We start from the raw sequence: 72,089 nt of genomic DNA on the forward strand, positions 1-72,089 counted from the left end.
AATCTGAACTATAAGGGTCAAAGGGTATCCCTGGTGAATGATACAGCAAATGTAGGAGCTAGAGCATTGACTGGATTGGAGCTGCGTTCATCTGGGTGTCTGACAGAAACAGCAGAAAGACCCGTAAAGCTGAGAAAAGGCAGCAAGGACATCAGACACAAAACACAGTCACAGAAGCACAGACAGCATGGCCCAGAGAAAAAGCTAAGAGAGCTTTTTGACCCAGTGGTGGCTGAAAGAGACTTGGAGCAGATAACCATCTCTTGCTGTGTTCAGGGAAACAAGTCTTTGTAAATAAACAGGGATTGCATTAAACAAATAGCGGATTCCATCATCCAGGTTTCCTCCAAAACAGAAACCCAAGGGATCACAACTTTTGGCTGTTTGGAAGGTGCTCATTGTTATGTCTAAGGCATCATAGATACAATTAACCTGACTGACCCAAATTCATAGAAATCCAGTTGGGAAGCTGAACGATTTCTATAAAAAAGTTATCACACACCTTAATTAAACTAGTTATATAGTAGCTATGGAACACCAATCAGATGCAAGACTCACAGAAAGGAGAACAGTGAACCTTAGTGAACTAAAATACTACAGCACACAAGACAGCAATACTGCAGTTACTCTGAACATGAGAAGCCGTTTTACAAGAGAACAAACAAAAGACACCACAAATAACATTAAAAACCCATTAAATAGGATTGTGAGGAAAAAAAAAAAGTCTTTGGCTGTATTTTATTTCCCCTTCTATTCCACCTAGCTAGACTGCAAATTCCTCAGGAGAGGAACCTGTCCTCTGTGCCTGCAGAGCACCTAGCACTCTGTTGGGCACTACATAAATGAGAAAACTATGACCACAATTAAGCAACTGTCAAATATGAATAATTGAAAAACTTACTGTTCTTGCCCCTGTTGTCTGCTGGAAATAATCCTGAATGCCATCCATATCATCTTGGGTGGTGATGTCAATGAATTCCAGGTGGCCTTTCTTGAAGGAATATTTTTTGAGTAGTTTCACTGCATTCTGGCAGTAAGGACAGGTTGGCTTTATAAAAACAGCCACTTTATCAGATTTGATTTTGCTCTGCACAAATTCCTGAGTCATGTTTACAGTATTGCTTTCTAAGAAGGAGTCAGGCAGCTCTATCCTTCAAGCAGAACAGTAATAGCTAAAGCAGTAAGTGTTTGTGGTTTTAGTAAGCTGCAAACTGCCTTCCTTATAGGGCCACCACCCTGTAGGAGGAGTTTTCCTTCACTCAGTCTTGGATTTTAAAGAGATAATGCACCAAGCTTCCGGACACTGTTTTAGCAATTCCATGGTTGCAAACAGATGAATGGTTTTCAAATATGAAGCAATTTGCCCATCAGCTGTTATTTCAGTATCTCTGAGTTGTGATATGAGAAGATTTATACAAATGGGCTACCTGGCAATGTTGCCTTATTAACTAATGCATGCAAATAGAGTTAAGCCTTCAGCCTTGCCTCTCTCTCCAGACTTGAGTTTGTGTGGTGGCTTGCCTGCTGCTCATTTCAGCTGCACTGGAGGGTGGATATCACTCTAACAGTTTTTCTCAACTTTTTTGTGCTGGTGACCCACTTTGGACTTCCCCCCACTAAGGAAAATTGTGATTCCCTACCTTATGTTCAGGGTTTCACCCCCTCGGTACTCAGGACTTCAGTCCCGCAGGGTGTGGGGTTTGAGCTTCAGCTCCACATGGGGCACAGGACATGGGGCTTCAGCTCCTTGGGGATCAGGGCTTCAGCCCCGCAGGGTTCAGGGCTTCAGCTCCTAGGGGCTCAGGGCTTCAGTGCTACAGGGCATGGGGCTTCAGCCCCACAGGGTATAGGACATGGGGCTTCAGGCTTCAGCCGCTTGGGGCAGAAATATGTACATTTGCTTTGCTGGGGCCCCTGTGGGATGGGGCCCCATGCACTTGCCCTGCTTCTGACCCCTTAACACCACACCTGATTGCGATCCTCTCTAAACACATCCTATGACCTGACCCCCAGGTTGAGAAACACTGCTCTAAAGGAAAATGGCAGCAAACCTGTATAGCTGACTTAACTGAGATCCCTCTTTTGATCACGTTTCTCATCCAGAAGTTAAAATTAACTTGTGCGCATGCACACCCACCCAAATTCCATTGTGAAAATTAATGGGATTCCCTGACTTCCTACAAGGAAACGGGATAATATTTTCAAAAGCACCTGTATGACTTGGGCATCTCAGTCCCAACTTCAGAAGTGACTTAGACACTTTGGCTCCCACACCCCACTTACTGTCAATTATTTTCAAAATTAATGGGTCTTAAGCTCCTAAGTCACCTAGGCACTTTTGGAAATTTTACCCAGGCTAATGTTCATAAGAAGAACTTCTCTGATAGATCTGCAGAATAGTTTAGGGTTTCTGCCTGTGTTACCCTTTCCCATCCCTTCTGTACTGTTTAGAAAAGCCCTGAGCTGAGGGATTTGAAAAGCGAATGATGTAGGAGTTTAAGCTCTGGTTGGGATGACTATCAAGTCCCCATTCTTCCCAAATAATAAATTATAAATGTTTTGTGCTTCTATAGAGCTTTCCTTCCGAGGCTCTCTAAGTGTTGTATCCCACTTTTACAGATGGGGAAACTGAGATACAGAGAGGCTAGGGGTCTTGCTCAAAGTCACACACTGAGTCAGTGACAGAAAAGAAATCCTAAATCCCAGTCCTATGCTCTAACTTCTACTAGACCAAGGCAGTTTACTGAACATGGCCCCAGTCCTGCAAACAGTTATGCGCATAATTATATATATTTGAGAAATTCCATTGCAGGCTTGGGACCTAATACAGAAGAACTATAAATACAATTATGTCTTTTTAAATAACAAAAAGAAAACTCTCTCTTTCACTTGGTCAGCCTAGTAACTGATTTGCAGGTTCTAAGGCCCCTCGCCTGTATTGAGAACTCCCTAGGCTGATGTGTGCAACTGCAAAGTTCTCAATACTGGGTCCTGACCTAGGCAGATCCATTTGTTTCTCTAGCTCTGAAGGGTTGGGAGCACTCGGGTGGAACCTATAAAGATCTTAACTAAAATTTTGAATGCTGGGTGATTATGTTATTTATCAAAGGAAGGGATATATGTGTTAACAGCAGTAATCTGTTTTTAATCTATCAGTTTTTTACAACATGTCAAGATGAGCCTAGAATACAGGCTAAGGGCCCCGTTTCACTGAATGTTTGTGTAAATCAAAAGAAATAATTAAGAGTAAATAAAAAATACAGTTTAAGGGAGTGTATTGAGAGCTCTGGGCCAGATTGTGAACCGCTGGCTCCCCCCAGTGAGCAGTTCCTCAAGCCAGTAGTCTCACTAGGAATACTTGCGTAACTGCTCACCATCAGAATAAATGTTCCACAACCTGACCCATGTTAGCTACAAATAGAGCTTTGGAATGGGGTTAAGAGGCACTCAGGGGAGTGGCTGCAGCTGATATTGTATTGGCATGGCCTGCTCTAGAAGGGAAAGGATAACAAAAACAGTACTCACTTTTTAAAAAAGTAATTTGAGTTTTTTGAAATTTAATTGAACCCCACTCCCTTGTACAATGAAACAATCAATCAATGATGAATGCATCCCATCTGCGCACCTCTGGCATCCAGGAGACCCTCCACACATGGCAGTTAAGTCAAAATCCTGGTGGAGTTCAAGGAACTGCAGCCAACTGCACCAAGTCCAATCAAAGAAGCTTTCAATTAACTTTCTATTAACCCAGTCATCCCCTGAAATAGCAAAAGTCCTGGCCAAACATAATCACTCAGGAGAAGAAGCTTTTCAAAGCCACATTCTGTCAGGAATCTAAAACATACATTTCCTAGAAAGATATAAGGAGTAAAACTGGCACCCATAGTGCAGCAATGAGGAGGCTGCACTGCTGTAGATAAGGCTTAGAGTTTGGTTTTGACTTTGTCACTAAAAACTGCTAGTGGAGACAGCAGAACTGCTGGTTCTTCTAAGTCCCATTGAAATCACTTTTCCAGGCAGACCCAGCAACTTTCAATAGGCTTTACACTCCCAAGTCACTTAGGTGCTTTGGAAAATTTCACTCATAGTGATTAAAACACCTGATCCATACTTGCTGTAAGCAGGGCAGATGCATTATTGGGGACAGCTGCTGTTACAGGAAGGATTTTTTCTATTGCAGACAAGCCCTTAAGGTAAGGCCCAGATTATCAGGTGTTTTGCACCTACAGTTGGGGCCAGATTTTTTCAAAGGGCTTACTACATTGGATACTGAGCACTTTGGAAAACTAGGCCCTTGTTTAGGTTTCCTGATGGGAAATGAGCTTTTCAAAAATGTTGCCCCAGTTGCAGATGCCAAGCACTTTTGAAAACCTGCATCCCCATGACTTTGGATTGGGCTAGTTTGAGGGACTAGCTCACTTTCCATGCAATGTTGCCACAGCCAATGAAGTTGTCTGAGAGGGAAACACATGCCCCCCCTCAGTTTGAAAGAAGACCGTTTCTGTGAGGTTCACTGCATTTTTGAATTTACTCCTCTCTGTTAGAAACAACATGGATCTGTTGGCGTGTGGGGTAAGCTGCAAAATCCATTTTTCTTACTAGGCGCTTGCAGGGAGGGAGGGTGTGCCAAGGGCTGAGATTTGTGACTGGGTTGTTTTCTGTGGGATTTTTTATTTCTTTTCTGGTTTTGGGTTGGCACTGCATTTATTTTTGCTTGGCTATAATACATGGTTAAGGCACCTAGAGCCCTGGCTGGGTACTTCATAAGATTTTGTGTAAATCTAAATGAATAAAAGAGTGAGTTACCAGAGTTTAATAGGCAAAAAGTCCAGTAATTACCAATTTACCACATAAAAGAGCCTCTGGGTCTCTGGTGTCAGCTTTCAGTAAGTAACTGAAATACCAGCCCTATGTTGAAATGATACAAAGATTATGACACAAACAGACAAATGCCAGGAACTTCAGAGTTGCAGTTTCGCTTTGGGGAGTCACTCCTGATATTTGCCACCCACACACATTACAAAGACCACAGCTTGTATTTCCAAATGAGAAGGTGACAGTTTGTGTTTTATACAGTGCGTCAGGAATATTTTATGTTTCTAGTCATGATCTGAGTTGTTTTATTATTCATGATGTCTCACAGGGAAGCAGCAGAACATAAGCTCCTGACAACATGTTGTAGAGATTGGGTTAAAAAAACCTTACAGCTGAACAGAAGCTCTTCAGATGGCTGCCCTTGATACAGTAACTGCCAGACCTGGGCGGGGCTAATATTCTAGTAGGAAAAGCAAACCGACTATAAGGCGAGAGGGAGGTTTTGGCTGTTATTCACTTGTTAAATTTAACCTGGTCTCCATTCACTCTGGAATAGGAAGTATGAGAGTTCTTGGTGTATGAGGTTATTGTCCCGATATGGAATGCGTGGTGTGAAGTCAAAAAGCTGGGCAGGGGTGGGTTTGGACATTCATATGAGCTGTAATGGTGGAGTAGACGCCACATTGCCAGAACAACAGGTCTTCTTAAGGTTAGACCTTATTATAGGAAGGCTATATTTTGGGGCCTGGGGATAAGAGGCCCTGTTTAACCCACAGGATAATGTGATTATTTTGTTGTCTGGGACTGTGAAGCTGATTAGGCTGTAACAAGTCTATCCTGCATTTCTATGAGTTTCACTCCCTGGCGTTATTGTGGCTGTGGCAGGCCCATCTCACACCAGCCAAAGGTTCACCACAAGGCTCAGGGGTCACACATTGCTGTCAAGTCTAAGCACTAGTAGGTACAGTGGGCTAAATTAAGCCCTGATGTAACCCCATTGGGGCCAATGGAGTTACCCCAGAGATTAGTTTGGGCAGTGATATGGTTATGCATCGCTCACAAAGAGGAGTCTGCTAAGAGTAAGGGTAGGCTACTTAGACTTCTGGTCTAGTTTCATCATGGACATCCTGGCTAGCATTAGAAATAAGTAGCTCTAAAATGTACTGGTAGGTGCAAACATTCCTATCTTTGACCTGTAAAAGTTTGTTTTTTTTTTCTTCTTTTCCTTGAGAAAACCCTGAACCAATAAAAATATACTGTGAGGTTAGTAAATGAGGGCAAGAGATAGGACAAAATGTTCAAAGTTAGATACGTGCATTTATGTGCATACATTTTTTGTGTTTAACGTATGCTTGTAAGTACCCAGTATGTGTGCACCTCGGCATCAGTTCTGCACAGACCTAGACATTTAGTTAATTTATGTGTATGGGGGAAATCCTGGCCCTATTGAAGTCAGTGACAGTTTTCTCTGAGTACATCCTGAGACTTTAATGCGACTACTCACAGAAAGGCACCCAAAGAGAAGAGGCACTCAGGGGAGGGCACAGAAGTGGCTGCTGCTGTGGTGTACAGTATGATCTGATCAAGAAGGGGAAGGGAAAAGAAAACACAACCACTAGGAAGTTTTTTAAATTGTCTCAGTTTTTTAAATTTAACTGAAACAAACAGCAAATGAAACAATTAAACCATGATGAATGTGGCCCATTGAAACACCTCTGACACCCAGGAAACTCGCACACACTGCAATTAAATCCAGGTCCTCCTGGAGTTCAGTGAACTGTAGCCAACTGCAGAAATTCAAGTCAGAGGCTTCCACTGAACTTTCTATTATCCCAATAATTCCCTGAAACAGAAAAAATCCTGGCCAAACAATAATCACCAAGGAGAGGCAGCTTTTTAAAGCCACATTCTGGCAGGAACCTAAAACATAAGTTTCCTAGAAAGATATAGGAACAAAACTGGCAGCAATGGTTAGCTCTGTTGCAGACTGGGATTAGAGCCTGATCTACCCAAAGTTGTTGCACTGGTATAACAAGGCAGTCAGAGGTGTGTTAATTTTTGTTTGTTTGTTTTAAACCAAAATAGTTATACCAGTACAATCCCTCTAGTGTAGATGCAGTTATATTGGCAAGTCTTACACTGTATAGCTGATTCCCTTTTCTGTATGGGAATAAGCTATACGAATATATACACCTTTTATATTGGTATGGTTGCATTAACACTAGAGGCCCATACTGCTTTAATTATGCCAGTATAGTTAAAACAATACCATTCTTGTATGTAGACAAACCCTAAGCAACTTGGGAGCACAAGACCTATTGAATGTCCACTGACTGAAGTCCCACTGAATTTGAAATGCAGTGGGACTTGCCCTTCTGAAAAACCCACCCTCCGTGCATAACACTAAACAAGTGCTTAAGTGCTTGTACAACTGGGACCTCAGAAGGTATTTGCACCGGCACATGGCCATAAGGTGCTTAACATAGCTGGACTGCAAGTATGTGGTAGAGATTTGCAGGCATAAATTAGACACATGCAAGTGTCAGAAGTGACATAAAAAAACTTTGAAAACCTGGCACATTATATTTGATCAGCTTTTTGTGGGAAGCAAGCACAAATAGTACCAAGGCCATAACCTTGTAATTCAATTGAGTTTTTAATTAAGGCTATGGCTACACTACAGCTTATGTTGACATAACTTAAGTTGCTCAGGGGGGCGAATAAACCACCCCCCTGAGTGACTTAAGTTACACCAACGTAAGCGCTCATGTGCATAGCGTTATGTTGGTGGGAGAGTTTCTCCCACCGACATAACTTCTGCCGCTTGCAGAGAGTTTTGTTATGCTGACAGGAGAGCTCTCGCCTGCCAGCATAGAGCGTCTTCACCAGATATGCTACAGCTGCACCGCTGCAAGTGTGGACATGTCCTTAGTTTTTGTTGATTATCACATCAGTATACTGGGAGAAATCAACTTCACTGATGTCAATAGGGCAGGATTTCTCCCCTCTGTGGGGAAATAAAACCTGGCGAGACTGCTTATGGTTATATATCAAAGACAGAAAGCCATGCAGATTGTGAGAGAAAGCAACATGCTTTGCTAATAATCCCATATAGGCAAACCCTAAAATGAATACATAGTTAGTGGCCTTATTTCAGGATGCGCTTAGAGTGTTTGTGAAAAACTGTATATTTTAAAGAAGTGTTTGGAGTGTACAGAAAAATAGATACTCCTGGTAAGTTGCTAAAGAGCATAGCTTCTTCAGACTTGCTGATGCATCCTTGTTAAGCCAATAGTTTTCTATGCATATTAAGGAAAATATATATAGGGTATGTCTTCACTGTAGAATTAATTCAAGATAGCCTTGTTTGAGGGCGAGTGATTTCATTACAAAACAACTCAGGAGCTGCACAGAGTGGTTGTGTTAGCAGCTGATGAGTTGTGCTAACTCAAGCTTTCCCCTATACCTCTTGATGGGCCAGTCATCTCAGGTTAAAAGTATCACCACAGCTGAGTTAAGGATTTTTGAGTGTGGACGGGACTCTAATTAGGTGCAACACTTATGTCATAACCAGGACTTAAATTCATTGGAGCTGTCCAGAGCCAAGCTCTGGTAAATATTTTCAACCCCCCTGGAGATTTTATAGCATGTTGGGAGAGGTCTGAGAGGGGCTCCAGAAAATATTCTATAAGAATTTACGCCCTGGTCATAACTCAAGTTAATTCTGCAGTGAAAACAAGCCCAGAGAATGGTATGCTGCTGCCCCACGGCCATTCCATTATCTATTACCCTAATAGGCATTTTTAAAACAAACTTCTGAGCACATGACTGGCAGCCAGAAATTACTGAATTCTAATCTTGGTTCTGACATTCATTATCTCTGTGACCTTGGGTAAGTTACTTAACCTCTGCATGTCTGTTTCCCCATCTGTAAAATAATACCTATTACCTCTCAAGAGTGTCTTGGGGACTGGTTAATGCCTGAAGAAAAGCATTATTTACATACTAAGCATATTAACTACCAGTGGATCTGTGTTAGTCACTCAGAGTCCAAGTTCAGGAGCAGTCATTCTCCCTCCCACATGGCCAGCCCTGAAGCCTGATTTCATGAAAGAGGAATGAAACGAAGTCATAGTATTAGATGAGGAGTGTTTTTAATATGAAAAACCTCTGAATAAAATTCCAGTCCTACTTATGATACAATTTTACTTTGGCACCATTTTCTCCTTGTAAAGTACCACAGACAGGTAGAGCAATAACTCACTGCAGTGCAAAGACCTCCAGGCTACTGTCAAATATAATTACAATTAGATGTATCAGTTGTGGTTGTGTCTACAGCATCCTCTAGTGGCAGAAACAAAGTATTTTTTTTAGGCAGGTGTAAAATCTGCTCTGGGACAGCTAAACCCAGTGATGTCTGTCTTCATAGGTGCTGGAACTAGGGTGCTGCTGCAGCTGCAGAAGTGGTTTCCATTCTATACAAGGTTTATACAAGGTCAATAGCTCTCAGCCCCTCCTCTCCCCACTATACAAATTGTTCCAGCACCCCATCTGTCTTTGTTATTAGTAAGGTATGACATAATATAAATCAGTTAGCAGCACAACAAGCTGTGCTAAGGAGAATGGCTGCCAATTCTGAGGCAATCTGCTCTGGAGCATAGGCAATTATCCTATTTACACTAGGAATGAAGACATGAAGAAAGGGAGGCTGGCGCCAGTCAGCTAGAATGGGATAGGTGAGGATATGCTGGCCCCATCACATTGTGCACCGCAAGAATCCTCACATCTCTGGGCAGACCAGCTGGGGCTGCATAGTCAGAAGATGCAGAAGAGGTTATGCTGGCCTTATTCCCCATCACCAAAGAGCCCAGAGGTGGTAGGAGCTTCCCATCCATGGGAAGAGCAGGTGGCACCATGCAGATGGAAGGGATAGCTGCCACTGTCCACATCTCTAGAGAGCTCCAGAAGTAGAATCCTCCCCTCCTTAGTCTCCAAAGGGGAAAAGCAGACAGAGTTGAACAAAGCAGACTTGACAGGGCTGCAGACCTGTGCAGTGGGGAATAAGCCTGCTTTGGCAGAGCATTGGACTAGATGTATTAATCAGATCTTGCCCATCTCTAGATTCTATGATTTAATAACAGAAAATATTCTTTACCTCGGTAGCATCATGAGGTAACATAATAACGGCCCATTCAGAGCGTTCGATAAGAACAATGTGAATAGTGGAGGTATTGTGGAAATAAGAACACTCCTTAAAGTTTACGTTCTCTCTAGCCCTTTTTCACTTGATAGCAAAAAAACCTCTTATAATGCTATGCTCTTTTAGTTCCAGTAATTCATGGGAGAGTCTTAGATTTGCTGTAATGATTTCCATTCCTGTATTTCTTTTCCTACATAGATACAGTTCTAGGGAGTTCGGGGGAGAGAAGTTTTGTGACCACAATGTGGAACTTTTGGGATGTTACTCTGTGTAACATTTACTTCATTAGAAATAAATGCTGTAACTAGTGAATAAAGGGGGGATGTTGCTGTAACTAGTGAATAAAGGGGGAGGGTGCTGCTTTAACCTGATTTAAGCCCCAAACATGCAAAGACTGATGCACATGATATAATTAACTTTTGGTTATTGGATAGTCCTATGGTCTTCAGTGCAGCATTGGGGCCTTAATAATTAAAATGTCTCCAGAGAAGCAAAGTGTCTAGAGAGCTATAACTGAAAGCACACTTGTGTCTAGAGAATCCGTGATGCTGAAGTGTGGGTATAAACATTTTATCAGCATAAAGTGGTGGTTGCTTTGCTTTGCCATTTTGTGAGTAATGTGTAAGTTACTCAGGTCATCCAGGCCAAGTGCCAATAAAACCTATATGCCACATGACATCATCACGTGTTCAGTAAGCATATTGTATAGAAAAAAAATGATTTAATGAGTTTTTAACATGTGTATTAGTACTTCCTTCTAGCCCATTCTGTCTGTGAAGCCAGGCTTTCAGATGAAAAGTAATACATGCTGGAAACCTCTAATATTTACCCAAGGCTGCTTTCCCATGTATGATAATGCTGTGATTTTAAGGTCTGAGCTGGTAATGATTTACACCTTATGTGCACAGGTTGAAATGGTTACAGAAGTGGAAGGCCATGGAGAATCAGACCCCTCTCTCTAGCCTTGAATGGTCATGAGGTATTGTATCTGTCATTGATCCAGGAGTGTATAGCCCATGGGAAGGCAAATTACGGCCCGTGGGCTGGATCCGGCCCGTCAGCGCTTTCAGTCCGGCCCGCGGGATTGCCAGCCCCATGGCACAGTGGGGCTAAGGCAGGTTCCTGCTTGCCCTGGCCCCGCACCGCTCCTGGAAGCGGCTGGCACCATGTCCCTGTGGCCCCTGGGGGAGGGAGGGGCAGAGGGCTCCGTGCGCTGCCCTCACCTGCAGGCACCACCCCCCACAGCTCCAATTGGCCAGGAACGGGCAACTGTGGCCAATGGAAGCTTTGGGGGTGGTACTCGCAGGCAAGGGCGGCATGCAGCAGAATCGCCTGCCCCCTTCCCACCCTCCCCCAGGAGCCACTGCCAGACATGCTGGCCATTTCTGGGAGTGGCATGGGTCCAGGGCAGGCAGGGATCCTGTCTTAGCCCCGCTGCGAGCCATTGCCACTCCGCTTGAGGTAAATGGCGCCAGGCCAGCGCCTGCACCCTGAACCCCCTCCTGCACTCCAACCCCCTGCCCTTAGCCTCCTGCTGCACCCTGCATCCCTCCTGCATCTCTACCCCTTGCTTTGAGCCCCTTATTGCACACTGCACCACATCCCACACTCCCTCCACACCCCAACCTCCTGCCCCAGCCCTACATTCATGGCCCTGCATACAATTTCCCAACCCGGATGAGGCCCTCGGGCCAAAAAGTTTACCCATCCCTGGTATAGCCTGTAGTTCAGCCCAATGCGGGGAGATGGGAATAATTGTCTCTGACAGTTGCTTTGTTTTTAACATGGCAGCTGTATGAAACAGTTCAAGTGATCAGAAACGTTAGCGGTGGGCCTGGGGAGGTCAATTCTTAACCAGAGGCCTGGTGAGTGGTCATTGATAACATGAAAAATAGAATTTGTCACTGCATATATGGAACATATTCACTCGTTACCTAGAAATGTGGTCGTGTTTTAACTGAAGAAATTTAGAAAATGAATAAGGTATAAAGAAGAGAGTTAAGATTTGATATCTTACTATTGCAAAGTATGTACAATAGTAACAGTTAAAAATTAATGTTCTCAAATGTTTGAGAGCTAGAGGTACTGTTGCATATGAATAAACTGATAATTGAAAAATAGATATTTAATTACTTTAGTGCAGATGCACATCGACTATATCATTTTAAAATAAATGTGTGTAATTTACTGGCATCAATTTAGCAGCATGAGATGTTTGTTGGTTCTAACTCATAGGACATGGCGTATAAAAGAATAAGGAATGTAACTAAAATGCCAGTTAATACGTAACCTATTTATTGGCTGACCCACTAGTAGCTGTGGAGTGTGCTGAGCTGCTGACCCAAGGCTCTGACTTGGGCTTCTCGTTTCCCAGGCCAACAGGGACAAGATGTTCCAAAGAAGCAACATGTTTGGTTCCTGTTGCCTCTGTGCTCTAACTCCCTTCTCGCCAATGCAAGGCACAGAATTGGAAGACACTAGGAAGCTGTGTCCCATCCTTCATTAGAAGGACGGTCACTTAAACACAGGCCCTTTGAGGGGGGAGAAATTAGGAGGGAAGCATCCTGAGTGTGTGTGTGGGGGGAATATATGTGGTGTTTAGATAAGCTATAAACTACTGCGATAGACGCATATTGCATAGATTGCTAAAAACATCTGCCAACTATTAGTATTCAGTGAACATCACAAAATCCACAAGGCAATGACACTAGCAGGCGTTGGCAATGCTTTTTATTTAATATGCATCAGTGATCTTATAGCTAAAGGAAATTTAATATTTGGGGATCTTAATTTGAAACATGGCCTATATGCAAAGCCTTTGCTGTTTCTATAGCAGTGATATATACACAGCATGCAGCGCTCAGAGGGGATTTACTAGAAGAGCAGAAGGTGCAGTTCCTTTGTATTATGTTACATTGTCTTATTTGCCGACTAGCAGGTCACATTTCCCTGTGTTGTGTGAGCATGAAATGACCCTATTGTGATTAGCAATGGGTAAACCTCCAACAGTTCAGAGGTTTGCTTTGGTTAGGAGAAGCATTTCAAAATTCAAATGGACCCCATGCTGCTATAGTCTTTTCTCTCTACAGCCTTCCTATCACTCCACCTCCCTACTGGTAGCTGCCTATACACCCCTGCCAGCATCGTGCACCTCACAAACATCAATGAACACCTCCCAAATAGCTGAGGTAGGAAAGAGTTATCACAGTTTACCACTGGGGAACTTAGTCCTAGAGACAGATAAGGTGACATTTTCAGGTTCTCAGCTTCCATAATTGAGGCTAGATTTTTTTTTTTTTTGTAGAGGGGAAAGATTGTCCACTGGTTAGGATACTAGCCTAGGTTCCCTGCTGTGTCACAGGCTTCCTGGGTGACCTTGGGCTAGTAATTTAGAACCAGGTTTTCAGAGGTATTTAGGCACCTAAAGTTGCAGGTAGGACCTACTGGAATTTTCAAAAGTGCCTAGGAGCCAAACTCCACTAGGCATCTATCTGCATCAGTTGTTGCTAAAACACCTTTAAAAACCTGCCCCTTAATCTCATTGCACCTCAGCCCCAATCTGTGAAATGGGGATAATAGCAGTGCACTACCTCACGGGGAGTTTTGACAATCAATACATTAACGATTGGGAGATGCTCAGATACTATGTAGACTGGGCCATATAACTTAGGCTAGATACATTTTTTTCAAAAAAAGCTCAGATCGCATTCAGGCATCTCCATGAGGTGGCCAGGTTTTCAGAAGTGCTCTGCACCAGAGCAGTTCCCATTGAGAACAGTGGGAGTTGCTGAGCACTTTTGAAAATCCAACCACTTCATTTAGGTATCTGAACGGGAGCTGTAGCATGGTGAATCCTTCTGAAAATCTGGCCCCATGGAACTTGGCCAGGAACATCTCCTGAGACCCAGCCTAGTGCCTTAGCCTCAATACCATCCCTTCCTCTCTCTTTCTGGGGTTGCCCTTCCCCCACTTGTATGTTCTGTGGCTCTCCCTATTAACAGCAGGTGGTAACTAACCACTGGTTCCTATTTTGAATTTAGCTTGGTTTGGAGCTGCCCTGGCAGAGAAGACTAGATGGGAAGCTTAAAGCAGGGAAATGTGGCTCCTCCTAGATGCAGTGTGAATTCCGGGGGCTTCATTCTGCACTATCATGCATCTTGTGTAATCATTTGGTGCAAAGTGAATGTAAAATGCTATCAGATCAGACTGGCAGTGTTCTACCCCCACTTGGCATATGAGTAAATGGCCACACAGTGGCAGGGTAGTGGCCAATCAAGCACTGTGAGATAAACCCTATATAGGACAGGAGAAGCCAGAGTGTTGGTGTCTGTGAGGCTGGTGGCTCTGTTATATGGTAGTGCAGTGTCAAGCACGTTGATGGAGCTCAACGAATAATAATTTTGCATGAGATCCCAGCCAGAGGTAGGGGAAAGGGTTAACCAGGTCACTTCCAAACCTCCAAAAAGATTTGGCTTTGATGTGATCTGAGGGAAGGGCCAAAGTTTAGGCCAGTTCTTATTTTGACAGAGCTATTTTGTCCCTCTGTAATTGTGATGTGCACACTGAAAAATAAGGACAGGTAAGGTTGATGGTGGAACCTTAACTGAAAATTTCCTAACAATTTGCAGCTGATTCTCATCACTTACTCTGATTTAGACTGGCGTATTTTCATTGACTTTTATGACATTCCTCCTCATTTACGGTGGCATGAAAGCGGAACGGAGTCCTTCAGGTTTACATTCTCCTTATATTTTCAATTAACAACAGTTACAAGTGCTCAGCACTTCTCAGGATCAAGCCCTTTTGGGTTTGGTGGAAACTTAATAAACTGTTCTGATCAGCTTCTTTATTGCCATACACAAGCTGTTAGGTAATGATGTCTCTGTGCTATGCATGCTGTCCAGCAGGTAGCAGTATCACATTAGTAAATAACATTCATTTCTTTTTATTAAAAATATTAGCATGTGTGGCTGTCTTATTGCCAGTTCACGTTCAGTAAAAAATGAGTCAGCCCCTTTCAAGATCTCATCGGTTTCCACGTATTGTGTAGGTCTCATGGCCCAATCAGATGTTTCACATCTAATGAGAGAATTAGAAAAAGGAACAACTCAGCCACATAAAGCTGTGCTATTTCTGAAATCAACTACCCTGTACATTACATTAAATGTAGCTGATTAAGGGCCTGATCCAGCACCCGCTGACGCCAATAGAAAGGATCCCATTGACTTTAATGGGCATTGGATCAGGCCCTACATGGTCAAATTGAACAAGACACAATTAGAGTTTATTTGTCCCTCTTACTTCTTTCCTCTACTGAAAGAGCTAGGAGACACTATTCCCATTTTCCCCGCCCTTACCCTAAAACTAGAGGCCCCATCTTTTAAAAGTGGGGGTGAGTGGCTGAGAGCAAGAGGGTGACAAGTGGTGGTAGAGGTTTGCTCCAGGGAAGCAGGGGATGTAGGTATCTTCTGGGAGGATTTCCCACCTGGGAACAGTGACATCAGGTTGTACTTGGTATAAGAGTGTTCATAGATTCTGAAGTCAAAAGGGACCACTGTGATAATCTAATTTGCCCTCCTCCATAACCAGGTGCTCGCTGTTTGATGAAGGCAGCTTGTCAGAGGGTTTGGCAGCCTGGGAGAAAGTCTCAGAAGGGCTGCATGCTAACTGGAGTGTATATATGAGGGCTCAGCAGCTGGGTCGGGGGGGTCCTGTGAGAGCTATTTATCACTTGGACGTTAGGAGATTCTAGTTAGGGGTGTGTGGCTGGGAAGGCATGTTCAGCAGTATAGTAGGAGAGCGTTTTCTCATAGTGTGCATGCCCCACACCCATTTTTGGGGAAGGAAAAGTTAGGCTGCCTACTGCTCCCCTTCTTGCAGCAGGACCCAGCACCTAGTTACATTACGAGATGTAATTAAATGGGGGCTTGGGCTCAGCAGAGGGTGCTGTGCTTCTGCAGTATCGGTGAGAGATGACGAGTCTGTTGGAGAGTGTGTGTGTGTTGGCAGCCAACAGAGCTCTGGTGAAGGCATAGGGATAACAGAGTGGCCATGTTGGGTCCAAACACATCCCCTTCTCTGTGGCATGTACTTATACCCATAACTTTTAAAGGGTGACCTGCGAAAGCTTGTGTCCTTTATTGCTTCTTTACAATATATAAAGAAGGAATTATTTTTCTTAAGGTTACTTTCTACCTGTTTTTTTTCTGTCCGTAGATGAGGATCCTCATCTGCTGACTTCAAGAGTTGCAGGTAGACAACTGACACAGTGGTAAGTCCCCTAGAAGCTCAGGTCTTGTCTACCCTCATTTATGCAGATACTAGAAAAGTGAAATCTGATTACCTGAGATGTGATTTCTATTCTGTTCAAAACACGTGGCTTTTCATTAATCCTGATTTAACTAAAAAGCCTGAACATCTCCCAATCCCCTTCTCTGAGTCCTTTAACACAGTGTTTCTCAACAACTGGTCTGTTGTTGAGGGACTGGTGCTGGTCCCTGAGATCTCCCTCACACAGTTTAGGAAGGCAGCAAGCTGGTCCTGGGTATCAGAAAGGTTAAGAAACACGGCTCTAAAGTAGACCTCCAGCAGAAAGCAGGGGTGAAAAGACTATGTATTCTTGATATTTATAAGGTAAAAATATTTAGGAACATTTAACCCCCAAATCTTTCTGGTATTTCTTCTTTCTCTGTCATAAAGTATTAAAAAAGGCAAACGCCCTGCCTGTTCTCCTTCACAGGTCACCTTGAAGTGCTGAGTTAGACAGTGGGTATGTAAGGCATGTCAGATGTCCTCACTTGAAGAGCTCATGTTCCATGCAAGAGCGAATGGATTTGAAGCAACATGGGATGGGTAAAAGTCTGATTCTTCTTTTAGGAAAACTGCTTCATCCCTTCCTTCATACAATATCAGATAACCTCAGTATTTCACAGGCCTAAATTTTATTTACCATAACCATATTCAAGCCCTGTATCTGTAGACACCTAAATATTGTAGCTTTATGGATTTTTACAGTACTCCATTTGAACACCTCACTACACTTCTCTGAGGTAGGGAAGCATTATTATCCCTAGTTCATAGAGGGAAGAGGTTGAGAGATTTACCAAAGGTCACACTGGAAGTCTGTGGCAGAACCAGGAACAGAATCCCAAGATCCTGTCTCCTAATCTGAGCCTTAAACACAAGACTGGCATCCATCCTCTCAAATGAATTTGGAACTCTGCCTGTGTGTACAGATCATCTTTGCAGTGGTTTCTGGTGAGGGAGCTTTGTGTGTGTTTGCTCATCATGATAACAATCACTATGTTATTTTAAAAATGGTCTCAGTGCTGTTTGCTTATCAGCTGAGAAGCCATTGGTCTTACTTGGTCATGCAGAAGAAGACAGGAGATCAAGTTCATCCTTGGTGTATTGACATGGACTTCAGTGGAGTGACATCAGGAATGAATTTGGTCCAGCATCTTCAACTTGACCATGGCTTTCATTAGTAACGTTTCTCCCTCTGTTCCTATTGTATGTTTGCACAGCTGAGTAGATTTCCTGTATTTGTATTTCTCCAGCTGTAATTTTCCCTCATTGCTCAAGTATTGCTCATTGACTCCTACTACAGCAGAGATGCTGCTCAGTCATCTGTCAACTGTTGTGTGGACTTAAATGTATTTCTTTTTGCCTTTATAATCCCACTGGAAAAATCAATGTAATGTCCTGGCGCTAGTGATCCTGCTCAATTGTTCTTACAGTTGAGGTTATATTATGAATGTATTCAAGCTTCTAAGTCACTACAGTGCTCTCAGATAAATAGAGCTTTCCTGTCACTTACACCGGTGTACACTCAGTGTACACCAACCCTTGAGGTCAGTGGGGTTATTCAGGTATAAAACTGGTATGAGAGAAAAATCAGGCCCATAGGTTTCATAATTAAAAGAAAGAGAATTAAATGAACAGAATAAGAGGAAGGGCCATCAGAAGGAAATGACTTTGAGAAAATATAAATCACATCCACGTCACAGTGATTCCTGTTTTGATTACTGCACAACAGTTTTTATATTTGGGTGTACTGCTCAGAGCATCAAGTTTGCACACACAACTGTTGTGCAATTTAGGCTTCTGAGCCTTATGGTTAAACAACTGAGTCAGAACTCTGATTCTTTGCTGCTATGACAAAGTGTATCACTTATTCCAATATTAGCAGGGGTGTTGGCCTGAAGTGAAGCAGAGAAATGTAAATGAGGATTTGAATTCTGAACCACAGAATAATTATTTTAACTGATCCAGGCTCTCCTCCATAGTCTGTAATTAGGGTTGGGAGGATAAAGATTCTTGCTTGTACTATCCATCTAATTTAGATAACTTCTTCAGGGTAGGGTAGGGAGCTTGTCTTAGGTATTTGTAAACTGCCATGATGCCTATGGCACTCTATTAATACATTTTAAAACAAAAGTGGAACAATTTAAATCCTTTTTAATTGAGAAGAGCAGCTGCAAATCAAACAGAACAAATCTATACGATGTACTTATGAGCAGAACTGACGCAGCTACAACTTTTAAATAACTATTACTCTCCTGTTAACAGTAATGCCAGTTGGCCAAAATTAATCTCAAGAATAACACTTGACTTCTCAATTCTGACCATTTTAATACAAATTCAGGGTTTGAGTTTGCCACTTGTACACACCTGGACAAGTACTTGCTTGCATAAGCAGCCTCAGTAGATCTACTTGCATAAGTCCTACTAATTGTAAGTGAAGGTTGCAGCACTACACCCACAGTTCAAGCCAAAACTTCAATATAAAACAGCGTTAGGCACTGTATGATGCATCTTCCAAAGGAGGTGACACTACTAAATGCTAAAGTAATTATTGCCATTGCGTGTGTAAGAAAGCAGTAGCCAAACAGCTCCTGATAAAGTTCTTTATTAGATGACAAATCCGGATGTTTATATTACATGGTTGCCACTAGACACATCCTGCCTGAACAGGTATCCAGGTAATTCAGCTAGCACAGATTCTAAAGGAGGAAGAGTGGGTGATAGCTCATGGCTTCTGAGAGTGGCTTTCAAAATATAATAGTATCTAAAATCTTTTTAGAGTGGAAAAACTTGTCTCCTCTCCTCCCTCACCAAGGACTTTTTATTTAATTAATTAACATTAATTCTAGCTGAGAAAGTACCCAATCCCGTAAGGTACTGAATGTCCACAATTCCAAATGAAGCCAGCAGTTGTTGGGGATGCTCAGTAGCATCTCACAGGTGCAGGCCCATACAGATGACGTAGTAGCACTATGAGCTAAGATCATGTGTAGACAATGGCTAGGCTGTGTCCAATGCTTGGGTGGAAGATCTCCAGGGAAATCCTAGATGGTGCAGGAAGTGGTACATTTCCTTGTGAGTCAGTATGGATCAAGTATGTTCTTAGATTTTCAGTGCTAGCCCTTAGCTGGCTTGCAAACAGGCCTTTGACTGACTAAAAGCAATTTAAGTGACCACCACCACCACCAAGAAGTTGCTGCATGAACTCCTGCTGCCATTATCAGAGATGTGCCACCACAGTCTCTCTCCAATGCTGCATGTAAATATTTCTGTTATAACTGGAGTAGACATACAAGGAAGCAACACTGAAAGTCGCACTGACAATTGAATTGATGATGAACGTATACACAGCCATGTTCAAAATCTGTTTCATGGTTTGGAGAAACAGTAACATTTTACATAGCCTCTGATGCCCCTCCCCCCCAGCCCCAAAATTAACCATTCCAAAACTATGGGGCCCTGCAAGGGCTACTTGGCACAGCTCTGGAGGTACAGACAATCTTACATCAGGTGGATATGGGTCCTGAGGTTTCTCCCTACCCATGGAATCTGCTCCTGGCCCATGGTGTAGGGGATAAATCCAGAAGCATATTATCTACTTTATGCCTGAGCTGTCCTGGCAACCAGATGGCCCCAGGATCAGGTTTACCACCACCAAAATCTGGGCCAAACCTGAGAAAATTGAGATTGCTATTACATTGTTTCAACAAAAAATATGAATGAAAGATTCCCAAAATACTATTTCTAAATTGGCTTCTTCACTTCCTATCAAACTCCTGAATGACATTGCTCTGTCACTCCTGACATGTGTCAAACATGTCCTACAAGGCATTGAGTTCCCTCAACATCCATTGACATGAATGCCAGGCCAGCGCCATCAGTGTCTTGTAGGATTAGACCCTTAAACCTGCTGATAGATTTCATTTTGTGGCAAAGTACACTAATATGTATTGTGCATACAAGCAGTGACAAAGGTCGGATAAAACATGGATTAAAAAGGTATTTTACTGTATCAGTACACAATTATTAGTTATATTTAATTTTTCAGGCTGTGTTGTTTTACAGTGGTATATGACATAATTTATAGTGAGGAACTTAATCTAACCTACGATACATATCTAATGAGTGCTCCTTATTTTTAATCGTGTATAATCAAATACACAGCCTTGTTTCGCATATCAGCATTTTTTGCTTTTCCAACTTAGTGTAATAGGAGTCTTTTAAAAAGTTAGCAGTTTTGTAAGAGGCGTAATAACCCTTTGCATGCTAAGGCAGACGATGCCTGAGACATTTTAATAGGACACAGCAAATTTCAAAGGAATGAGGAAGATATGACACATCCTTAAGGCGGGTGGCGACACAGGGAATTTTATTCCCCTGAACAGTTTTGTACTCCATCTTTTTAGAGAGCAGTTTCAATAGACTTGGTATAAGGAAAGAATTATGTGCTGTGATTAATCAGTCTGGAGATGTAAGAAGCACTTATTACCTTAGTATCTCAGTTTCTGCTATAAGTCAAAGTCTTGAGTTCTTGTGGAGAGGGAAATCTAGATTCCCACGTCTATTTAGGCACTTCAGTCCCAGTTTTGCCTCCACTACAATCTACAAAACTCCCCCGGATGCCTATAGGCAGCTAAACTGACTTGATGCTTAAAATTTCAGTGAAAGTTCCCTACGAGCTTATGTTTCTGCTTTTGAGCTTGTGCACTGCCCCAGAGCAATCCACAAACCAGGGTCATATGCAGTGCTTAGTCCAGTAGGCATGCTCAGAGGCCATCTACGAGATTGGGTCCCATTCAGAATTCTCCCACTGCTGCCAGAGGAGATGGGGCCCATCTTACAACTTTTAGCCCAGTGATTCAAGCACTTAGCTGGGATGGGGGAGACTCGTGTTCACTCCCCACCTCTCTGCCAGAGAGGGAAGAAGGATTTGAACTGTGGTCTCCCACTTCTAAGCAGGGTGCACTAATCACTGAGTGATGGGATACTCTGCTGTGAGACTCCCTCAGTCTCTCTCCTGTTGAAGCTGTTTCACTGTGGCTAAATATTTAAATGGTCATTGGGCCTGAGCGAGGTGGAAGACCCCAGGTCTACCCCCCTTGCACCAATCCCTCTTTCATTCTTATCCACGGTGGGACAGCTTCAATCAGAGAGACTGCGAAAGCACCCCATCAGACTATCCCCTAGCCCCCTGGTGAGAGCACTCTCCTGAGAAGTGGGAGACCCCTGTTCAAAACCTCTCTCCTCCCCCACAACCCTCAACCAAGGGGGAATTGAACCTGGGTTTCCTACATCAAAGCTGATTGTGATAATCACTGGGATAAAAGTTAAAGGTGAGCCCACCTTCTCCTCTTTTGTATTAAGTGAAGCAGGCACCTAACTCATTCCTGCAAGAAACTACAGAACTTAGGCTCCAAAGACACCTGCTACAGACGGTGGCAAGTTCCTGTTTGTGGATTGCCCAGCAGAGAGAGATGTCTCCCTGCAGCCTGCACTCAGGCACCAATCTCAGAGAGGGGTGGGGCTCTCGCACATCTCTCGATGGCATCTCCCATTGGCTAGCTTAGGCAGCTCCCCCACCTAGCATGCTGGCTTTTGTGGAACACATTCCAAGGCACCTCTCTCTCTCCATTCATTGTACAGGGAGCCTGACTCAGGCTTTTTAGATAGCAGTGTTGGTTCTTGTGATTTTCTAGGTGGCTAAAAATTTGGTGCCCTGATGTTCAACATTGCAATACCTAAATCCCTTTGTGGATCCCACCCTATGACACTTTGATATCATAGTGACAGGCACTTTAGACAGATACTCAGGTGATGCAACTTTTGAAGAGATGGCATCACAAGGGAAGTGATTTTTTTGCTCCGGTTTGTTCATATCACCTCACCATCCCATAATCTCAAATGACTGGTGATCTCCCCTTCAAGAGAGGCCAATGAGAAGGATAGTGGGGCAGCCCCAAGTTTATTTTAATAGCAGATATAAGTAAATGGCCATTTAGAGCTACAAGCCAAACATAATCTGAAATCATATGAGAGCAACAATGTAGTCATAATTGCAGAAGAGTGCAGGAAGACAGGGACACAGAGTTTCGGCCACACGCAACAACTTGCCTGTTTGCTCATTACAAGCAGATTTTCCTGTTTTACACCCACTTGTTCAGTGAAATTTCCTGGACAATAAGGGATGAGCACCCATATAAGGCTGGATTTTACAAAGCTATTTGTTCAAGTACTTACAATTGACTTCCCTTATTTTTGCTGCAATTCTTTGTATTTAAAGTGCTGCATCTCTACTTTGAGTGTTGACAATCAACCAGTCACCCTCTTTAGGCAACGGCCAAAGCTAGAGATATAAAACACTACTTGCCTTTCCTAGGTACCCCTGCCCCTGTTTTTTGGATCAGCTCAGAGAGAAGCTTCAGATTTCTAGGAGGACTCCCATTCTCTCTATGTATTTAGTGTGCTCCCTGCTCTACCTTGTAGCAAACAGCACATCTTGCTTATTGTGAGATGCCACTTCAGTGTCTGTTGGTAACACATGATTTGCGTGGTATAAATCATTAAGGGTTACACCTAATTGTAAACAGACTAACATCTCTGGATGTGGTTTTTGTAACACTTTCCCAGTGAACCTGTGGCCATGCAGTCTCTGTCTGTGATTGTGATATCTCATTAGCTCAGTCAGGGTCAGGCTTGGTCAGTACTTGGTCTTTAAAGGTGTTACCGGAAATGGAGTTGTTGTTGATTCAGTAGGCAACATTGTTCCCTGAGTTAATACCGAATCTGTGATTAACATGGAGTGCTGCAAGGCTGGAAAATGAGACCAAAAAAAAAAAAAATCAGGATTCTGACTGCTGCTAGTCTTTAAAGATCCTGCAATGTCCTTCCCAACCCTTAGAAGCCTTAAGCCCAGTGTTCTGGCCTACTTATTCTGGAAGCAATATTTGCCTACCAAAAGTTGCCCATGGAATGTCAATTGGCAGACATGCGTCACGTCTCCTCCGATAAGCCAGATGATTTTGGACTTGGCTTATACACAGTGCAACATATATTCAAGTCTGAACTTGCCTACTCACAAACAGTACATGTGACATGGGACAGCCACCTGCTCCTGTCTTCTTGTAAAGCGCTTTTGATACCTCCGGTCTGTGGCCACCACTGTGTGCTTTATTTGTGTTTTTAATCACCCACCACCCTTTTACAGTCCCATGCAGAAATTCTTATTAACAGTGCTATACAATCATAAGGGAGGGAAGAGATCTCTCCAAGGAGAGATGTCCCTTTATCCTGGCCCTGCTGGCTTTTCTCCCTCTCTCTCTCCTCGTCCCCTTGTGTTTCCTATCTGTGCTCCTTTTCTATCTTAACTCTTACAGTTAATAGGCTCATTGTCTCCTTGGTGCTCTCCAGTCTAGGCTGATCTAGTAAGTAGCCATTCCTTCCCTCAGTCAGGCTTTCTACAGGGGAATTACTTGGATTTACAGTGACCAGAATGCTGGTTCAACTCCTGGTTCTCAGCACTCTGTTATACACCTCCCCACCTTGTCTGGGGGAAATGTTTCTCCTTTTTAGGATCTCCCCCTGTTGCTGGAGATGCTGCTCTCATTGAGTCCTTCTTTGCCCCCAGGCTCCCCTTATGGGGCCTACCCATTCTCCACCCACAAAAAATCACCTTGAGGGGCAATCCCTGCCCACATAAGTCCGTCTCAGCCCTTACATCTTCACTCCAGGCACAGCCTGCTGAAACACTCTCCCCAATCTCACACCCCCCTTTGTTTTGTGGTAGGGCCCATTGCCATCTTTCACCCTCCTGGTTATCTGGGGTCTCAGTTCTCTCATGCATCCAAACAGCTCATGGGTTCCTGCCTCCTGTTTTGGGCGACCACCCAACCCGTCAACAAGTACAGGCTGTCCTTATCCTGCAAGGCTAATTTTGTATTTTCTTCCTTCTCCCCCTCTATCTCTAGGGGGCCTCCCTTTTCTTACTTTCCCTTGGGCTTGTGTTCCTGTGTCTAGTGTTTTCCAATCCTTCTAGGTCTAGTTTCTCCTTTTGATTCCCTGAGGGCTTTATTCTTCCCCCCAGGGGACTCTAGGCAACAGCCTGCTTCCTTAGTGGGAAGGGGCTCCAGTCCATGCCTAGTATGATGAGGTGGGATGTGTCCACTACCCCAACCTATTTCCATCTAAACCTGTATTTCCAGGGATACCTTGGAAGAGAAGCTGCTACTTTGCATGGGCTTGCTCTTGAGTAAAGTCCCATGGGCTTTTCTGTTGCAAGGACCGTCTCTCCAGGTGGTGGGACTGCTGGATCTTCTGCAGTTCTAGGAGCCATTGCAATATTTCCTCAAATGCCCGGACCACCGAATCTTTGCACCAGCTCCATTGTCAGGTTCTCCATCAGCATAGAGACAGCAGATCTGACAAGCCCCTACTTATGACAGGGTGCGGCCCTCTGCTCCTGTCTTCCCATGTAAATGGCTCTGACACCATTGGTCTGTAATTCCCCACTGGGTACTTTGTTTTATTAACCTCCACCCACTTATAGTCCTGTGCAGCAATTCTCATTTACAGTGTTATACAATCACAAGAGAGATCTTTCTGCACAGATCTCCCTTCATGCTGCCCTCCCCTAGCCTTTCTCCCTCTCTCCTCCTTCCCTTGCACTTTCTTTGCTCCTTTTCTACTCTTGCGGTTAATGGGATAATTAGCTCCTTAGCTCCTTCCAGCCCAGACTAATCGAGTAATTAGACATTCCTTCTCAATTGGGCCCTCTCTAGGGGAATGAATTGGATTTACAGTGACCAGAGTGCTGGCTTTCAGAACTCTGTCCCACAGCTACACTGCAATTAAAGAACCACAGCATTGCTGTAGGTGGCTTGGGTCAGCTGACTTGGACTTGAACTTGGGCCATGGGGATATAAAATTGCAGGATGGACATTTGGGCTTGGGTTGGAGCCTGAGCCAAAATGTCTACACTGCAATTTTATATCCCCGCAGCCTGAGTCAGCTGACTGGGGTTCAGACTTGGTGCCGCAGATTTTGTATCATTGTATAGATGTACCCGGAATCTTTCAGGAAGCAAATTTCTATCACAGAGAAGAGGCAGAAAGGCAACCTAAGCAATTAAATATAACATACTAGGTATCTTAGAAATAAGAACGATGTGCCTATAAAATTCAGTTCTGACATCATATGGCTTCCTTGCATTCAAGATTTACACTCAGGGTAACTTTAGATCATCTTGCATAGCCAAAGATAATCAAAGTTCGTTTCATATTTGAGGCCCAATCTGTTAGCAAATTGAGTCTCAGTTTTTAAATACAGTGCCATAGTAATGCAAGTCTCATTAGCATTAAGAAATAAGACAAGGTTATTGCCCTTAAAAACCTCACACTGTAATTTATACAAAGGACCTGAATAAAATATCAGACTATAAGTGGGTTGGAAATAGTGGAGTGATGAATAAAGGGGAGAAGATCAAAACTTCTAAGAGAGGGTTTTTTAAACCACATAGGGCCAGACCAAGATGTCTAGGTACCTAAACATGCAGATAGGTGCATAGGGATTTACAAAAGCACCTAACTCCCACTGAAACTTAGGCACCTACCCTGCTTAGGAACTTCTGTAAATCCCAGTATGTACTTAAGTACCTTTGTAAATGTGGCCCTTAGTCATAATGTAGGCAGAATAACCATCTGAATTGTCCTTCTCTATTTATAGACACATTTTCACTGACAGGAAATCAAGTAGAATTCATGTTTTCAAGTTTGTAAATAAATTAATTCTTGCCTCTCTGCAATTTATCATGCGGCTGCATAAGGCTGATTGTTAGCCATACTGCATTGGGCATAAAAGTTCTGTCAAGTATTGGAACAGTGGGGACAGGGAGACATGAACAGACTTATTAGTATAAACCTTCCACTTCTTTCTAGTCAAAATATTTCAATAATATCAGAAGCACTTGTAGAAATCATGAAAAACCACAATTGTCAAATGATTTGCAAATATTTGCATTCCCATTTTCAGTTTAGCTCTTCCATCTCCCATCGTTGTAGCAGGTAGATCTGTTTTTCAAGCTCTCTACCGTCAGCATGGCTTGTTGAATAGAAAGGGCCACTTTTTCAAGGCCTAAGTTCTGCATCTCAAAAGCACCTGCCATTGCATAAGCGGATTGGGCAACTGCCACATGCAGATAGTTATGTGAGTCTCTCAAAACCCTTTTGCACCAACAATTCCAATAATTACCTGAATAACCACAGGGGCAGTTTTGTTAGTATACCTGCCTTGGCCTTTTGAAAAATTGTCTCAGCAAGCCCATTAACTTCAGGACCATCTGCTTCCTAAGTCTATCAAAGGCAACCATTACAACTTGCAATGTAAATAGATGGTGTTCTGAAATTAGTTTCAGAGACAACTTTTCATGTTCTGTAGCTATAAGAGAGGACTGCATATCCCCAAATTGTTGATCCAACACCTAAATTCATTTAAAAATAAAGAAATTATAATATAGATTAAAAGAGAAAGGGGAGAGCATATGGGTCACCCATTTGTGTGCCTTTTATTACATCTCAAAGGTTAATATTTGCTGCTCCTTTATGGGAGAATGAATCTCATGGTCTAGGAGGGTCGAGTTACACTGACTGTAGTAAAACACTGAATCTAATCAGGTAGAAATAAAGATTCCCTGACTCTCACTGCTGAAAGCAAACAGATAAGACACAAAAGTACATATCTACGTGGAAAGAATTAGAGAACATACAGAACAAAGGGCAGGCTGTGTAATATCACCACCAGCACGTATGCATAATATTAAATCACCCAGACACCACAATACTAATAGGGAAGAATGGCAAGAATTAGGGATAGGGAAACTGGCTCCGTTAAAGAACTGACCCAATCGTTCATTCAGTATTCAACCTATAGATCTGTTTTGAGGTTTGAAAAACTCATTAAATTTTTGCTTAAATAGTATTTTCATGAGTCTCTGCAATTCCAGGATTTGACCAGGATCAAAGGTAATTTTGCAACAGTTCTGACTCAGCCACAACCAGGATATCTGTAAATCTTGTGAAAAGGCCTGGTCTTGGCCAATAGAACTTTGGATGGGCACTGGTTGAACTTTGGAATGCTGAGGAGAATTGAACATTTTGATGGTCACCTATTATCATTTGTGATCCAACAATTAGTTTACAAGTGACCAGCAATCCCTGAAAAAAAGTTAAATCATTATAAACTGTTAATGAAGCAGCTCCTGTTTCCTGGATAACTCATGGAGAAACATGTAACATTGCTTATGTTTGCCTCCAGAAAATACAAGCTAAGGCTAAATTCAAGCAGGAAATATGTTGGCCAGCTGGCATAGACATAGCCAACCCAGCTTAATTATACTGAGGTCTGGTCTATACTACCCGCCTGAATCGGTGGGTAGAAATCGACCTCTCGGGGATCGATTTATCGCGTCCCGTCGGGACGTGACAATCGATCCCCAAATCGGCGCTCTAACTCCACCAGCGGAGGTGGTAGTAAGCGCCGCCGACAAAAAGCAGCAGAAGTCGATTTTGCCGCCGTCCTCACAACGGGGTAAGTCGGCTGCAATACGTCGAATTCAGCTACGCTATTCACGTAGCTGAATTTGCGTATCTTAAATCGACTCCCCGCTGTAGTGTAGATGTACCCTAAGTCACTACCCATTTACAGAAGGAGAGAAAAAAAAGAACTACAAATTTAAGAAGAAAGGAGATCCAAGCTAGAGAAAGACTTTGGTTGGTTGTACTTTTCTCTTGTGGTTGGGCCTCTTAGCTCAGTTGCTATCATTTCCTCTTCTTCTCAGGTACTTTTTCCTCTCTGCATTCTCTTCCAGGGTGCACCCTTCAGGAAAGAGAGTGTCATACTGGAACTGGTCAGCAGAAATTTCTTTATGGGAAAATTGTGATCTTTAAAAAGAGTGAGAGTTCTTTGAAAGAGGCTTCCTTCTTAGGCTTGGTCTACACTACCCCCCCCAATTCGAACTAAGGTACGCAACTTCAGCTACGTGAATAACGTAGCTGAAGTCGAAGTACCTTAGTTCGAACTTACCTTGGTCCACACGCGGCAGGCAGGCTCCCCCGTCGACTCCGCGGTACTCCTCTCGCCGAGCTGGAGTACCGCAGTCGACGGCAAGCACTTCCGGGTTCGACTTATCGCGTCCAGACTAGACGCGATAAGTCGAACCCAGAACTTCGATTTCCAGCCGTCGAACTAGCTGGTAAGTGTAGCCAAGGCCTTAGTATAGCATGGCACAATAACCCAGGTGCTTTCTATGTATACTTTCCACTAGCATACCAATAGGCCAATACTGGAGATGAGATACTGGCCTATACTTTACATAAGCCATTGCTAAGTGCTGTGTTCAAAAGCTGGTTTCTGATCAGTTTAAATTTTGGGGCTGTTTTTAAATGCACACTTCTCTCAGCACAGATTAAACAACCAGCAATCTGATTCCATTGAGCATAGTTAATATCTGTATTTTATTTCAGGGAAATTACTAGTGTTTACATTCACTTGTGACATAAAACTGCTTTTAAACCAATCAGACTGCTGCACTCCAACTAAATAAGATGACTATACACATCACTTTAATTAACAATTGACTCTGACTAATCATGCTACAAGTCCATTATTCCTCCTGCTGGCATCAGAAGTCAAAAATAGGATTTATTAGTCACTGATGTCAGACATTATTGATGTGAGAAATAATCATAAAACCTAATTACCAGTTTAGGAAGAGAGGAGGGTATTTAAAAAAAAAATAGACTGATCTCATGGGAAACATATTAAATTAAAAACCCAAGAGAAAAGTCAGAAAAGGCTACTGTGTTTAACTGTGTGAATGTGTAGGGAGGTGGTGGGGAGCAGCAAATATAACAGAAAAAAGGGGAGATACATCTACAGATTCCTCATTTGTTGAAATTAAAACCAGAGATAAGAAACATTTAGATATTGCAGCAAGTGGGGCTGATCTTTCAGTAGGCACTCATTCCAGATAAGAGCATCCACCCAGAGCTATTCTGGAATAACTGCTCACGCAGACAAGCCTGTAGTTAACTCATTGTCCTGGCCAAAGTCTAATGCAGGCAACTGTATGCTGGGCTTACATATTTACGCTACTGTTTGAACTGGAAAATGATTCTTCCCTTTCTATCCTAAATTATTGTGTAATGATGCTGGGTATTGTTCAACAATTTGTACATCACTTAATTCACTACTGAAATAAGTAGTGCTGAGGTGAAAGTCTCTAGACTAAAACTTGCTTTAAGCAACTACTCGAAGCTGACAATTCAATTACTGTAACAGAAATAGTCACTGTATAAAGGTGGAGAAAAATAGAATTGTACTCAGTAAATTTGGGGATATTTTAGGATGGCTTCTGAAGACAACAGGTTGCCCAGTATAAGTGGTTGTTGGTACAGTTCCATTGTATATCAATTTGCACTTGATCCTTCTGAATAAGGGGCATTGTATAAGAGATAAGGAGAACTACCTGGCCTCCTTTCCCTTTTCTATTCCTTATCACAAAATTAATTAACTTAGTTGTTAATTTTCCCCTCTCTCCCCACACTATTGTCCAGACATGCTAAACCAATCAAAATCCAAGTCCTACAAAACGGACAGAAACAGAAAGGATTTTCTTCGAAAGCAAGAACACCTAATTTCCCCCAAAATATTAATGAAGGGGAAAAAATCAACTCCAGGTTTATCATAATTAGTTGGACAAATTCTGGAAAAAAAAATCATAAAATCACTAATTCACCTCTGCTGGTATTCATGATCATAGCCCATGTTTGCTTTCCATGGACACTTGAATCAGAATTCTATTTAGTTACCAAAGCGAAGGTTAAGAGGTGACCTTAGTTAGTGACCTGATAGTGGAGAGCTCTTTGTTCTAGTGGGAAAGTACATAATGAGAGGCAATGGCTGGAAGCTGAAGCTAAACAAATTAAGAGTAGAAAGAAGTTGCAAATTTAACATTTAGGGCAATTAACCATTGGAACAATTTACATGCAGATGTGGTAGATTCTCCATCATTAGAAGACTCTAAATCAAGACTGCATATCATTCTAAGGGCAGGTCTACACTATAGGGCTTAGTCGACCTAAATTACGCAACTCCAGGTACGTGAATAATGTAGCTGGAGTCGACGTAGCTTAGGTCGACCTTTTGAGGTGTCTACACCGTGCTGGATCAACAGGAGAAACTCTCCCGTCGACTTGCCTTACGCTTCTCATTCTGGTGGAGTACTGGAGTCAACGGGAGAGCGCTCTGCGGTTGATTTAGCAGGTCTTCACTAGACCCATTAAAAATCAATCCCTGAAGGATCGATCACCAGAGCGCCAATCCCCATTAAGTGTAGACATGCCCCAAGAGTTACTATACCTCAAATAGAAGTTATAGGCTTGATGCAGAAGTTACTGGGTGAAATTGTGGGGCCTGTATTATACAGGAGATCAGAGGACCATCATGTCTCTTTTTGAACTTAAAAATCTAAGAATTCAAGCTTGTACCTTGGTCTGGCTCTGTGACATCTCCTTGCGAGACATCCAGCCATCAATTGAAATTTAACATGGCCTAATTGAGCTCTTGATCTTTCTCCCCAAGCCTTCCTCCCTCCCCTTTTCTCTGTTACCGCAGATAATATCACTATCTTCCCAGTTGCTCAGGCCCATATTCTGGGAGTTACTTTTGATTTGGCCCTCTCTCTGAACTCTCATCCATGGAATGTCACCACTCCTTCTTACGTAATATAAGATTTAGCCTTTCCTCAGTCATCCAATAATGAATATTGACTACTGCAACCTGGCTTTGATGCTTTGCTGCCTATCAGTTAATTCAAAATGCTTCTGCTAAGATCATCATACTTGTCACCTCTTTTGTGTCATTTCATTGGCTCCCCCTTTGCCACACCACCAAGCACAACTGATTGTGTCTGCCTTGGTGACCTTCATGATTTAGCCCCACCCTACTTATCTGCTCTATTATTTCACTGCAATGTTTACCTATGACACTATTCAGCTAACAAACCCAGTGTTCATTGCATCTCCATCAAACACCTCTATGCTTCTTTCTCATGCCACCCCTTTAAGTGGGAAGAACTGCCTGGAGTGGGGGGACACTACAAAGCCACTAGCTATCCTTAAAATTCCTTCTGGCTTGTTTGTCTCATTCATCATCTGTTACATCTTGTCACAGCCTAGATTGTGAGGTTTCTAGGCCAGGAATATTATTTTATATGAATGGTAGCACTTAGAGGCCACATGAAGATCAGGATCTCACTGTCCTAGGCACAGCACAGACACACAGTAAAAGAATCTCTGCCTTGAAAAGATCAGTCTCAATAAACAAGCCAAACAATGGAATTCTATTACATGACTATGACAAAGCAGTACTACTGGGGACTAACGAGGTGCTTTTTGGATTAGCAGTCTAAAGTTGTGGTAGAGATCCTAAAAACAGTTGTCACAGACTCTGTATTCAAGCTGTCAGTACAAAAACCGCACTTACTAGCAATCAAATATAACTTTAACCCAACAGCGGAGATAAATTTGAGGGTCTTGCACGTTGTTTGCAATTTCAAAATAAGGGTAAACAATCATCCCTATTTGGACTAATAAGTGCCAGAATTCTTTTATATGTGAGCCAGTAATATTTGTAGTAAACAGGTCGTTCTGTAAAGAGGAACATGAGTTATCAGACTAGAATTCCATTTAATTCAGTTTGCTTGACAGTTGCTGTGATGGCATTCTCTACTCACCGCTGGGGTGCCTCCTTGTGGCTGCAGCTGGGGAATAGCTCCGCCCAATCTGATGTCCCTTCCCATCTCTTGCTTGTGCTACCCCTCTCATACAGTACTTACAGTAGTTTCCCCGAGAGTCAGGATGCTCCTCTTCATGGCTTGGCCTTCCAGCCAGTTCACCATAGTTTTCCCTTTCTGAGGTATCAAGATCCCACTGGATGATTTGTCTCAGGCAGTATTTCATTCTATTGACCAGACTGTGCTCCTTCCCCAGTGGCTGGTAGGGGAAAATCAGGCCCACCCATTACTCTGGGTTCCAGCCCAAGGTCTCAGACTCATAGACTTTAAGGTCAGAAGGGACCATCATGATCTTCTAGTCTGACCTCCTGCACAACGCAGACCACAGAATCTCACCCAGCCACTCCTGTAACAAACCCCTAACCTATGTCTGAGCTATTGAAGTCTTCAACTTGTGGTTTAAAGACTTCAAGGTGCAGAGAATCCTCCAGCAAGTGACCCGTACCCCATGCTGCAGAGCAAAGCGAAAAAAACCCAGGGTCTCTGCCAATCTGCCCTGGAGGAAAATTCCTTCCCGACTCCAAATATGGCGAGCAGCTAAACCCTGAGCATGTAGGCAAGCCTCACCAGCCAGATACCCAGGAAAGAATTCTCTGTAGTAACTCAGATCCCACCCTCTCTAGTGTCCCTTCACCGGCCATAGACTATTAGCGGTAAATATTCCCAAAGATCAATTAATTGCCAAAATTAAGCTATCCCATCATACCATCCCTTCCATAAACTTATCAAGCTTAGTCTTTAAGCCAGATATGTCTTTTGCCTCCACTGCTCCCCTTGAAAGGCTATTCCAGAACTTCACTCCTCGGATAGTTAGAAACCTTCATCTAATTTCAAGTCTAAACTTCCTGATAGCCAGTTTATATCCATTTGTTCTTGTGTCCACATTTGTACTGAGCTTAAATTATTCCTCTCCCTCCCTGGTATTTATCCCTCTGATATATTTATAGAGAGCAATCATATCTCCCCTCAGCCTTCTTTTGGTTAGGCTAAACAAGCCAAGGTCTTGGAGTCTCCTTTCATAAAACAGGTTTTCCATTCCTCAGATCATGCTAGTAGCCCTTCTCCGTACCTGTTCCAGTTTGAATTCATCCTTCTTAAACATGGGTGACCAGAACTGCACACAATATTCCAGATGAGATCTCACCAGTGCCTTGTATAGTGGTACTAACACCTCCTTATCTCTACTGGAAATACCTCGCCTGATGCATTCCAAGACCACATTAGCTTTTTTTCACAGCCATATCACATTGGCAGCTCATAGTCATCCTGTGATCAACCAATACTCCGAGTTCCTTCTCCTTCTCTGTTACTTCCAAGTGATGCGTCCCCAGTTTATAACAAAAAATCTTGTTATTAATCCCTAAATGCATGACCTTGCACTTTTCACTATTAAATTTCATCCTATTACTATTACTCCAGTTTACAAGGTCATCCAGATCTTTCTGTAGGACCTTATTATTAGCAGTCAAGATCTGCTCCATCCCAAACCTTGCTACTATTTCCCTGGGCTGCTTTCTGTTCTGTTGGTACCAGGCTTCTGCTCCATCATCCTTCTGGGCCAGGATCTCAGGGCTTCTGCTCTCCCCCTGGGTCTCCTCCTCTACCTCTCTAAGCCCAAAGAGTGACTGCAGGCCTCCACATTGCAGCCCTTTTCTGCTGCAAACTGCCTAGTTTTATACCAGCCCGCCTGGGCTCCATCTTATCAAGCTTAACTCTCCCTTCAGGTGTGGCCTATCAGGTTACTTGGCCCCTTCTGAGCCACATTAACCCTGTACAGGCTAGTGTGTGGTGAACACGCCACTGCACAGTTGCCAATACCAGATGCTTCAGAGGAAAATACAAGCAGCCCCATAATGGAATAACCTCATCACAAAGTTAGTTGATTCCTAACTCACCATTAATAGTTTGTGGCCTAAAGCATGAGTCCTTACATTAGCTAGGATAATAATATTTATAAAATGTAACTTGTACTTTCCTGATGGAGCAGTTTTGCTGGAAAATGTTGATTTAACACAATCAAAACATTCCCTGGGAACATAGTGATTCTGTCAAATGTACTGACAGAAATCAAGCAGGCAGGTAGAAGTAGGTAGGCAGGATGGTTGGTTGGCCAGCTGCCTGGCTCCCTCCTACCTGTGTACCTGCAGTACACTCACTCTGCAAGCTGAGGTTATTACTATGTCTTTATGGAGAGATGTAGCAAAGAACATGTAGTGGCTGAAATGGAGGGGACCTATTACTGATATTGAGATCCCAGGACAGAGTGGGTTCTTGAATTGGTGGGAATAATTCAGAGAAGCCCTTTGAGAAACTTGACCATTGATGAATGGGGAAAAAACAGCAAGATCTTGAATCAGTGAATGATGAGCAGACATGGAAGTTAAATGGATGCATAATGAATGTATGTACAGTCCAGAACTCTTTAAAGATTGGTCAAAACTTCCAGTGGAAACCAAGTTGGTAGTCAAGACTTATTAAATGCATTTATCAAGCATTGGCCAGAGTCCTACAGCAAAATGTTATCACCGTATTTGTTCTTAAATAGTAAAAGCATGGAACTGAGGATCATTCTCAAGGCACATAAACACATCTTTTGAGCTATTATTAAAGCTCATCCATTGAATAATTCCATTTTAAAAATCAATAAAAGGCAATACTTTTTTACACCATGTAAAAGTACTGTCAAGCTCATTGCCACAAGGTATTACTGCAGGCAGGAACTTAACAGGATTAATCAGTTTAGACATTTTTATATGGCTAATTATTAGAGCTGTCCAGGAAACTAAATTCTGCAGCAGAAATGATCTGGAGTTTCTGAAACAAAATATACTCCCCAGAATCAAGTTGCCTGGGCTGCCCAGCTCACGGGGAGCCGGCTACCCAGAGAGCTCGGGACCTGGGCAGGGGCTTTTGGGGAACATACGTTGGAAACACCGGAAAGTCCCTGCTGTGAAAGTTCATTTCCCAGCCTTTGACACTTTGCTTTCAGACTTTGTATAGATTTAAAAAAAATGGTGTTTTAAAACCTTTAAAAACCTTAGAGTTGATTATGACCAGCTAACATTTTTAAAGGTGCTAGCACTTCGGCCTAGTCTACACTAGGAGGTTATGTCGAATTTAGCAGCGTTCACTTGAATTAACCCTGCACCTGTCCACACAACGAAGCTATTTATTTCGACAGAGAGGTCTCTTTAAATCGATTTCTGTACTCCACCACGACGAGGGGAGGAGCGCTAAATTCGACATGGCCATGTTGAATTAGGGTAGGTGTGGATGGAATTCGACGCTAATAGCTCCGGGAGCTATCCCACAGTGCACCACTCTGACGCTCTGGACAGCAGTCCGAGTTCGGATGCTCTGACCAGCCACCAGCCACACAGGAAAAGCCTTTGAATTCCTTTTCCTGTCTGGCCAGTTTGAATCTCATTTCCTGTTTGGACATCGTGGCGAGCTCAGCAGCACTGGCAACGATGCAGAGCTCTTCAGCAGAAGTGACAATGCAATCGCAGAATAGAAAGAGGGCCCCAGCATGGGCTGATCGGAAGTCTTGGATCTGATCGCTGGGTAGGGCGATGAGTCCGTGCTTTCGGAGCTGTGATCGAAAAAACGGAATGCGAAGATCTACGAGAAGATCTCAAAAGCCATGACGGAGAGAGGATACAGCTGGGATGCAACGTAGTGCAGCGTGAAAATCAAGGAGCTGAGTCAAGGGTACCAGAAGACCAAAGCATCAAATGGACCCTCCGGATCCCAGCCCCAGACATGCCGTTTCCACGAGGCACTGCATTCCATTCTAGGTGTGGCTGCCACCACTACCCCACCACTGTCCGTGGACTCTGACAATGGGGTATTGTCAACGTCCGCTTCCTCGGAACTGTTCGCGGACGAGGAAGATGAGGAAGGAGATGAGGAGGACGAGGCAGTCGACAGCGCTTTCAATGCTGATTTCCCCGACAGCTAGCATCTCTTCATCATGCTCATGGAGATCCCCTACCAACCCTCCTAAGGCAGTAACCCGGACTGTGAATCAGGGGAAGGATCAGTAGGTATGTGTTTTAAACATTTATTTTGAACAGAATAGGAATGGTATCTTAACAATGGGTTTTTCATGATTAGTTTGCCCTAGGCGCTTTAGTTTTTAGTCCTTGCCAGTGTAGCTACTGGAAAATTCTGTCAATATGTCCGGGGATAGAGCAGAAATCCTCCTGGGACATCTCCACGAAGCTCTCCTGGAGGTATTGTGAAAGCCTTTGCATCAGGTTCCTGGGGAGAGCGGCCTTGTGTCCTCCATGGTAGGAAACTTTTCCGCGCCAGGCTAGTAGCAAGTACTCTGGGCTCATTGCCTCGCAAAGTATGGCAGCATATGGCCCTGGTGTTTGCTGGCATTCACACAGCATTCGGTCTTTCTCTGTCTCCGAAATCCTCATCAGAGTGATATCACTTATGGTGACCTGCTTTGAATTAGGGGATTGTTAGTATTGGGACTGATTGCCTGTTCCTTTACATAACTGTAACTGGCGGTTTACAGCCACGTGGTGGAGGCCGGACTGGGACAGCATGCAGGGATCTTTCCCGGGGACAGCTGCGAGGGGGGTGGGACAGGGGCAGAGTTCATGCTGGCCGGATCGCCGGCAGCAGGAACTGGCCAACGCTAGGAGCATTGCTTGGAACGTGAAAGAAGGGCACTGCTATAAATTAAGCTTTAAGCAGCCAAAAGTCTACAGCTTACCATGTCCGCCTGCTAGCCGAATTCCATTGTCCGGCCCCACTTGTGTGATCTGTACAGCAAGACCCCAGGCACTCAATGGGAAGGCCGAAAATTCGACCTTGTACTGAGTGCGCATGTGATAGGTACTTTGCATGGTCTTGTTCACAGAGAAAGACTATATTCATTGTTCGCAAAACTATCTTTGTGAGGAATTCACTCCCTTTTTCCCATCCCACACTGCGAGTGTCTCCCGAGCTACACCGGCATCCCCCTCCCAGAGGCTGGCGCAGATCAGGCGCTGAAAGAAAAGGACACGGGAAGAGATGTTCTCAGAACTTATGGGCTGCTCCCGAGCAGAGGTGGCACAGCAGACCCAGTGGAGGGAGAACATGTCGCAATACCAGTGATCACACAGCGAACGGGAGGACAGGTGGTGGCAGAAAGACCAGCAGGCGACTCAAACGCTGCTTGGACTAATGAGTTAACAAACGGACACACTCCGGCGCCTTATAGATGTTCTGCAGGACCGGAGGCAGGAGGATAGAGCCCTGCTGCATTCTCTCTCTAACCGCCCACCCCCGCCACAAAGTCACATATCCCCGACACACAGAGTCCCGAAAAGGAGGGGTGGCAGGCTCCGTTGAAACAACCAGTCCACCACTGCGGACCGCTCTAGGAGCAGGAGCCTGTTATTCCTCGAGTTTAGAAGCGTCCTTTCCATCACTACACCTGCTCCCCACCACAGTCTGCATCCCAGTTTCAACACTACCACGAAATCCTTAATAAAGAAAATGGTGTTAATGAACAAAGTTTCATTTATTTTATTTTTAAAGGTGTGTTGGAAGGGGGGACAAAGGGGTTGGTAACTGGAAAGGATAGTCAACATTAACTAGGTAAAGAAACGGGGGCAGGTTCAGCTTCTGTTTAAACAAACTTAATAGTTACAGATTACCCTGCTCACTTTCAAAGCTTCCTGGATGCACAGCGTGTCCCGCTGGGCTCTTCTAATCGCCTGGCTGTCTGGCTGGGCATAATCAGCAGCCAGGCGATTTGCCTCAACCTCCCACCCCGCCATAAACGTCTCCCCCTTGCTCTCACAGAGATTGTGGAGCACACAGCAAGCTGCAACAACAATGGGGATATTGGTTTCGCTGAGATCAGAGCGAGTCCGTAAGCTTCTCCATCTCCCCTTCAGACGTCCAAAAGCACACTCCACCACCATTCTACACTTGCTCAGCCGGTAGTTGAAGAGTTCTTTTTCACTGTCCAGGGCGCCTGTATAGGGCTTCATGAGCCAGGGCATTAGCGGGTAGGCTGGGTCCCCGAGGATCACTATAGGCATCTCCACATCCCCAACAGTTATTTTGTGGTCTGGGAAGTAAATACCTTCCTGTAGCCGTCTAAACAGACCAGAGTTCCTGAAAATGTGAGCATCATGAACCTTGCCCAGCCATCAGACGTTGATGTTGGTAAAACGTCCCCTATGGTTCACCAGTGCTTGCAGCACCATTGAAAAGTAGCCCTTTCGGTTAATGGACTGGCTGGCCTGGTGGTCCGGTCCCAGGATAGGGATGTGAGTTCCATCTATAGCCCCACCGCAGTTTGGGAATCCCATCGCAGCGAAGCCATCTATGATCACCTGCACGTTTCCCAGGGTCACTACCTTTGAGAGCAGTAGCTCAACGATTGCGTTGGCTACTTGCATCACAGCAACCCCCATGGTAGATTTGCCCACTCCAAATTGATTGGCGACTGACCGGTAGCTGTCTGGCATTGCAAGCTTCCAGAGGGCTATGCCCACTCGCTTCTGGACAGTCAGGGCTGCTTGCATCCGGGTGTCCTTGTGCTTCAGGGCAGGGGACACCAACTCTCAAAGTTCCAGTAAAGTTCCCTTACGCATCCTAAAGTTTCGCAGCCACTGTGATTCATCCCAGACCTGCAGCACTGTGTGGTCCCACCAGTCCGTGCTTGTTTCCTGGGCCCAGAATCGCCTTTCCACAGCATCAACATGACCCATTGCCACCATGATGTTCACGGCGCGGGGTCCCATGCTTTGTGAGAGGTCTGTGCCACTCTCAGACTTCATGGCCTCACCGCGCTGCCGTAGCCTCCTCGCCCGATTTCTCAGCATCTGCCTCTGAAAAAGGTGGATGATAAGGTGCGAGGTGTTGACAATGGCCATAACTGCAGCGATGATCGCAGCGGGCTCCATGCTCGCAGTGCTGTGGCGTCCGCGCTGTCAATCACCAGAAAAATGCACGAACTGATTGCCTGCCGGCCCTTTCACGGAGGGAGGGCGGGAGTGAGGGTTGAATGACAACAGTTACCCAAAACCACCCTCGACACATTTTTTGCCCCAGCAGGCATTGGGGGCTCAACCCAGAATTCCAATGGGCAGCGGGAACTGTGGGATAGCTGCCCACAGTGCACCGCTTCCAATGTCGATGCTTGCCCTGTTAGTGTGGACTCACAAAGTCAAATTACTGTCCTTAGTGTGGATACACACCTTCGACTTTGTAATATCGGTTCCACAAATTCGCTTTAAGTAAAGTCGAACTACTCTCATAGTGTAGACATACCCTTAGTGTAGATAGTTTTAAACAGTGCCTACTTAATTGGTTAGCTAATATTTTTTAAATTGCCTTTTTCCTTATCTAGACAAGGGATTACTAGTACTAGGCCCTTTGCTAATAAGGTTTATTTTCTTCTTAGTATCCTGACTAACCTGCCACCTAATCTGAACTGGTTAGTAACGGATAGCACTATACAATACTGCCTGGATTCAGAGCACACAACTCTACAAGCCCTGCCTTCTCCAACTGAAGCCAGCCCAAAAAAGGTGTTTTATTGACACACTTCATTTCAAGTTCTCATTTTATTCTCTAAACCAAGGTGGGGTGTCAAGCATATGGGCTGGATCCAGCCTACTAGGCATTATCATTTAGCCCACAGCTGCCTTTGCTCAAAGATACCCAGGCCACAGCTGCTCCTCTGCAGCTTGTCCAAAGGGACCAGGAAGGATCGGAGTTAGAGTTGGTAGAAATCAGGAGCGCTTGCCTACTTGGGCCCAGGCACCTGAGCCCTTCCTCCTCTGCATTCCCTTGTAGTTGTGGGGGCCTTCAGCCTGGGTGCAGACTGGAAGTGGCTCCTCCCCAGTCTCCCATGCCTTCCCACATCCCTGCCAAGCCCACTGGATTGTGCTGAGGAGAGTAGCTGCCTCACCTCCCGCCCCTGTTGGACGGAGGCCTGTCTTAAGGTGTCCAAGCTGATAGAAGTCCAGCTCAGCCAGCTATCTAAAGATTATTAAAGGAAATAATCGGTACAAACAGGCTTGTTTTAGTGAAAAGAACTGCGACGGGAGTCTTTAAGATTCTGGTAAAGTCATGAGTTGGCATAATGTTGAGTTGAATGATTCTAGAAATGGGAGAAGTATTTATAGTTGACATCCCAAAATGTGTTTGGATTGAAGTTGAGGTTTTCCACCCTTTTTAGGGCATTCCCTATGTAGGCGTTACTGACAGAGCTAGTGGGATGGGCAGACTAGAAGGAGCAAGGTTTACCATCATGCCTGCCTGCCTCTCCTGGGACCCGAGCATTCGCCACGCCAGTATTCAGCTTTCAGTGTCCTGATCCTGAAAGATATGTTAATCAGACCAAGCCAGAGAGAGGGCATCAAGTGACATCACCTCCACTGTTAAATTCTGAACATTAAAATGTGACTGACGTTCCTCCGGCTTCCGTACTTTGGGTATCTTTTTCCTTCCCCACTTTTTTCTCCTCTTCTCTCTTTTTGTCTTCTCATCTACAAACTGTTTTTTATACTGATTATCTATATTGGTTTACGCTCTAGTGTAGATGCAGTTATACCGGCATAAGGTATGCACACATGTAAAATTTACTCCTCTACTGGAAATAAGTATCAATATAAACAGCTCTCTCTAAAGAGATGAATTTAAATCCGTACAACAGCTGTATGTAGACCAGCCCTTGCAGGAATCTGGCCTAGCTGGCCAAGACAACTCCTTTTGCAATACAGCTGAGTTTATAATCAGGAAAGCAAGCTAAAAGCAAAGCCTTAAAACAGCCCGACAATAAAAGTTTGCCAGGCCTCAGAATGGTTGACAAGTGTGTGTTGTGCCAGTAACTTGCCAGCAATGAGCATGCTTCAGAGGCAGAAGTTGTATTTCCTATTGTTGCTGCTATTCTTTTCTCTCCCCCTTGTGTGTGTTTTATACCACCTTCCAAAGAACAGAATTACACTTTAACAATAGCAGCAGCTCAGAACTTGAGCTAGTCAGGAATTTTTCAACCAAACTTTTGTCAGAAAAGGCCAGTTCACAGAGGAACAAATTTTTTCACAAAAATGTATCAGTTTTGACTTATCTTTTGTCACGAAGATTTCTCAGGTCCAGGACGGAATTACTGGACAAAACACGGGGAGTCCTAGGAGCAACTGAACATAGCTCTCAAATCCCTGCCATGTCTTGATTCAGAACAGAGACGTGAAACTGTGTCTTCCACACTCCAGGTGAGTCTCCTAACCAGTGGGCTAGTCTGCAGTGGTTGCTCTGGTTCTTCACAAACTTTGAAAGGTCTCAGGTTGCCCCGATCCAGAACTGGAAGGTCTTTGAAATTACAAAAATTCACAGAAAGGTGATGGTGAATAGAGCAGTTTCCCCAAGTTAACTCTTTTCTCCCAAAAAGGAGAGTTAAATGTAGCTAAAAGGTTAAGGGGTGACAATCTATAACAGGGATAGACAACCTGCGGCACGTGAGCTGATTTGCAGTGGCACTCACACTGCCTGGATCCTGGCCACCGGTCCGGGGGGGGCTCTGCATTTTAATGTAATTTTAAATGAAGCTTCTTAAACATTTTAAAAACCTTACTTACTTTACATACAATAGTTTAGTTATATATTTTAGACTTATAGAAAGAGACCTTCTAAAAAGGTTAAAATGTATTACTGGCAAGTGAAACCTTAAATTAGAGAGAATAAATGAAGACTTGGCACACCACTTCTGAAAGGTTGCCGACCCCGATCTATAAGTATCTACATGGGGAAGAAATTAGGGCTGTCAAGCGATTAAAAAATTAATCGCACAATTAATCGTGCTGTTAAACAATAATAAAATACCATTTATTTAAATATTTTTGGATGTTTTCCACATTTTCAAATATATTGATTCAATTACACCACAGAATATGAAGTGTACAGTGCTCACTTTATATTTATTTTTGATAAATATTTGCACTGTAAAAAACAAATAGCAAGTTTCAATTCACTTAATACAAGTACTGTAGTACAATCTCTTTATCATGAAAGTTGAACTTACAAAGGTAGAATTACTGGTATGTACAAAAAATAACTCCATTCAAAAACAAAACAAAGTCCACTCAGTCCTATTTCAGCCAATCACTCAGACAAACAAGTTTGTTTACATTTGCAGGAGCTAATGCCGCTGGCTTCTTGTTTACAATGTCACCTGAAAGTGAGAACAGGTGTTCTCTCATGGCACTGTTGTAGTCAGCGTCGCAAGATATTTACATGCTAGATGCGCTAAAGGTTCATATGTCCCGTCATGCTTTAATCACTATTCCAGAGAACATGTCTATGCTGATGATGGGTTCTGCTGGATAACAATCCAAAGTAGAACGGACCATCGACACATGTTCATTTTCATCATCTGAGTCAGATGCCACCAGCAGAAGATTGATTTTTTAGTTTCTAGTGGTTCGGGTTCTGTAGTTTCCGCATCTGAGTGTTGCTCTTTTAAGACTTCTGAAAACACCCTCATCTCTCAGATTTTGGACGGCCCTTCAGATTCTTAAACCTTAGGTCGAGTGCTGTAGCTATTTTTAGAAATCTCACATTGGTACCTTCTTTGCATGTCCAAACTGCTGTGAAAATGTTTTTAAAACGAACATGTGCTGGGTCATCATCCGAGACTGCTATAACATGAAATATATGGCAGAATTCAGGTATAACAGGACAGGAGACATACAATTCTCCCCCAAGGAATTCAGTCACATTTAATTAGCTATTTTGTTTAATGAGCATCTGGGACGCGGTACACCATAATGCTTTATGGGAATATGACTGTTCATCCTATTTGTGCACATATTTTTGTACTTGAAGTTGAGAATATTGGCTGTATACTTGCTTGATTTCTAAGTAAACTTTAAGGTATTTGGTCAGCTTCTTTAGAAAGGAATTTGCAAAGTTAAGTGCCCAATCAAGAAGCACTTAAGGAACAATGGAGGCACAATGGATCTTGGAATGCTCCAATCCACATAAGTCTACTTGAGGACGTTCAAGGTAGCATGTGAACCATGGCTGCTACCTGTAGTTCTGAATCATGCATGGACATGTGACTTGCCCATGTGACTCCAAAACTCCATCTTGGAGCTGGACTTTGCATAGGAGAGAGGAGGGGGGTCTCTAACCACAAGAGAAAGTCTATTTAAATGCCAGGAAACCCTTCCATTTTGGTCTTCCGCTGGCTAAAGAGATAGCCCCTCTACCCCCAAAGATACCTGAAAGACAATGGAACAAACGACAGTAACTACAGGCAGTGGCGTAGCCAGGTATAGCGAACAGGGGGAGCAATCACCAAAAAAGGCGCCACCTGCTGCGGCGCTTTTACTCACCCAGCAGCGCGTTTATTGACGGGGCGGCGCTCCGGATCTTCGGCGGCAGTTCAGCGGTGGGTCCTTCACTCGCTCTGGATGTGTTCGGCGGCACCAAAGGACCACTGCCGAAATGCTGCCAAAGATCCCGAGTGCCGCCCCATCAGTAAAAGCACTGCCGGGTGAGTAAAAAGGCACCAAAAAATTGAAAAGGTGCCACTTGTGCTCGGCGGGAGAGCGGCCACTGCCCTGCTCCCCCCCCAGCTACGCTACTGACTGCCAGGGGTGTGAGTGATTGCTGGACCCAGACTAGCAGGAGACTAGTCTGTAAAAGGAAGCTTACTGGAACTGGTGAGGTGTTATTTGTATTAAGTTTCTTAGATATAGACTTGTGTGTTCCATTTTATTTTACTTGGCAATTCACTTTGTTCTCTCTGTTACTGCTTGAAACCACTTAAATCCTACTTTCTGTATTTAATAAAAATCACTTTTTACTTATTAATTAACCCAGAGTATGTGTTAATACCCGGGGGGGGGGAGGGCAAACAGCTGTGCATCTCTCTCTATCAGTGTTATAGAGGGCAAACAATTTATGAGTTTACCTTGTATAAGCTTTAAACAGGGTAAAACTGATTTATTTGGGTTTTGACCCCATTGGGAGTTGGGCATCTGAGTGTTAAAGACAAGAACACTTCTGTAAGCTGCTTTCAGATAAGTCTGCAGCTTTGGGTCAAGTAATTCAGACCCTGGGTCTGTGTTGGAGCAGATGGGCGTGTCTGGCTCAGCAAGACAGGGTGCTGGGGTCCCGAGCTGGCAGGGAAAGCAGGGGCAGAAGTAGTCTTGGCTCATCATTTGGCAGTTCCCAAGGTGGTTTCTGTGATCCAACCAGTCACAGCATTATCAGCATGAAAGCATGTCCTCTGGAATGGTGGCCGACGCATGAAAGGGAATATGAATGTTTAGCATATCTGGCACGTAAATACCTTGCAATGCCAGCTACAAAAGTGCCATGTGAACACCTGTTCTCACTTTCAGGTGACATTGTAAATAAGAAGCAGGCAGCAGTATCTCTCGTAAATGTAAACACACTTGTTTCTATTGGCTGAACATGAAATAGGACTGAGTGGACTTGTAGACTCTAAAGTTTTACATTGGTTTGTTTTTGAGTGCAGTTATGGGAAAGGTATAACAAGAGCCAGTGGCAAGAAGGTGAAGCTAGACAAATTCAGACTGGAAACAAGGTGTGCATTTTTTACGGTAAGAGTAATTAATCTTTGAAACAGTTTAACAAGGGTTGTGGTGGATTTTCTATCACTGACCATTTTAAAATCAAGATTAGCTGTTTTTCTAAAAGATCTGCTCTAGGAATTATTTTGGGGAAGTTCTGTGGCTTGTGCTATACAGGTCAGACTAAAGATGATCAGAATGGTCCTTTCTGGCCCCGGAAGCTATGAAAAAGAACAGTTAAGTACCATCTAGTGTCATCTAGAAGGACTATTAAGCAGGGGGCGCCTCCTGTAGAGGCTTTACTGCTAATGTGAAAAGGAATATGGGCAATATTCAAATGAAAGACTTCATTCTTTTCATATCAAATGCTTTAATTGTTGTGTGTTAAAAAAAGATTTTAGTGCTGACTGTTACCTTGGGAGTGAGAGACGGTTTAGTCTGTGGTTTTGTGTCAAGTTAACTGTTTAATGTAACAATAAAACAAGGGTTTAACAATATTTTAATTTCTTTTTAGGCCTGGGCCAGCCCCCACTCCCCAATCCCTTTTCAACACAACAGCACTATCAAGCCCCACAGAAAGGCTCAGTTTCAAACACCACACCCCTGCTCCCCAATTTCTACCACCACCAGAAATGAAGGAAGAGAGGGAAAAGGGAGGGGGGAGATTTTAAGGCGGGAAAGAGTGGGGGAGGAGAGGAGAAATTCCCAAGGATGTAAAGAAGGAGAGGGGGATGAAGTGCCGAGTTGGAGGAATGGAAAATTCCTCTAAAGTAGAGAATGAGAGCAGGGGACTTGACAGCTGCATTTGAAGTACTTCCACGGCTAGAGTGTGCCTCCAATGCAGCCACTAATATAGTGAGCCATCAGAATACCATCTCCTGCATTTCCCTCTGAAGCATACCCATTAACCGTAAGACACCACCAACGTTCCTGCCTGCCTGCCTATGTGATTACACCATAAAAGTGAGCAAATCATTCTGGCAATAGAACTGAGCATGTTTGATTGTTTCATTGTAAAGACGTAAATAATTAAAGAAAAAACAAGTGTCAGAATTGCAAAGTTTACATTTTATTGAACTTAAATGGTGTAGAACAGAGGGGCAACAATGGCTCAAGTGTTCATTAGTTAACAAAATGCCCCAGGGCATTTCACTTTATGACTATTAACAGTCTGTGTGGAATTATTGAAAAATAGTTGTTTTAAAACAACGCTTCAAAAAAGGCAGAAAGGGAGATTCCAGCCCTGTTTTTTTTCACATTACCACAGTGCTGACATTCCCTATCTTCCTTTAGTAATGTCAATGATATACTTCCCCAAAACTGAAAAGGCTACCAAAGTGCTACCCATATCTCTTCCTATCAGGTACACATGAAGAAATTATTTAGTAACACTTATGAAAACAATTAGCTGTAAGGAGACTTCCAAGTAGCAAAGGCAAACAGCAAGCCTATATGGAATGAATGCACATTTACATTGCCAGAAAGAAACTGGCTGTGGTATTACTATTATTGCAAAGTAAAAGTTACAGTATCTGAACTGATTAATCAATCCAATTTTTGTTTAAGGCCCATTAAGTAACGTGCCTCCAACACTTGTCTGCATATGCTTTACAATAGCATCTTAGTTAAATACTTTTAGGGGAAATTATTGTAAAACTTGCAAAATCAACTGGATACTTCGAAAAATTAACACCAAATTTAAAAAAATTCAAAGTAGCCAGCAAAGAGAGAGAACTTATTTCAACTGTTATGTTCTCAGAACAACCACTTAACCTCTACAATTTTAAAAATGCACTAACTCTCCTCCCCTCAATTTGTCCCATCAGACTAACAAACTCGTAACACTGAAAAACGATCCCCTTCGTGTATGAATTTTTTGCCAACAGTGGGCAGCTATTCATTCCCTTTGACAGAAATTATCAAAATGGTGTTTCAAATGTTTCATCACAGTTTATTTAAATGCAAGACTCATTGGGTTCCCTAAAACCAGACACACTGGCTCCCCTTCACCGTTTCTCTAAAACCTACATAGGGTTTTAACACACTTAACAGTAGCGTAACTCAAGCCAAGTTTTGCCACCATTTGCAAAAAGTTGAATCTGTTTGAGTGAGTAGGCAAATTTTGCAGGAAGGGCAATACTAATAGAGGCCTTACTTCAATAGGCTCTGACATTTGTTCAACAGGAATGTAGACTCCAGGGAAACAGCAGATATGTTGAATTTTGCCATACATAGGCTATTGGGTATATTTTGCAAGGCTTGAGAAATGCTCACTGCAAAGAACAAAATTTAAATTAAGGGTTTTACAGTAGTTTGTCAGGTCTAATGATAAGCAATGCTGGACCTTTATGAAAGATTAACCTCCAGCTGCAATAGATACCTGTAAACCAGAAGATGTGTGCCAGCACAGGGGACTCCTTTTGCACAAAAAGACAATATGAATGTTTCAATTGCAGTAGGCTAATTTAGAAAGTGATGGTATTATAAACAAAGTAGGCACTGAGATAATTACTACACATACTATCACTGCTCTAGAGTAACAACAGAGTAGTAGTAGCAGCTTTGCCCTGCAGTTACATTTTAGATACAAGAACTTTTATTACCTAAAATAGCCCATTTTTAGAACCATACATTATTTGTTCAGCTTGAACAATACAGCCATTGTGATTTCATTTTTGCTGATGGACCAACATCTAAAGTTTTTATACCAAAGCTGAAGTGACAAGGCATTGTGTTTACACATTACTTTCATAACATTTCTGGAATCTAATTCAGCCCTAAAAGACACATTTATTTCAATGGGAGGCATGCAATTTCCTTTGCATCCTCTTACACTTTTAATAAACATTCAAGTAATTCAAAACTTAACATGGTGATTGTACCAATTACAATTAATCAGGTAAAAGCACCTGAAATCTCAACATATTGTGTTAGAGACTTCAACTCTATACTAAAGTAGTGAAATCTGTACATATCTGTAGTGTAACTGTAACAAAGGTCTGATTAAGAGGGACTTGTCTTCCAAGCTATTGAATCTTTCTAGTTAATGAATCAGAAGAACTGACACTGAAGGTGAACTCCACTGTTCCAGTTATTTTACTGCATACTTTCTGGCAATTCTATAAAACATTTTCTGGTTTACAGTGATACACAACAATTGTTTTGATGCTGGAGATAAAGTTTATTAAAGATACTACCAAAATTTTGGCAAACATTCCAAAACCAGATTTGTAAACATAATGCTTCCCTTTTCAATTGGCAGCACTTTGAAAAGACAAATACAGCAAGACAAGTAAACAAAAATTAATTCAAAATGCTAAATTTTTTGACCAAATAATTTATGTTCCCACATGATAAAGTGATGGTTTAAATCAAATTAAACCAATAAACTGCATGAAATGAAAGTTTGTGCTGTTTGATGATCACAGTATTTTATAGTTAAATATATCTGTTCTGTGTTATATTCCTGGCACCCAGGAGAAAACTCTTTAAATATACATTTCATGTAGGCAATAGCTTCTTGGCATATCTCTCTTCAAAAAAATACTTTATAGCAGTATATAAATAGGTCACCTACATGTTTAATTTTATAATTTTGCCCCAAAACTATAGATCTGTTTAATTTTTGTAAAGTATCAATTTTCCCCAACATTAATAAAGCTGACAAACTGTTGAAATGGAAATGCTTTCATCTTCCACAATAGAAGTAGCAATTTTATAGGAAAAAACCTACAGCAACACTCGTCAGTTGTTTTAACCTGAGCGTCTGGCCTACTTCGAGTAGCAGCTTTTTTTCTCCCCCCATCATGCTCACACCCACACAACCTTGCACACATACAGTACAAGCACACGCTTTCAGACGCTGGTAGGCCACAGAATGCTTCCCGTTGTTTTAATAAAATGGGAAGCAGTGTAGCTAATAATTTAACTACACTAAGCACACACAAGCAAACACCTTAAGGCAACCATTGCAATGGGAGTTTAAGTTGCAGGGGTAAGTTACTGTTGTCGATAAAGAGGCTGTATATAGCTTTCATATATACAAACACCTCTTTTTAACCCTCCAAAACAATGTTTTCACTTTCTTTAAAAATTTTGTGCAAATTTTAAACCTTCTACCATTTAAGGCAAAGAGTTTGCATTAACAAGAAAGGTCAGAAAACAGGCTTATATTTATCCAAAAGCATTTCAACTTGCTACATTATTTTTTTTTTTTTTTAAGTGTGCAGAACTTTAAAGTAGAGACACTGAGTCCCCAGTATCTACTGGTAAAATGGTTTCCATGGACAAACATAAGTCTTAAAGAAAAGAAGGGACCAGAAAAAAAAGCAGCTTCAAATATGCAGAGAAGCAACCTCAACAACAAAAGTAGTAACTCAAGTCTGCTAATACTGAAACTTCTGTAATGCAAAAGTTTAATTTTTTTTAGAATCTTAGAGCAACTCATTTGGAATTTTAAATAAATAAGCTTAAGTTTATTCACATCATCTGGTCCAAGTAGAGCTCTAGTGCCATGACTCTGCTTGTCGTTGGTCAAATTCACCTATTAGTCTTTTAATATGAGCCAGTTTGTTATGAAGATATTCACATCTGTACTTTTCCTCTTGATAGTTGGGACTCGACTGCAAAGAAAGAGAAACGAGTCAGGGTGCAGAAACATCTTTGCAATATTTTAATCTGAATGCCCGTCACTAAAAAGGGCATCCAGACCCTGCACGTAGAATGATTATGAAAGTGTTTAACATATCCATACTTCCCACCTCCCAGTTGTACACACCTGTTTGATCTTCCGATATTCCTGTAGGACTTCCTCATGAACTACCTGCAAGTAAGAAAATTTAAATAAAGACCACCTGAAGACCATTTCACTGTTGTAAAGTGCAATTGAATATTAAAAAGGGCTAGAAGAGTGGGATGAAGATTTTCAGTTTTACCACACAGACACTTAAGCCTTGTCTACACAAACATTTAGTTCATGGCAAGCTGGAGTATGAATCTACCCCGCACTAACCTGCCATGGATTAACTGCCCGTGTAGGTCCTGCTAATGTCCATTAACAGTCCATTAATGCACTTTTAGTCCACATGGATAGTTAGTCTGCAGCAAATAGATTCACATCCCAGCTTGTCAAGAAATAAATGTTTGCAAAGACAAACCTTTATTCTCTGGTCACCCTCCTGCTGTGGAGAAGAGCAAGTTTGCAGACAAAGCTGCGATAAGGCCATGGAGGGGAATTGGCTATGTTGAAGATCCTCTTGTATAGCCACTTTCTCAATGCCCCCTGTAAAATATTGTGCAGCCACGTGCTACTTAACGTAAGGCCTTGCTTACTTCTAAGGGGAGGGATCTTCTCCCACCCTCCCAAAACCTGGAAAATCTGTAAGAAAAGTTGTGGAGTTAATATTGCCTGAGACAGTATTAACCTTCCTGAAAGAACAGCGGGCAACAGAGGTCAGAGAAACTGAGGCCAGTAACCAATAGCAGCATAGGTTATTGGTCCTATGGGGCTGCTATGGTTGGAGTAAAGATTATAGAGGAACAAATTCCTCTGCACAACAGGACTATATCTACAGTTTAGGAATACAGTTTCCTGGCCCATCTGCTGCCCATAACATGCCCCGTTGGGACGCAGGTTATGGGAAAAAAAATTAAGAGTTGCTGTTCCAGAGACTATTCATTAATTTATTTATTTCCTCCCACTCGTATATTCTAATCCTGCACAAGAGTGTGAGCTACAAACAGCACTAAACTTCTCATCTTGCAGAAACCTACACTGCCACATACTACACTATCCTAGAAGAATATACTTCAGGTCAACAGTTTGTTAGATGATCTGGCACCCTGCAATTTGTTTCAGTGATTAGCCTAGACCTTGGGAGACCTGGGTTCATTTCTCTGCTCTGCAACATACTTCCTATGAAATGGGGCGAGTCAGAGCCTTCCCATGCCTCAGCTCCTCATTTGTAAAATGAGGATAATAGTACCTCCCTACCTTGCAGGGGTGCTAAGGGGATAAATACATTAGATGGTGGGGCTCTCAGATAATTTGGTGATGGGATCCAAGTAAGTACCTGAGACAAAAGTGCTTCTGCCAAATTAAGTGTTTTCCTCTACCAAATTATACATTCATCTAAGGATTTTCTGTGAAGTCTGATTTTTATCTTGTATATTAGTATTTAGAAAGTTTGGAGTATTTGGCTGTGAGCTTAAACGTTTGGGGAGAGGAAGAAGAGAGATGTAAAAACAAAGTAAAAGGTAAAACTAGCTAACAAAATGCCTTCTATTCCTCTTTACCTGATACTCCTTAGATCCTGGAGAAAGGAGCTTACGTTGAGCATCAAGTTTCATAAATCTTCTAGTGACATTTTCCATCCTGGCATGTAAGCTTCTGTATTCATCATACTCTGCATTGAAGTCATCCTTGTAACTCTGGCGTTGCTCATATGAAACAATAGCTATATATTTTCTAATGGAAAGAGCAAAGTTACACTTATCTTCCATGAAATGCCCTTGGTATAAAACTGTTACAGTTCATTGCAAGTAGCTAGAACATACTGAGAAGTGAACTGCCTAGTAATGTAAGTCAAAGATTTGACTAATTTAAAATATTTGTCTATCACAACAGGACAGAAGTACATTAAACTGTACACTTTGTTTGAAATGGTTTTTAGAGTCAGTATATTACAAATGGTCTTTAACAGAACCTACAATATTTCAGTGGCAAATTTCAGTCTATACATGTATAAGTATTTTGCTCTATATGGTATTTATTCAGAAGTCATTAAACTATCTACAACTGTAGGTGCATACGCAGAATAGTTAACATGCATTCAAATTAAACAGAACCAATACCTCTGTTTAAATAAGAGTGGAGCTGCTAGCAACTCATTTCCTATGATGGCCCCTTAATTTCAGAATTTGTTTCCTGTATTGACCTGCTAGAGTAAAGTGCATTTAGCTTCTGGGAACGCTGTTTAAGCAGACCAGTTTTTTGCTGGTATTTGGGAGGGTTTGAATCGATATAAGAATTTTTTTCAAGATTTAGCAGATGTGTCGCTCTTGAATAGGAAGTTAAATTAATATTTTATCCTAATGATTGTGCTGTATTAAGTAAGGGTCAAACTCATCTAAAGAATCTGCGGTACATTATAGGCAACATAAAACAAGCTGTGATGAGGTCGGCAGCTGAAAGGGACTATCACAACCTTCCCAGGGACAAAAAAATGCTTCTGGCCACTGATGCTACCAGATCCCCAAAAGCAGCTGAGGACCTAGCAAGGACAAGTTGCCAACCCGTGTGTGTGATTAAAAGTAGGCAAACAATCAAAAGAGTAGATATAATTTGTCTTTTTTCCAGGATTCCCAAATACACTGTTACCTTTGGTCATGTCTGACTTTAGCCTCATCCAAACCTTTATTCTGACCAGACACTCGGAAAGCCCATCAACTACTATGTCCGTGTTGCCAGAGGCACTACAATCCCAAGTGCCCTACATACATTGAGCAGAAGGGTACAACAGCAGCATTTAGGGCAGATGAGACACTGCCCAGTAGTACACTCTCTGGATGCTCTCAGATAAAGTAATGGAGCAGGAGCACCTCCATCTATTCCTTTCATGATCCATAGGTATGTTTATCTTGTGATCAATAACATTAGAGACAGCTGTCAGATTTTTAAGTAGTCTGTTCTACACCCAGGCTCTAAAAAGAACAAGCAGGCTGACAGGGATCAAGGAAGTTTGACTCCAAAGTATCAGAAGAACTGCTTTGCCACCAGCTTATCTCACTCATTCCTCTTTTTAAGCAATTTATCTGCAAGTTTCTTCTGAAGGGGATTGACAGATTTGTCTCTGGTAGATATCAAAAGGCTAGGAGAACATGAATCACACAACTGGTCATAGCCCAAAAACTCCAACAGACTATGAGCACTGTTCAAGACCGAATCAGAAAAGATGCATATTTGTTTTCTCAACCACTACAGATACAATCTGGTCCAAATTAAGAGCGATTTAGGGAGTAGTTTTCAAATGCAACTAACAATGTTGTTCTAAAAGCTGCTGCTTAATGTTCTTATAGAAGATGACCAATAAACATAGTTTGTACCCTTCAACTTTTCAGGAAATGCTGATGAAATGGTAATTTTGAATAAGATGAGAATAGTGTCTTTCTACATTAAAATTCATATTGTAGGAAATATAGGCAATACACAAAATCAAGACCAACTGTAATCCAACAAAGAATAAGGCAAGAGTTTTGAACTTTGTCTATACTTTTGCCTATCTACATCAGCTGGTATTCCACATAAGACATCCTCCACAGACTACTCTTTTTTTAAATTGAATAGGCTTGCTCTGTTTAGTAATACACCTCAATCCATGTTTATTTATCTCCTTTTGTAACCTATTTTTGTACAATCCTAGGTTGTTTTGCTAGAAGCAGTATGTTATACTACACATAGCCGGAGTTAGTATAGTCTATTTAAAGATAAACATTTATTGTTAGGTTCTATTGAATTTAATTGGCACAATAGATTGATCCACTGCAACTATGGTGATTTACAAGCAGGTATTTCATATGGGTAAATAAGATAGAAGCAAATTCTTATTTTGCAGTAATCACTGAATCGAGTGCTCAAAGTACTACCATTATTGTACAGCAGAAGGAGCCCACATGAAGAGGAGAATACACTAGAGTGGAATATAGACCTGTTTTATTTTATTGCTCCTAGATCTATGCAAAAGCAAAATGAAGTCACGTGGGTCTTATCAACTCTGATCAGTGTAGGAGTGTCATTAAGCTGGACAATATTTCTATGCTAACTCCATGCATGTGTTATCATTGCTTTAATGTAATAATTACATCTGGTCAGAAAAATGCCAACCACACAGGTTTTTAATAGAATTTGCCAATTTGTCAAAATCAAATTGCTTTGTGTAGATCATTCAATTTTGGAAACCAGGCTGGTTTCTGATGACACTGCCTGGTTTCCTGCTAGCTTGCGGCTCTGGTTCCTTGACCGCAGGGCTTCCAGGGTCTGCCAAGTGGACTGCTCCATCCCCTTTTGCAGGAAATTTCTAATTTACATTCTGAATCAGAACAGAAACAAATATGAAAAAAAAAAAAAGCAAAATTCCTACATGAAGTGGAATATCTCTCTCTTTCCAGCTGTAACAATGTTATTTGCACCCAACATGTCAAGTTGTAAGTTAGCTTTGTCATCACCACGCTTGGGTGGTGGCTTTGTGGCTTCACCCTAGCCCCATACATGCATCTATTGGTATTATGGTACTTGTCTTGCTCTGCCATATTAGCTCTGTAGGAGGGGCAGGATTATCAATTGGTCCAGGGGGCAAGGAATTGAGAGAGAAAAGAGTTTGAAAGCTGGCCCAAATTTATTTTCATTCTTTAAGTTGAGGAATGAGTTGAAGAAAATCCATGTTGGCTTTTTTGTATTTTTTGGTATAAAAGAAAAAACTTCACAGAATAGCCAAAGAGTGCTTTGTTAGTAGCACAACTGGAACTGGGCAAGATATTATTTGATTTTTACATTTTGAACAAAAATGTAAAGCCATCAATAAAACAGTAAAAAACAGCTACTGAGCAAATGCAGAAGCTATATGTAGGATTTTTAGAACTGTTTCAAGGAATTCTGGTAAATATTGGTTTTTAAATGTTCTAGGAATACGTATGTAGCCAACAGATTGGCTCTGCTACAATAGTTGTTTCAGTCTGAGACAAGTTCTTAAATACTCGAAAATGTTCAACATTCAGCTGTGCCAAGACAAGAGTTACACAGCTAAATCTTACATTTTTGGCATATAGAAAAATTTCACAATCTTCTATGGAATGAGTTAAGGAGCTAAAATTAAGATTTATTAGCAGTTTTTCACACCTATTTATTCATTTTAATAGGCTCACCACTCTAGTTTCTAGGTGCCATATGCAAGTGGAAAAATGTGTTTGCTGATACATTTTTACTTCTCACTATGTAGTCATAACCAAGGCTCTGTGTACTCTTCAGAAAGGTCAACCTTAATTTTAAATCAAGGTCCCCTGATTTTTGCAGCTCTCCGGTGAGCAGTTTTATGGTAAAATGGATATTTTCTGCAGCAGTTTCAAATTCAGCCTGTGGTCAGGATGCATCAAAGCTTTAGTAGCTTAACACAGTTTCTGAGTGGATGACATCAGAGACTATTGTAATGCTATGTCACAGAAGAGTCTTTTTATTTATTTTTTTTTAAACCCAAGGCAAGTTTGGAAACTATAAACTATGCATTAGGTCACAAATCTCCCCCTTTAGAAATACATCAAGTACTGTGTTTCACTAAATAAGTGCTGACTTCCAACTATTTGCCTATTAAAGGTAGTGCTGCTTTAGTTTAGTTTAGAAAAAACAACAAGGGCTTCAGGCTCCTACAGGGCTAAAACTGTACATCACAGAAACAGAGAAGTGTTCCTATGATTTAACTGAAATTGGTGTTCTTTTCATGTCAGATAAGCCCAGAATGTTCATACAGGGAGCAGGGAATGTAAAGTTGTAGTTCGATATATGGAGCACATATTTCATGATCATTGCTAATGTGCGTTTTGTATAGATATTTTGTGCACACGTTAGCCAAAGCTATATTATTTAACCGAAATGCAGCAAGGTTACAGTTTTTCTATATAACTGTATACACACACTATATATAATGTTATAGTGACAAAGACCATTAAAGAGACAAACGGTTGACAAGTTCAACTCTAGCATACTGTACAAAGGAACTTTTACGTTGGTGAAAGTATTCAAACAAACATTCACTGAAATCCCTCAGTTACGTTTTAGTTTCTTACATATTTGTAGCAATACAAAAACTATATTAAGCCATGATTTGTTTTGTCACAGCCCACCTTCTCCTGTTACTTAATCTTGCAAGGACGTCAGTCCTGCATTTATTACATCACAACCTGTTGTGGAAATTGTTTAGTCCTAAACTGTGTTATGACTTCACTGTAATATCAGAATACGAACACGGGTGGTGAGAAAGAAGACATCTTGCTCAGAACAAATCTCTGATATATTGAAAGCAGGACAGAAAACCCCAAACTCCACTTACAGAGTGACAAATTGTTCTTTATCACAGAAAAAACATGAAATACTAGGCCTCAGATTAGGAGGAAACTCAGCAGGAAGCAGTATGCTAAGGTGTATGGCATGACTGGCCAGTTCCTTGCTTGGCCCCAACACCAGACAAACTTGAGCCACTCTACAACACAAGGCCCCCAGCTACATGAAAGACAATACAACTCCCAAGGCGCACGTTAGCCTAGTGGAGCAGCGGTCCTCAAGCGCCTGCCATTGTTCTTTCAACATTTTCATCTATGCTGAGAGAGGAGGAACATTTTGTCTTATGGAAATCTTTAGGAATAAATGGAATCAGTTTAGATGTCACAAAGTGAGGCTTCGCCATAATTTCATTGCAGGTAGGTTAAAAAGTTAGTAGACCATTTTATACGTATTACAATTAAACTGTTAAAGGCAAGGGCTAACAGCTGGGTACAAGTAAAGTAAATGTTATAGGGGAAAAAGTTTAAGTAAAAAAATGTTTTCATCTTTTCTATCAGTGCTTCATCAGTAGGGCCCTACCAAATTCATGGTCCATTTTGGTCAATTTCACGGTCATAGGATTTTAAAAGTCATATATTTCATGATTTCAGACATTGAAATCTGAAATATCACGGTATAGTAATTGTAGGGGTCCTGACCCCAAAAGGAGAGGTGTGTGTGTGTGTGCGCGCAAGGTTATTGTAGGGGAGGGGGTTGTGGTACTGCTACCCTTACTGGCAGCTGGAGAGCGGCTGCCAACAGCAGCGCAGAAGTAAGGGTGGAATGGTATGGTATTGCCACTCTGACTTCTGTGTTGCTGCCTGCCGTGCTGGGCCTTAGGTCAGCAGCCGCCACTCTCTGGCTGTCCAGCTCTGAAGGCAGCAGTGCTGAAGTAAGGGTGGCAGGTATAGTATTGCCATCCTTATTTTTGTGCTGCTGTTGGTGGGATGCTGTCTTCAAAGCTGGGCACCAAGCCAACAGCCGCCGCTCTCCGGCCACCCAACTCTGACAGCAGCGCTGAAGTAAGGGTGGCAATACCACAACCCCCATCTAAAATAACCTTGTGATCCTCCTGTAACTCCCTTTTGGGCCAGGACCCCCAATTTGAGAAACACTGGTCTCTTCCCCCCCACGTGAAATCTGTATAGTATAGGGTAAAAGGACACAAGAGACCAGATTTCACAGGGGGAGACCGGATTTCAGAGTCCGTGACATGTTTTTCATGGTCGTGAATTTGCTAGTGAATTTCCTATTAATCAATCATCTGTTTAGGGCTCCGTCCTGCAAATTCTTGTGCACATGAGTAACTTTACTCATTGAAAGTTGCCTCACTGACTTCAATGATACTGCCCACGGGAAAAGGGTTACCCATGTGCATGAGCATTCATAGGACTGAGCTCTTTGGCTTTATGCAGGGTGGACTAGTTTAAATCATGAATTAAATTAGCAGGCAGGAAACATTGATTTAAATGTAGTTGATAAAACAATGATACTTGACAGTCATTTTGCTGTGAGAATAATTATATATCACAAATAGTAAATGAAATAATGAATTCACACTACTAAAGTTATTGTAATAGATCATAATTAAGGATCTGATTCTGTCACGGATTCTGTGACTTCAAAGGACCTCCAGGACATCTTTGGCTTCAGCCAGGGCTGGGTCAACATTGCAGGAAGAGTGTTGGGGCTGCAGGAGCAGCCAGCAGTCAGCCTCCAGCAGACTCCGACTGTTAATCCCCTGCCCACCCCCTTCCCCAGGATATTTTTAGTAAAAGTCAAGCACAGGGCATGGGCTTCCATGATTTTTTGTTTATTGCCTGAGACCTGTCCGTGACTTTTACGAAAAATACCTGTGACAAAATAACCTTGATCACAGTAAGCATAGGACTTAATAGATTGTAAATTTCAAATATAATTTAAGGCAGATTTTTTAAAAATATATTTAAATTTTAAAAAATTATTAATTCAGTTTTTAATCCACCCTGGCTGTAAACTCTTTGATGCAGAGAATCATTTAACTATATATGTTCCATAAAAAGTATTTAATATAATAGTAAAAAAAAAAATTCAAAACCAAAGATTTCAATCCCTGCTGTCCAATCTAACCATTAAGCTGGGAGCAAGTCTACCACCCACTTTATTGCTTTATTTTAATACCCTGTCTGCTCAAGAACTTTATTTTTTTCTGAAGTGCTTTAAAAAGTGTTCCTAGATATTTAATGGCTCTTGCTCAAGAACTAAATGCACAAGCTCAGAGAAGGTTCAATAAGCACACCTGTGCTCAAATAGTGTGGCACTACTTTTAGAACCAGCAGCATTGACAGGGCCCTTTAAAAAGTTACATTTTGGTAACTCCATTTTCTAATTATGCAAGACCTTTCACAGTTGATTTTTGAACTGCCTGTTAGTGCACTGCATGGATTATGTCAATCTTAGGCATAATTTTACTTACACAAAGTAGTCTGGTAGTTCACTTGTTGATGAAGGATCTGTAGAGTCAGTGCAAGTCTCTTTAACACCTATATGGAAATAAAAAGTTGACATATAACAAGATTCTAATATACCGAATGTGATCCAAATCTGAAGTGTCTGTCTATTTTTGTCTCACCACGTAATCATGAGTAAAACGCACAACTGAATATTTACAATAGGGGCCATATGACCAACTCTACAATAGGCAATACCAGGAGTTTAAAGCGCACTAGCTACTGTCGAATCTGTACAACAAAATAATGCAATCTTAACCCAAGGTCAACCTTGTATTATCAAGATAAATTTGTGGCATCCGCACAACAATTAAATCTGAGGTGGCAGATGTGGCCACACAATAGGAGCTAGAAGTTTTACATCATTATGCAACTCTCACAGGACCAAACTAAAGGACAATAGGATGGAAAGCCAAAGTGCTTTTCTCGGTGCAAGTTTCCCTACCCAACCCTCCCCCAACTATGGGTAAGCCAAGTTTATAATTTAATTTTAACACTTTCTATATAAAAGAAGTCCTTATAGCATTTTATGCAAATCTAATTAGCATTCAGGCTTTAATTTTGAACAGAAGAAGATTTCCTCATTAATATGGTGACATTGGTTTTTACAAGTAAAAAAAGCAAGACAATATGTTGCTCTTCAGGAAGGTGTTATGAAAGTAATGTAATCCCTAAATAATCCATCTGTTTGCAAGCAATAAAAATGGGACTATTTCCTCTACTTTAGGAAGAGCCTGTGTTTTAAATTCTTCTCATATTCCTAACAGAATGTTAGGAACCATTAGGAAAGGGATAGATAAGACGACAGTAAATATCATAATGCCACTATATAGAACCATAGTAGACCCACCCCATGCATTCTGCATGCAGTTCTGCTCGCCCCATGTAAAAAATGATATATTAGAATTGGAAAAGGCACAGGGAAGGGCAACAAAAATTAGGGGGATGGAACAGCTTCCATACGAGGAGAGATTAAAAAGATGCGGATTGTTCAGCTTAGAAAAGAAACAATTAAAAGATAAGAGAGAGGTCTATAAAAGCATGAATGGTGTGGAGAGAGTGAATAAGGAAGTGTTATTTACCCCTTCACATAAGACAAGAACCAGGGGTCACCAGATGAAATTAACAGGCAGCAGGTTTAACACAAACAAAAGCAAGTACCGTATATACTCGTTCATAAGCCGAATAATTTTGGTAAAAAAAAAAAAAAAAAAGACAAAGAGCGGGGGCCAGCTTATAAATGGGTCTACACCAAAATTTGATGATTTTAAACTCTATGGAATCATTGAATTGAATATCTAATATAGGGATCAAAAACCTTTGGCACGCGGTCCGCCAGGGTCCGGGCCGGTTTGTTTACCAGCCGTGTCTGCAGGTTCGGCTGATTGTGGCTCCCACTGGCCACGGTTCACCGCTCCAGACCAATGGGGGTGGTGGGGAGCAGCGCGGGCCGAGGGATGTGCTGGCTACCACTTCCTGCCACCCCCATTGGCCTGGAGCAGCGAACCGCAGCTAGTGGAAGCCGTGACCGGCCGAACTTGCGGACGCAGCAGGTAAACAAACCAGCCTGGCCCGCCAAGATGCTTACCCTGGCGGGCTGTGTGCCAAAGGTTGCCGATCCCTGATCTAATACATTGTAGTTTTGTTTACCTGGAGCATCTGCAGGCATGGAGCCCCTCAGCTCCCTGTAGCTACCGTTCGCCGTTCCCAGCCAATGGGAGCTGTGGGAAGTGGTGTGCCACTTCCCGCAGTTCCCATTGCCTGGGAACGGCGAACCACAGTCACTGGGAGCTTAGAGGCTCCATGCCTGCAGACGCTGCAGGTAAACAAAACGTCCCGACCTGCCAGCGGCTTACCCTGTCGGGTCGGGAGCCAAAGTTTTCCAACCCCTGAAATATAGGGTTGGCTTATGAAAGGGTCATACAGTTTTTGCTATTTTTACATATCCATTTTGGGGGGGTCGGCTTATAAACGAACGGGCTAATGAACGAGTATATACGATACTTCTTCACACAACACAGTCAACCTGTGGAATTTGTTGCCAAGGGATTTTGTGAAGGCCAAAAATATAACTGGGTCAAAAAAGAATTAGATAAGTTCACAGAAGATGGGCCCATCAATGGCTGTTAGCCACAATGGTAAGGGACGCAAGCAACACCATGCTCTGGATATCCCTAAACTTTTGACCAGCAGAAGCTGGGAGTAAAAATGACATGGGATAGGCCACTCGATCAATTGCCCTGTTCTGTTTATTCCCTCTGAAGCATCTAGCACTTGCCACTGTCAGAAGACAGGACACTGGGCTAGACTGACCATTGGTCTGACCCAGTATGGCCATTTTTATGTTATTCAATAAGTATATTTTCATATGTGGGATGGGTATTTAAAACTTACTGGTAAAACACAAAGTTATAAATTTAGTTTTGTTAACAAGTTTTTGAACATCCCACCCCACATACGATAAGTTAGCGTTACCCTTGTACTGCAGAACATTGAGTTATTTTGAACAACAGAACATTCTGGCCAAAGCACTCACTCAGGCGCCAACAGTTAGAGATCCGTAAGAATATACATATGATTCAGACCAGAAGTATCTGAGTAAAGCAATTATATTTATACCAAGTGATTACTTTTCCTATAAGTGGCATTCTTTAGAATCATAGGCCTGGAAGAGACCTCAAAAGGTCATCTAGTCCAGTCCCTGCACTCATTATGTAGATCAACCCTGACAGTTGTTTGTCTAACCTGCTCTTAATCTTCAATGATGGAGACTCCATAACCTCCCTAGGCAATTTATTCCAATGCTTAACCACCAGGACAATTAGGAAGTTTTTCCCTAATGTCCAACCTAAACCACTCCCTTGCTGCAATTTAAGCCCATGGCTTCTTGTCCTATCCTCAGCGATTAAGAACAACACTTTTTCTCCCTCCTCCTTGTAACAACCTTTTATGTACTTGAAAAAGTATGTCCCCTCTCAGTTTTCTCTTTTCCAGACTAAACAAACCCATTTTTTTCCAATCTTTCCTCACAGGTCATGTTTTCTAGACCTTTAATCATTTTTGTTGCTCTTCTCTAGATTTTCTCCAATTTATTCACATCTTTCCTGAAATGTTGCGCCCAGAACTGGACACAATAGTCCAGTTGAAGCCTAATCAGCGCAGAGTTTCCACAGATGATAAAAGGAGAAGTGTAAAGTTTAATAGTAATTATCAATTCAGTGAGATATACAAAATAAATTAATTTTATTATACAAATAAAACCTATGTTATCCAAATTTCAGTACTCTGAACAAAAATTCAATTTTAAAAAGGAATAAGTATTTTTTTTAAATAAAAATGTTTTATAATCAGGTCTTCCTCTGAATGTGCCCAGCAGGTTGTGGGTGCTCTAGCAATATAAATATCAATTTAAGACACAATATAGAATTTTACTAGACATTTAGAATTCTGTAACTGACCGACAGTATCCTGAATGCTATCATATACTGGTGTACGGAGCACAAAGATTTTCAGTCTACAAGAGCAGGGATGCCCTCAAAGAGAGTCCAATCTATACAATCAGCTCTGTTTCCAGAGATGAAACAACAGTTTTAGACTAGGTGAGGGCTGAATCTGATTTCTGATTTAACAAAACCTATTTAAAATGTGCAATGCAAGATTAAAGGAATTGCTCTTACCTCAACACTTGATATTTGTTTATTAAATGTCAATATTAAAAAACTTTGTAGCTCAAACTGATATCTTATGGATTTTGAATTAACAACTACATTCCACAACCCCCCCCCCCCTTTTTTTTTTTTTAAGCATTAGGAAAGCAAATGTATTAGGTAAGCTTTTATTTGGTTTTGTAAGCAGGATTTTAAGATTTTTATATCTTCTCCACTACTGCTTAAAATAGTTGTAAGAATAATTTCTGGAGCAGGAAACAGGAAGGAGAGAATTTTCCAAATTGAGACTTTAGTACCATCTGAGTAAACTGCAAGATTTTTTGTAAAGAGAAAACTGATAGTCTCTTCCCAACCCTCAGAGATCTGGAATACTCTGGAATGAAGATTCACAATGGTAGATTTTTTTTTTTTTTAAACACAAAATTACAATTGCTACTGTACAATAATTAAAAATAAATTGCAGTTAAGTGTATGTTATGCAACATTATCTCTTGCCTTTAGTGTATACCAGGGGTCAGCAACGTTTGGCCCGCGGCTCGCCAGGGTAAGCACCCTGGCGGGCCGGGCCAATTTATTTACCGGCTGATGCGGCAGGTTCGGCCGATCGCGTCCCCCACTGGCCACAGTTCGCTGTCCCGGGCCAATGGGGGTGGCTGGAAGCTGCGGCCAGCACATCCCTCACCCGCGCCGCTTCTCGCCGCCCCCATTGGCCCAGGATGGCGAACCGCGGCCAGTGGGGGCTGCGATCGGCCGAACCTGCTGCATCAACAGGTAAATAAACTGGCCCGGCCCGCCAGTGTGCTTACCCTGGCGAGCCGCGGGCCAAACGTTGCTGACCCCTGGTGTATACTTTTACTTGTTAATTTGCAAAATTCATTAATTTTCTGTGGGTTGGTCTCCCAGCCACTGTGAAATGAATCACACCGTACAATGTTCTCAATAACAATGTTTACTGTATGGTCAGTCAAATTTCAGTTAGTTTGCTTTTTCTTTAGAAGTCATTTCACAGCCATGAAGCCACAGTCAGTTCTCTGAAGAATGCGGTAAACATCAACAGTACTGATGCCCATTGATAAATTGATTTGACCCAACACAGTTAATAATTGAACTGCCCTGCACTCAAAGTGGTATGTGAACACCTTGTAGTTTGTAAAACAAAACCAAAGTAGTATTCTTTTTCGTTCTGTCCTTTTGATTATCCAACAATCCCTTCCAACAAATGAATTGTTTATAATTTTTTAAAAATATGAATTATTCCTGTTATTCAAAGCTGAAGTCAATCTGACCAAAAATAAAATTGAAAAACATTTTGTCTGGAGTGCCAATATAGCTGTACTTGTGTACATGTGTCATTCCTCCTCTTTGTTTTTATATAGCCTTAAACCTTGGTAAGGTAATAATTTGCACTTTGGTTCAGGTGAAAATTGCTATATGTAAAGGCAGGTAACTATCATTATTCCCATTTTACAGCTATGGAAGGAGGCAGCAGAGAGAGGTTAAGTAACTTGTTCAAAGTTTAGTAAGTCAGTAACAGATAGGAGTGGAACTGAGGTCTTATTTCTGGTCCATTGTTTTACCCACCAGATCAGTCTCATTTATCCATAAAGTAATTTAAAAAAGCAGCACTTTAAATACCTTCACTTGAATCCAAACTGGAATTTTTCAGCTTGACAATTTCTTCTTTCTTAAGGTCTTTCTCCTTTTCTTCAATACTCTCCATGTTATGTTTTTTGATTTGGTCCTTCTCCTTATGTTTTTTTGACTTCTTTTTGGATTTTTTGTGCAACACTGAATGTATCTCATCTGTTGACTTTGGACACGCTAACTCAACTGCAGTGGGTGCTGGCATTTCCAAAGGAGTCCTAGAGGTATATTTTTCTTGCTGGTCCTCAAAGATGCTGTTGCCATTCTGACTAAAACTATCAACAGGCAGGTCTTGAGTTCCCCGGCCTTCAGGAGTGCTAGGGGAATTGGAGTTAGAGTTTACAGGCTGAAGAGGATTTGAAACAGGAAGGCGAGTTGAAGGAAGCGTTGGAGGAGCTGGGGTGGCAGCAACTGCAGGGGGAAGTGGTGGTGCAGCAGCAGCTCTCTCGTTGGAAGCAGTCAAGTGACCATTTAATGTTGGTTGAACTCTATTGGTAAGGTGAGATATTCTTGGTTTTTTATTCATTAAAGGATCAATAAAATCTGAATCCAACAGCCGTTTCTGCAATAAAAAAAGACCGTTAGTTTCCATTTAGTCCAATTCTAAGGTATGTCTAAAATAAAATGATTAAAAACTAGTCTCTTATGCTTGCTAGTTTATTTTAGATAAGATGAAGATCATGACAGCTACATGTGCTTTGTTTCATGCTTAAAAAATAAATCTAGATAGCTTTAAAAAAAATTGTCATCCTGAGACGCTCCCCTTCAGATCTGTGACCAAGACTTTGGAACCACATAAGACATTGTCTGGGGAAGTATCACAGTCCATGCTGGAACATGGCAGGTTAGTCAATACTCTAGATATTTGTGCAGTGCAGATACATTCAGTTAGTAAATAGTTGCTGCCTCCATATAGTCTGTTTTATTCAAGCAGTTCCAACCAACGTGGAACAGTGTGCTTATCAGAAATCCTAAACCTCAAAAAGTGGCAAGGAAAAATCTAGTTTCTGCTATAGGGAGCCTGGGTTCTAAATTATCCTCAGAGAATACTGGAGTTCTTTTGAAATACTATCTGACTCATGTCAGTTTGCTTAACAAGCATATATTGCTTATGTTTCAGTACAAAGCAATGCCTCTGACCAGAAGTGCCAGGCACAGCTCTGTACCACACAGCTGAATTACTTCCAGATTCAATGTGTGTGTTGGAGCAGATGAGAAGACAGAACCACACAATTTATACTATTTCACTGTTACCATGAGAAACAGTAGCCAAAGTTGGCAAGAAACAGGTATGTATTTTTATTTCCCCATCCCGAATATGTTAATGGCCTCAGTACAGGATGTTCAGTACTTAGTTTCACCCGTCCTGAAACAGCAAATGAAAGCACCACCCAATCATTTTTAGAATGCTCTTCCACTGCCTTTCTCATAGTGCTATTTTATATTTTTGCTGCAATCACTGATACTTTATTTTAAATAGTGGTTTTCATCTGCAAGTCTCCCAGTGCTTTATTAAAGTGGATATTATCTCAGTTTTATAGATGAACAAGAGACGCACAGAAGAAAAAGTGATTTATCCAAGGTCTCTGACACCTGCAGTCAGGCTGAATCTAGAACCCAGATCTTCTAACTCTGTTCCATCCTTTAACTAGTGGACTACACTTAATCATAACTGATCTCTCAATAACACCCATAGCAAAAATAAATTCAAGTATATTTTGCAGAAACAGAGTATTGCTACCCTAAAACACCTTAGTTCTGTCCTGTCCAGGGTAGATACTGAATTTAAACTAAGGGTTAAAAGGCTGCAGCATAAAAATGTCTGCATGCCAGAAATATCAAAACAATATGACAGTACAGAAGGACCAAACACCCACAGCATGCAATGGGGTACGAGTGTTAAATAATACAAATACCTTGCCTTCATTTGAAATACCAAGACACACCAAGATAAACTGTTTGGCAATATATGAGGTATATTTTTTGTCTAAGTATTTAACAACCAGAAAGTGACTGACACCTAAAAAGTTAAGCCTCTGAGGACAAGTTCAACCCTGAGTAAGGACACAGCTTTTGCCAGCATGCTATTAATAGTTCCATTTTGTATGGTCACTTACGAGTTCCATAGCAATAGGCACAGTTTGAGAATCTATGTTTGCAAAACATTTTATGAGCCATCTATGTAGAAGTCTGGTTTACTACAACGCTATCTGCTCTCCAAATACAGTAACTCCTCACTTAAAGTTGTCCCGGTTAATGTTGTTACGTTGCTGATCAATTAGAGAACATGCTCGTTTAAAGTTGCGCAATGCTCCCTTATAATGTTGTTTGGCAACCACCTGCTTTGTCCACTGCTTGCAGAAAGAGCAGCCTGTTGGAGCTAGGTGGAGCCAGGGCCGGCTCTAGGATTTTTGCTGCCCCAAGCAAAAACAATTTTGGCCACCCCCTCCACCGTTTTTTTCTTACCCCACTCCCGGCCCCGCCTCAGCTCTGCCCCTTCCCCAAATCCCCAGCCCTGCCTCCTCCCCCCAGGCTCTCAAGCCTAGGAGGGAGGGAGGGAGGGGGAGAAGCAGCGCGTGCGCCGCAGCCACTCAGGGTCTCCCCCTCCCTCCCTCCCAGGCTCTCAAACTTGGGAGGGAGGGTGAGCAGCGGCGCGCGAATCAGCTGTTTTGCGTGGCGCACGAGCGGCAGCAGCAGAGGTGAGCTAGGGGGGCCGGGGCACATTTTTAGGGGTGGCATGGCCGCCGCCAGAATGCCGTCCCTAGAAATGCGCCACCCCAAGCACCAGATTGTTTTGCTGGTGCCTAGAGCTGGCCCTGGGTGGGGGCTTGGAACCAGGGTGGACCGGCAGCTCCCCTAAGTTCCCTGTGCAACAGCCGGCAGTTCAGCTTAAAGAAGCAATGCACATCTCTCTCTCACACACACACACACACGCAGGGTGTGTGTCTCTGTCTGTCTGCCATGCTGTCTCCCCTCCCTCCATTTGTGCTGCCTTGTAGAGTGTGAGGCAGCATCAACAACGTGTTAACCCTTGAGGGCTCAGCCGAGTGCTAGTTCATCATTTAGCGGTAAGGCATTCCCTGGGAAATATCCCACCCTCTTCCATTCTCTGACTCCATCGCCTCAACCAAGCTTCACAATCATCATTGCTGTGTACAGTATTAAATTGTTTAAAACTTGAGAGAGAGAGAGAGAGAGAGAGCGCGCGCGCAAGAGAGTGAGTTTTTGTCTGGTGAAAATAACTTCCCTGGAACCTAACCCCCCCTATTTACATTAATTCTTATGGGGAAATTGGATTCGCTTAACATAGTTTTGCTTAAAGTTGCATTTTTCAGGAACATAACTACAACGTTAAGTGAGGAGTTACAGTACAGGGTTATTAAGTTTAGAGGTTCTTAGGAACTACATGACAAGAATTTTTTTCAAAAACCCACACATCAGTTCCACAGTCTTCCATGGTGCAACTATTTTTTTTTAAAGTTATATTCTATGCCACCATCCAATTATATAGAAATAGTTGCTTCACCTTCTTCATACATTAGAAGGGGTATTGGTGCCTTCTCATTACATTATTAAAGCTTTCACACCAATATAACACTCGTATGTATTAAGTCTGACTGCATCATATTGCAATGTAAAGAAAAATCACAAATTAAATACCTGGGAAGGAGAAGCAGATGCAGCATCTTTAGAAGAACTTAGAGGAGATTCCAAATGACTGGTGCTGGTGGCATTCTGAGATGAATTTAGTTTTCTGTAAAGATCACCCATATTCCAGGTTACAAGGAAAAAATCAAGAAAAAGATGCTCTAATAGATCTTACGTTATTTGGGAAGAAAGAAGCCTGTTACTTCTCAAACAATGTATTCTTTTATTGCTACCTTTAAAGAAAAAGATTGAACTTACCTAGAAAGTACTAACTCCAGTGACTGTTTGTCTATCTCATTGTATCCAGGCCAATCTTTTTGGATCTCTTTAAATACATAATCCTTCAGAGTGTAAGAGTTGTCCTTGGGATTCAGGTTGGCTACCTACAAACATATATTTAAAAATACAAATATTAAAGCTATCTACAAGTTATGATACTAGAGTAGATTGGACAGTTTAAATACAGGTTGAAAATATAACTATGAAAAATGTATTCTGTATTTACTAGCCTTCGGCTTTAAAGGCAATAAAGGACAGACCTTTCATAAAGTGAACATTTTTGTATGCCAAAATTTTCAATCTTGGGTGTGTGAATTTAGGTACTTATAAAAGAATGGCCTGATTTTTCAAAAGATCTGAAGGTCAATGTGCATTAGTCAGGCTTATTCATATTTACGTGACTAAATACAAATGCAGAATTCTAACTTTAGGCATTCAAGTGCATTATAATTCCAGCGTTTATTATATATATATTATAACATTATAATTCCAGCATTTATTTTTCCTGTATTTCTAATGGAATAGCAGCCAACACAGTTCTGCTGACATCAATGATGCTAGATCACAAAAAAAAGAAAATTGGCACAGCACTAAGAATAGTGGTAACTCATGCTGCAGTGCCAGTAATAGCAGTTTTATCTAGCCAAATGATTATGACAAAAATAGGTAGCCATTCTTGTTTCCCAGAGACCGGGTCATGGAGTTTAGTACATACACACTTCCTAGAAACCACATGAAGTTGTAGCATTCCACTGGAGATTGTCAAAATAGTACAACACTTGACCCGGCACTAAATTTTCCCTTTAATGAAAAAGGGACAAAAACTGTTGTAAGTTTAATGAGTTGATTTTTTTTTTTTTAAGTATACCTAAAAAAGTTTTGGTTTAATGAAGATGTAAAACAATTTCAGCCATGTACATCAATACATTTTAGTCATGCAATAAGGGTACAAGTAAAATTTTGCACAAATGTAACTGAAAAAGGATGTACATGCCCTGTTCCACACCTAAATCTATGATAAGCTCCAAGCGTACATGCAAAACAGATATCCATGAATGCCAGGAAAAAATGTTGTACTCATAATTCCATACTAGTTAATGCCTTGTTGTTTATTAGCATATACATCCTATTAGTGCTCTGCTTTAAGACAGCTGCTGATAGGTCCCCCTTCCTTTCCTTATGTATTTGAAAAAAGTCCTGTTGGTAAAAGTCCATGCTCACTGATGCCTGCCACATCAAAGCATTAATTTGGCAACTTTTCCCCTTCAAATCCCATTTCAGACCTTCAAACTGTACTATCTGTAACAGACCTCTGAAGTTGAGAAACCGGCCCTTTGCCTGTTACTCCTAGTCAAGATATTAAAGAGCCTTGTACACTGAAAAGCATATGGACACAATCATTGTGATTTATGCAGATTTGCCTGCCCCCCAAAAAATTTGGACCAAGTCTCAAAGAAAGAGGGTATCTGAATGTGTGCTAGTGGATCGAGTACATTTATTAGGTATGTTTTGTATTATTACATGTCTCATTTTTAAAGTGTTTTATGTATTCTGTCATAGCTGGTTGTGATATTGTATTTCAAAAAACAAATACTAGGACTTGTATATGCCTATATTTTGCCTGTAAAGCCTTTTAGTGATCCACCATATTGTCTGAAACAAATAAAAGTTACCCAAATCAAAGACAGAAGACCCATTTGTTAGGAACAGCAAGGTAACAGTAGTACTTTCAATAAAGAATGCTTTCTTACATGTGCAAACAGTAACTACATTTAGGCTCTCAGTTTCAGCCCCTAACTAAAAGTGAATATATTTCGTACTCAAGACCATTTATGGCAGGGGTGGGCAAACTTTTTGGCCCGAGGGCCACATCAGGGAATAGAAATTGTATGGCGGGCCATGAATGCTCACAAAATTGGGGTTGGGGTGTGGGAGGGGGAGCGAGCCAGCCCTGGGGATGAGGAGTTTGGGGTGTGGGAGGGTGCTCTGAGCAGGAACCAAGGGTTTCAGAGCGGGATCAGGGCTGGGGCAGGGGTGCAAGTTCTGGCTGGGGGTGCAGGCTCTGGGGATGATAGATTTGGGGTGAAGGAGGGTGCTCCGGGCTGGGATCGAGGGGTTTGGAGAGCAAGAGGGGGATCAGGGCTGGGGTAGGGGGTTGGGACGTGGGGAGAGGATCAGGGCTGGGGCAGGCTCCGAGTGGCACTTAGCTAAAGTGGCTCCCGGAAGCGGTGGCATTTCCCTTCTCTGGCTCCTATGTGGAGGCACAGCCAGGTGGCTCTGCACGCTGCCCCGTCTGCAGGCACTGCCCCTGCAGCTCCCATTGGAATGTGTAGAAGCTGGAGCAGAGCCATGCCGCAGCTTCCGGGAGCCGCGGGGTGCGGCCCCCAACCCTGCGCCCTAGCTAGAGCGGGGCTGAGCCATGGGCCATAGTTTGCCCACCCCTGATTTATGGTATAACACTTTCTAATAAAAGGTCTATTAGAACTCTGCTGATGAAATGATAGCGAACTGAACTAAAAATAAGAACTTTGTAGTGTAGAAATAAGATGAGTTAGCATTATACTGAACCAGCAACTATCCTTGCTGGCTTCTGAAGGCCAAGTAGTAATTCAAGCACTTTGCATGGCACACTTTTCTGAGAGGTGCATGCGCTGGGGAGGTAGCAGGCATTGAAACAGATATTCCATACCGCTGTCACGGAGGCGGATGGATTGGAGAAAAATCATTGAACCCTTCTCCCCCTTCCCCCACTGTGCACTTACACAGGCCTGGCCTTTAGAATTTTATATTAGCACCAGTAGGTTATACAAGGGAACTGCAGTGTCATAGTAAAAATAGGGTGACCAGATGAGGGAAAGAAAATATTGGGACACACGGGGGGGAAGGAAGAGGGGCCGAGTCCAGCCGGCTGAGCAAAATAAATAAATAAATAAATAAAAAGTGCTGCCGGCAGATATCGGGACAAAATGCGTCCCAACCGATCTTCGAAAATATCCCGAAATATCGAGACATCTGGTCACCCTAAGTAAAAAAAGATACAAGTACAGATTATGACTAAACTATGCAATTAACTGACACCTGACCTCGGACATTTTAACAAAAGCACTATTCAAACTTTCAATTTATTGTTCTGGCAGATGTACAAAGTTTGTTAGCGATCCCTTTCTTTGATCCAGGTTAAAAAGGTGTCAATGTTTCATCTAGGTCCAATTCCTTTCCTACGCAGCTACACCATGGCTGAAGTTTCAGAATCTGTCACCCTAATCTTTTAGAACTATTACAGTAAGCTACAGAAAATGACAATTGCTAACACACTTTAACAGTTGCATAAAAATACTTCATACACTTAAAATTTACATAAATTTAATCTTACTGTCTGAAAAACTGATTTAAGCATATTTATTATTGCTCAATTCACAAATGGACACAAGACACTTATTCCTGGTTTAAAAGTCAATGAATTAACCATTATGGAGATAGAAGTTACAGTAAATATGTATTAAAAGAATTCTGTAAGTGGTGGCTTAAGCCATACCAATTTTTTTTTTTTTTTTTTTTTTTTTAAAAGAGATGAATAAAATGAAGTGAGACTAAATTTACAGCCTCCTGGTAGCCAATATGGGGATAGGCAAAGCAGAGTGTTAAAAAGGTATCCTAGCAAGCATTCTTTTCCCCACAACTGTTTATAATGGGACATGAAATGAGAACTCAACTCTTTGAGTCCAGGAGTCCAAGAGCATGCCTAAAATTACAGATCGCAAACTTAAGGATAATTTTGGCGAAGGATAAAAATCCACTACCCTCTCCAAAAGAATTATAACTCCACTACAAAAAAAAGTTACATTCATGGAGAGAACAAAAGATGAATATAATATGTTGGGGAAGAGTCAACATGGCTTTTGTAAAGAGAAAGTACGCCTCTCCAATCTATTAGAATTCTTGGAAAGCGTCAACCAATATCTGGACACGAATTACCCAGCAGATATAGTGTATCTGGACTTTCAGAAAGCCTTTGTCAAGGTCCCACACCAAAGGCTCTTTAGCAAAGTAAGCAGCCATGGGATAAGAGGATCAGTAACTTGTTGAAAGATAGGAACCAAAAGAATAGATGGTCAGTTTTCACAGTGGAGAGAGATAAATAGCAGGTCCCTCCATATTTTCTTTTGCAAAGAGATATGAAGTTCCTTCTAAAATATCATTCATCTTCTTAGGGAAGAACCAACTATTTAAAGAAATTTTCTGTGACAGAACACCAATATTTTCGTTTATTGTAACATTTAAATAAGAGTTACAAAATATTTAACTAGCTATCCTGGGACTGAAATAGAACTCAATGTGGTTAGGCACCAACTTATAGTCCACTACACTTGTTTAAATGAGAAAAAAATCTGTATAATTGTTACCCCCAAAACAGCTTTCCTCTTTATAAAAAGGGCTAGTAAACTTGTCAATGGAAACATAAGTAGTTCCTTAATGAATTAGTCTGAACAGTTAAGAGAAACTATGTTCACAAATTAAGCAGCTTGGAGTAACAAGAGTAAGCCTCC

At 42.0% G+C, this 72,089-nt stretch overlaps 2 protein-coding genes and 1 long non-coding RNA gene across 3 annotated transcripts in view; 1 reads left to right on the forward strand and 2 right to left on the reverse strand.

Moving 5' to 3' along the window:
- The window catches only part of GLRX (glutaredoxin), a 5,987-nt gene extending 4,785 nt beyond the window's left edge, over window positions 1–1,202 (reverse strand). The window contains exon 1 of the mRNA XM_034774542.1: window positions 902–1,202. Coding sequence (XP_034630433.1) covers window positions 902–1,108 — 207 coding nt within the window. The 5' untranslated portion in view covers window positions 1,109–1,202. The remainder of the gene's footprint in view (window positions 1–901) is intronic.
- A 3,295-nt stretch (window positions 1,203–4,497) lies between these two features.
- Window positions 4,498–16,287, forward strand: LOC117879540. The gene is made up of 3 exons (XR_004646300.1): window positions 4,498–4,572; window positions 10,924–10,994; window positions 16,232–16,287. It is a non-coding gene; the product is annotated as an uncharacterized LOC117879540 (long non-coding RNA).
- Window positions 16,288–45,775: 29,488 nt separating this feature from the next.
- Window positions 45,776–72,089, reverse strand: part of ELL2 (elongation factor for RNA polymerase II 2) — a 61,101-nt gene continuing 34,787 nt past the window's right edge. Inside the window, exons 6-12 of the mRNA XM_034773206.1 lie at window positions 67,522–67,646; window positions 67,276–67,369; window positions 63,607–64,177; window positions 58,270–58,336; window positions 51,023–51,194; window positions 49,506–49,550; window positions 45,776–49,350 (exon numbers count right to left, since the gene is read on the reverse strand). Coding sequence (XP_034629097.1) covers window positions 49,234–49,350; window positions 49,506–49,550; window positions 51,023–51,194; window positions 58,270–58,336; window positions 63,607–64,177; window positions 67,276–67,369; window positions 67,522–67,646 — 1,191 coding nt within the window. The 3' untranslated portion in view covers window positions 45,776–49,233. The remainder of the gene's footprint in view (window positions 49,351–49,505; window positions 49,551–51,022; window positions 51,195–58,269; window positions 58,337–63,606; window positions 64,178–67,275; window positions 67,370–67,521; window positions 67,647–72,089) is intronic.

The sequence above is a fragment of the Trachemys scripta genome, chromosome 6, assembly GCF_013100865.1.
Source record: "Trachemys scripta elegans isolate TJP31775 chromosome 6, CAS_Tse_1.0, whole genome shotgun sequence".
In the NCBI taxonomy this organism is placed as follows: Eukaryota; Metazoa; Chordata; order Testudines; family Emydidae; genus Trachemys; species Trachemys scripta.